The sequence below is a fragment of the Aedes albopictus genome, chromosome 1 (genome assembly GCF_035046485.1).
Source record: "Aedes albopictus strain Foshan chromosome 1, AalbF5, whole genome shotgun sequence".
Taxonomy (NCBI): Eukaryota; Metazoa; Arthropoda; class Insecta; order Diptera; family Culicidae; genus Aedes; species Aedes albopictus.
The window spans coordinates 56,865,475-56,937,563 of record NC_085136.1 but is presented as its reverse complement, the minus strand read 5'-3'; the positions used below and the strand labels follow the sequence as shown (position 1 = coordinate 56,937,563).

The 72,089-nt window shown below is 45.7% G+C and overlaps 1 protein-coding gene across 1 annotated transcript; it reads left to right on the top strand.

Annotated features, from left to right (window-relative positions):
• The first annotated feature begins 19,647 nt into the window (after nt 1-19,647).
• On the top strand, nt 19,648-65,938 carry LOC109427511 (frizzled-3). The gene is made up of 3 exons (XM_019703065.3): nt 19,648-20,692; nt 54,062-54,301; nt 63,803-65,938. Exons 1-3 carry the CDS (start codon nt 20,411-20,413, stop codon nt 65,255-65,257), a joined length of 1,977 nt encoding a protein of 658 aa, XP_019558610.3. The 5' UTR covers nt 19,648-20,410; the 3' UTR covers nt 65,258-65,938.
• Nucleotides 65,939-72,089: the final 6,151 nt, after the last annotated feature.

The following is a 72,089-nucleotide window of genomic DNA, read 5'->3' as shown; positions in this document are numbered from 1 at the left end:
ATTCTTCGGGGATTTAGACTAACATTTGAAAAGGGCATAACAACCATTGCGAATTCCTGCTTCTTCCTGGGGTCTTCCTGGGCGTATTTCCCAATATTCATGTAAACTATGGCCAGTAACAGGTAGAGCAGACTCCCCTCTATCCAGATAACGGGAAAAGTTTTTATAAATAAATTGAAATACGTCTAGGAGAGACGGAAGAAGCGTAGGCTTGCAATGGTTGTTCCGCTTTTTTATATGTTGATCTAGAAACTCTTCAGGATCAAGAACTCCTCCAGGATTCATCATAAAATTCTACGAGTTTTTTTTTTCTAGAACTCCTTCAAGAAATCTCCCAGTAATTCTGGATTTTGTACAGGAGTTTCATCAGAACTCGTATTTTCTCGTATTTCCTCTGGGATTACTGCATGAAGTTTCTTAAGCTTTTCTACAAAGTTTCTTCGGTAATTTCATCAGGAGTTTTCCTCTAAAAGTAGAAGTCCTAGGTTGATTCCCGAAAAACTCCTGGAGGAACTCCCGGAAGAACTCCTGTATTTTTCGGGAGTTCCCCCAGGAGTTTTTTTTGGTTATCAGCCTAGGATTTCTTTAGAGAATTGGAAAAGGATCTCTTCCAGCAGTTGATTAAAATCAGTCCAAAAATTCCTTCGACAAATCTTCCAGAATTTTTATTGCGATTTCAGCCAGGAATTTTTTTCGGGAATTCTCACAGAAAATTTTTGGGAATTACTCCAGAAGTTTCTTCACAAATTTCTCCAGGGGTATTTTCTACTTTTATTTTCCAAAAAAATCCTTTAGGAATTCCTCCAGCAAATCTTTCAAGAATCCTCCAAAAATCCCGCATGAGTTCCTTCAGGCATTTCTCCAAGAATTTCCTTCGGAAATTGCTCCACGAGTTCCCTCTGGAATCCCTCAAGGAGTTCGGAAATCGTCCGGGCAATGCTCCAGGGTTTTCTTCGGGTATTCCTCCAGAAGTTTCATCGAGCATTCCCCCAGCCATTCTTGCGAGAATGGCTCCAAGATTTCAAAAGAGTTCCTGTGGGAGATTCTTGGAAGATTTTTAAAGAAATTACCGAAGCAATTCCAGGAGGAATTCTTGAAGGAAAACCTGGTATAATTGTGGAATAAACTTGAAAAGTCCTGACGGAAGTCTCGTTAGAACTCTGAAGAATTTCCCAAGAAACTGCTGCAGGAGTTCTCGATCTAATTTTTTTCAATAATGCACGGTGAAACTCCTGCATGAATCTTCTCCGGTGGATTTCTTAGAGGTATTCCTGATGGAACACCTGGAAAAGTTCCGGAAGGAATTCCTGATTAAGCTTCTAGAGAATATTCCTGACACAAGTTTTGGTGGAATGGCCAATTAAATCCTTACAGGAATTGCCTTGGCGAATTCCCGATATAACTTCGGGAAGAAATTCCAAAGGAACTCATGAATTGATGGTTAAACTCTAAGAAGAATACCCCATAAAATTTATGGAAGAATTCCAGAATGAACTTCTGGAGCCCTTACAAAAGCAACTTCAGAAAGTATTTCCGAAGGAACACCGCGAAGAACTCTGGAAGGAACTTCCACAGGAATTGAAAAAGCTTTTGACTTAATTCTCTTATGAACTCCCGGGTTTCCTAATGATGGTACTCTTGGAGCAGTTTTCGGAACGATTTCTGGAAGAACCCCAATCCCAAATGGTATTTGTGGAAGAAATGCACGGAATTTAAAAAAAAAGTATCCCAGAAGCGGTTTCTGTGTTATGATAACACTAGCAGACATTTTTTGCTGATAGAAACGCTGAACGAATTCTTTCTCAAAACCATTGCGGAAGGACCATCCAGAAGGCGTAGCACCGGCCAAACCGTTAGCGGAATCACGAAAAAGAAAAAAAAAAAGCGAACGTGACAGAAATGTGACAAGCAGCTCAAAACACGGATGCATGCGGCAATGCCTACTAATTTAAATATCTGCAACTCTTCGTTTCTACATAAAAAATATCCAAACTGAGCCGATTTGCAAATTTTCATGAAATTTGAAGCCCGGGAACCTATTTAAAAATCAATTTGAAGTTTGTATGGGAGCTATTTGTCGAATCACCCCTCGGCGGATTTTGTCAAGCAGTTGCCCAGCTGTCAAAAGGTAATTTGAATAAATCTTTTTGAAATTGATTTTAGGTATCAAAACAAAGTTCTAAAAATTTAAAAAAAATCATAGAGGCTTAGAAAAATGTGCTCTTTTGTTTTAAAATATAAAATCATTATTTTTTTTTTTCTAAATTTAAAACCTAATTCATTGCTTATTAATGGTCTCAATTTGGGCAAGATTTGGATGTTCTTGCTAAATGCTCAATGATTACGTTTTCACGGAGGAAGAAACCAATTCGTTTGACCACAAACTTGCAGTCTCAACTATCGAACGCGATACTCTCTGCCGTGTGCATCATAGTTGTCCCATGTTAATAGGGATTCCCATAGAACATGGGACAACTATGCTGCACACGGCAGCTCTGGTGAAGGATTGGAAATTGCCCTGGATTCCCAGCTGCCGTAAAAACTGCATATCTCCTATGTCACGAATATGGTAATAACGAAAGATTTTACGGATATTTACTGCCTCGAGTCCCTGTACTGATCTCTGGTTCGTCCGATTCTGGATAATTGTGCCGTTGTACAATATCCGTATTACAACAATGCGGCTGAAAGAATCGAATCCATTCAACGGCGTTTGGGGATGTCCATAAACCACGTGGTCATTTTTTGGTACTTCTTTGGTTGGTTTTCTCATGCACTTTTGATGCAGAGCGATGTATTCCAAAGGGATTTTGCAGTAACTGCCGGTTCCTTGACATCTGTCAGTTGTTGCAGTTATTGAATTTCATTCGCTAAATGAAACGTTAATATGTTGCGAACGTTGTTAAAAGCTAGCGAACGTCTACTGTTTTGTTTTGTGCATTTTTACGTTACAGCCCAAGTTTTACTGTTTGTTTGTTTTGTGTTTAATACCATCACTAGGACAATACTAGTCTGTTGATGAGAACTGATAAAAAATAAATAACTAAACAAATTGGCCATCTTAGACCCCCACCCCCTCTCCCCTCGTAGACTTTAGTCTATACAAAGGCGTAGCTTTGGCCATTTAACAACAAGAGGGAATAATTTTAGAGAAACAAACCCACCGTAGTAGCCTGGAAACGGCAGCACGCAGTGAATCAAAATTCAACCATCGCGCAACAATAACGACAATATCGCAATCTGAATTTGTTGCGACATTGAACCCAATGTGACATAGGTATGTCCTTGGGTATGTCCCAACTTGAACAGAACAAAGATCGTGTATCAAAAATTCGGAGTTGTTTTAGCCTTGCATTGTGATTTTCTAGCGATAACTTCGAGTCGGTAAACACTGCAACGCTGCTGAAGATGTATCATTAAAAAGTTTCGGTTTTGGGTTAGTAATAATTGATTATTTACGTGTTGAAAAGTTCTCAACAAATTCAGCTTCCGTTTTGTCTGCAACAAAAAAAAATCGAGATTATGTCATTATCTGTTACCAGCTGGGATAAAGATTATTCGCCGCGTCTTCTTTGTTGCTTTGTGACAATTCTCTTCACTGGCAGCACGAAGAGAGTGGGATTACTGAAGCGCAGGAAAACATGGATCGGAACGATATGTAGAGGCTTAATGCAACTATCAATGGCGCATGACAGAATTTGCCTCTTGCAATAAATGAGAAGTACAGTTGCTGACGGCCAAAACAATAGTGGCAGTCAGGTGGAAGAAGACGTCGAATGTTTGTTGAATGGTAACAACCTAGAAACTTATTTAACTCTTCAGGACGCGCGCTGTTGTAAAAAGTACAATACTACCAAACAATCTCATAGCGTTTTCGGCGGGATTCAGAGGTGTTATGGAAGCATTACGCAGGTGTTTTCGGGGGTTTCGGAGCCTCTTGGGTGCGTTACATGGCGTCCGAGGGAGTTTCAGGGGGATTCTACAGGCATTTCAGGAAATTCCAGAGCATTTTCGACGGGACTTAGAAACGTTTCGGAGGAGTTTTCGCGGACTTCAGGTCAGTCTTAACTCAGGTTCGTTACATGGGGTCCGAGGGGATTTCAAAGGAATTTTGGAGGCATTTCAGGAAGTTTCAGAAGATTTTTAGAGACCCCACCACATATCTTCTAAAACGCTCCTGAAATATCCTTTGATTTTAAGGTGTTCTTGAAACCCTCAGTACGACCATGACCTAAAATGCCTCGAAACGCCCATGAAGCTTCCGTTATCCATTTGACACGCCCTTGAAATCATCATAATCAATATGAAATGCCTCTGACACTCTTTGGACGCTTTTAATTGGGTCCATAAACCCCCTTGAAACGCACATGAAACCCTCGAATGCTATCAAACGCCCCTAAAACCTCTTGGAACGTCTTTAAAATGCTCCTAAAACACCCTGAAGCTCTCTTTAATTACACTGAAATACCTTGAAACGTCCCTCAAACCCCTTGCAACGCCCTTTAAACGCTCCTGAGATCCCTTGAATTGCCCTTAAAACCCCTTAAAACGTCCCTGAAACCAACCCCCTTAGTACTACTGAAATGCCCCTGAATTTCCCATAGTTCCATTAAAAACGCCAACAAATCTTGAAAGATAGCCCTTAAGAGGCTCTTCAAATCCCCTGAAACAACCCCTTAAAACGCCTCTGAAGCCCCTTGTTGGAACCCCCTTTTTGGGGCTCTCTGGGAACTTTCTGGAAACCCATTTAGCCCCACCTCAAATGCGCAGGAGCAAGACCTGATCTCGTGAACTAGATTGCCTCATTAAAGCCCAAACTTTATTTAATTCATGCACATTTTTAATTTATGCAGTCCCAGCCATGCGCATAAAAAGAGGTTCCAGTGTACAGAGAATGGCAAAAGCATATAAGAAAAACGACTCCACCGCAGCCAGAAACGGGAGCACAAAGAGAGCGTGATTACTGAAGCGCAGGATAACAAGGATCGGAACGACATGCGGAGTTTTTATGCAACTATCAATGGCGTACAACACAAGCCAGGTGGAAGGAGCACCTTTAAGATTTGTTGTACGATAACGATGAAGGTGTACCAAAACTGATTTAACACAGGGTTATTGTGGCCCAGTTGAACTTCTTATGCATGGAACTGCAGCATCAGTCAATGCACTGACACGCTGGCTGCACACGGTTGAATATTTGGAAACCCTGTATTGCTGGAGAAATTGGAGAAACATCGTTCAATACTGATGGTAGGTGTTATGCATGCTAAGATCAATTCGAGCAGCATGCATGCACAGATGCATGCTCCAATATTTTAGGAACATTTTCGTATGACACTGTCTATGAACTACATAGACTTGATTCGGGTCATCTCAGTTTACCGCCTCGTAGTATATATGAGTCCATTCAAAATTTTGAGAATTTGTATGGCCCGTAAATTTTGGCCAGACCTCCTTACCCTATCAGAATCTACGTAGGTTATGCACGGGCTCTACAGTATCAAAATTGTTTCATAGGATCCACTGGCCCATCAAAAATGCGATTTTCAAATCTTTTTGCAAGTTCTGTTGAATCCAGATAAATGAATCACTTCGCTTGTGTACCTCAACCGAACGCATTCCGTCAAAAACAACAGCGCAAAATGAATAACTACACTCATTCTCACCCTTTCTCACCGAACGGGTACGACTACGATACGAGTCAAAGCACACATGGTGGGCAATAAAGTCAAATATTTACTTCAAACAAAGTGAGCCATGCCGACAAAGAGACCCGGTCATCCATCCATCGCGCATCATCGCATCGAGGTAGGCCAGGCCATCGAAGTGTGGGAATTCGCCACTAATGGGAACTTGCTGCGGGCGGCGGCGTAGTCTTCGGTCATTTCGAAAATATGTTTGACACCGAAATGAGAGGTGTGATTTTTACCAAAAATGAAGTGTCAATGGAGACGCTTTGTTTTTTACCGATTTCGGAGAAACATTGAAGACAATCCAAAATTGTAGGACGTTCTGGTGAAGATTCGGATTCTCAACACACTGTTTTCCGAGATTGTCTTAAAAGTCATGATTCAGACGAAGCAAATGATTGCGCATAGTATGCTTATCAATGCGATAGCCCACAAAAATAGCGAACGGAATCAGAAATCACAGTAGGCCGGAATAACACAGCCCTAGATCAATGGCAAAGAAACCAAGCTGTGTATCGGTATGTATAGAAACAGCTGGGAATGCAAGAATCGAAGAATAGCTTTTATATCGATCTCGCCTTTCAGAGATGGTACCGTGTAGCCCCGTTGGTTTGACCGCTTTATATACGAACACTTCATTCAAACTAGGATGGGTTCGAACGTAACTCTGCTCCGAGAAAATGGTGAAATGAAACGAAGGATCAGAACGAAACAGCAAATAAGCGAAGACCACATTATCAAGAAGACTTGCAGCACTGATAAAAAACGGGAGTCAGTGCTAGCAGCGCCACCCCGGATAAAAGTGGTACTATTCATGATAGTGTGTGTACATTTTCATACTCGCACCAATACACTCTTACACTTTTACACAAAGGTACCACCTTAGCTCACCAGGCGGCGGTGCCGTCGGTGGCGCTTGCTGTTAGTATGGGAAAATAACAAAGTTGGATGTCTTCTTGATAAAGTAGTCTTTGAAATAAGGCTACCAGATATTGATAGTCGCAGGGGTTACTAAAAGTTAATGACTCCGTTAATTTGCATGAAGTGTCGTTCATATTATAGGGGTTCCATGGTAGTAGGTAGCGGTTAGTAGGTTGTAGATCATCATCTCTCCACGCGGCCACACGGTCTGAATGGATGGATGCTTCAAAGCAAATGGAACCAGAAATCAAAGGAAAAAACACGAACAACAGACCGAAGACGGTGTATTTCTTTTGAAAACCGTCTCGTTTGTTCCTGCCTTTGAATGCTTGCTGCTGGAACCAGAGAATCCATACGACGAGAGGCAGAGGAGGGAAGACCAAGAACAAGAACACAAAAAGAGATCACGCACAAAGTGCCTCTTTCGAGGGATATGAGAAGAAAAACTGCTCCGGCTCACCACCGCATTACATCGTTCACTGCTCTGTGATGTTTAAAAGCATTAAAGAGAAAAGATCAACCGCAAAGCCGGGCGCGGTCGGGCTGGACCCAGGTCGGGTCGATCCGCGGCGAGCCGCCCGTGAAAGATCGACCGAAGAACGGGGAAGCGAACGTGGCCATGAACATGAACCGTGTAAGCCACGCGCGAGCTTGAACATTTCGATTCCTGATTGTGGAAGAACAGTGAGAGAGGGTTCAGCGGAGGCTGGATGGAAATAGATAAAGAAAAAAAGTAGTGCCTAACCCTCGACTGAGATGATCTCTGCGATCTGCCTCGTCGAAGTGGAACGAAAGGTTTGTTTCAGAGAAATTCCTTAGTTTGATAGAATTTCGACCGATCAAAATCGTACACAAACTGAATGTGCGTGAAAAGTTTGAATTTGGAACTCTTTAATACCGTTTTAAACATCACTTCGAAAACTTCCTCAGCTAACAGGGGTTTCATGCATAAAAATCAATTATTTCTCCTGCAAAAAATAAAAGATACATTCATTAGGGTGCAATAATTAGCCTGCGCCGGGCATATCGCTTCAAGCGATTCCCGCCGCGCACAGCTCACCTCAGTAAGCCATGAGCGAGCTATACAACAGTGGAGTAATATCATCCATTCCACACAGTGACCGAAAGGCAATATAAGCCGAGTGCACGGTCGGTAAATCGATTTCACACCTTCGGCCATTAGCAATGCAGCGTTTCACAGAGGTATAGATACCTGGCGCGCAGCGGCCGCGATGGATAGAGCAGTAAGTAGCGAGAGAGGCGAACGGATCAAGGGGGAATGAAGAGAGAACGACAATAACAAAAAAAGACCGGGAGAGAATGTTGTACGCGAACTTGAAGGGAATGAACGTATCAATCATCGGAGAGGGTCGATTTTGCGCGGTTCTCTTTTGTGCTTGAGATTCGTTGCTAACGCTCACTCGGTGAGCTCTCGTTTTTTTTTTGAAATTCTTGGTCGGCTCTCTCTGAGTATTTAGATTTCATTCGACTGAGACAGTGCGTCCATTCTATTTAATTAACTTCAAATTTATTATTCTAACGAATCTTTTAACACATGAGATGTATGCACAACAATTTTTGAGTTCAAACCCTAGTTCGTTGCCTTCATTCTATTTTGAGTTGGAATCTATCTATCTCACTACTAGTTTCACCTATAGGAGGACCTTCAATATAAAAAGAGATGGGCCCATTGACAAGCAGGCCCTGAGAAGATCTCGTAAGTCAATGATGGCGGCCAAGCAGGACCATGAGAAACTCATGGCAACTGTGGCAGCGGCAGAACTCTTGAAGTTGACAGTTCAGAAGTCTACCCAGACGGACAAGCAATCGCAGAAGCGTGTGAGGCAGCCGTTAGGTGAGGAGCTACCAGGCAGCGTGGCTGTTAACCCTGAAGGTAAGTCGGACCCCAGCCAGGTGTCCTGGAACGCTGGGAAGGATGGACCTGAAAAGGCTGGCGCCCGTCTCGAATCGAAGGGAACTGAGGGTTGCTATCATTGATAGGTCTCCAGCCACCATAGGTTAGGGTGGATTACGAGAAGGATACCCCCTGGAGAACCTAGTGGACAGTAGAAGGAAGCGAAAGAATGAATCGGAAGTACAGAAGCGTAGGGACACCAGACCAAAGAAGCGTAGGAAAGTAGGTTCCAAGCACGAGAAGGGGGACGCGCTCGTGTACAAGACGGAAGAGTTCAAGTACTTGAAGGCGACGAGGAGCGACGCCAATCTCGTGAATATGGGAGCCGACATGCTTAGTATTAGACGTACTCGTACGGGTGAAATGATCCTCGAGCTCAAGCGCGACAAGAAGCTCAAGGGCACCGTCTATAAAAGTTTGGCGGAAGAGGTCTTTGGCGAAGGGGTCGAGGTGAGGGTTCTTACTGCGGAAACGACTCTGAAGGTGAGGAACCTAGATAAGCTCACCGAAGCGGAAAAGCTCGTCACGGCACTGCGGAAACAGTACGAGGTTCAGGTGGCCACCGCAGCCATTCGGCTACGGAAGGGCCCGGCAGGGACATACGTGGCCTTGGTACAGCTACCTGTGGCGGACGCAAATAAGTCCGTTAAAGTAGAGAAGCTCAAGGTGGGCTGGCAGTGTGCCAACTGACGTTGCACGAGCCACCGGTGGTTTGCTTCAGTAGTCTGGATCCTGAACACAAGTTATGGGACTGTAAAGGCCCTCACAGGAAAGAGCGGTGAAGGCGATTCAGCGCCGAAGGCCATAAGGCAAGCGGCACGAGTCCTTCCACGTGTTTGGTTTGTGCCGGAATATCCGCGAACAACAAGCACCCAAGGGGTAGTCCAAGGTGCCCGGCCTTCACAAGAGCCACAGCAGACAAGTCACAATGCAGATAACGCAGCCGAAGCTGAACCACTGTAACGCAGCCCAGCAACTGCTGTTTTAGAGAGTCGCTGAGTGGGAGACGGATATTGCCATTGTGAATGGGTCCGGAAAAATAGTGGCGAAATGAACGACCGGTGAACGGGTGAACGGGTGAAGAGTTGGTGTCTAGTTCTTACGAGAGCTTCACGGTCGCCAAGGTAAACGGGGTCTTCTTCTTTAGCACCTATGCGCCTCTGTAGTGGTCATTTGAGCAGTTTACGCAGATGCTGGACTGTATGACAACTGAGTAACTTCAATGCATGGGCAATGGAATTGGGAAGCTGTTTCATGAACCAGCGGAGTCAGATCCCCCTAGGCTCCCATTCTTTCCTAAGCAAACCATAACACTGTGAACTTACCCATTTTTGCACCAGGATGTGACCGAGAACCGGGTACACGGGTAGCTCAAGCTTTGTAAGCCTAGGCGTGATGGGGGCTCACCAGTAGGCTCTTCTGGGCCTCTTCAGAAATACCACACATCCGAAACCTGTTGAGATACCGACAACTCAATCGAAGCAATCGGTTGATATTTAAATATAAGGTATATTATCGTAGCAACCTGTAAATATAGAATAATACAAATTTTCCATTCCGCTGTTACTACTCGAGGAAGCAAGTTCTTTTATTTGAAGCTCCGCTTGGTTATGAGCCTTTAGCGCCGTGCCATTTTTCTCAAGAAGTTTCTGGAAGTTCGACTTTTCCACCAGGTGATGGTAGTGTGAACTGGGCGATGGATTTCCATGAAAATCGTTCAAGGTGTTACGTCTGTTTGTCTGTGTCTGAGCTCTGAAGCGCTCCTGATCCGGGAAAGTCTGTGGACCTATGTCAAGAACGACCACCTGGTGGCAGACGGAAGTCAAGTGGAAGTGGCTGTGTCAGCGAAATGAGAAGAACGTGAAGAAAAGCACGTGTCACGATTTTACTGCTGCTGCAAGAGAACCAGTTCGGGGTGATTCGAGCGACCGCAACGATCAAGATTGCTTGGTCGGCGTTGGCCAATCATCACCAGAAGACAACGCTGTCCACCAGGGTTTTGTTGCTGTAGCAGATGTGCGAGACTCGGTACACGGTAGATGAGGATATGGACGTCTATCTCACGAAAATGGAGGACTTGTACACCAAGTTGTGCAGCGCAGGAAAGGACCTGGAAGAAAACACCATGATGGCCTTTATCCTGCGAGGGATACCCAAGTCGTTACCAGCGAAGGTTGCCCGGGACGGCGGTATGTACGCTCTGACCATCGGGAGTGGGGTCACGGTGAACGACTGGACCATTGATTCCGGTGCAAATTCGCACACGACGTCCAACAGGTTTTTTTTTTTCGACGAGCTAGAACCAGCGACAGGTGAGATAGAGCTGGCCGACGGGCGCATAGTGGCTGTAGCTGCTACTGGGACCGGCGTGATCCAATGTGGACGGTTCTGGAAGAACGAACAAAATTCGTTTGCACCACGTGATATTTGTGCCGACGCTGACAGCAATCCTTATTGAAGTGTTATCGCGACGGAAGATGTCGAATCAACGGATCGAAAAACTATAGGGTCTGGGACCATTTGGGCAGGAGCACCTATTTTGGGCACATGCTAATATAACTCAGTCAATTTTGAACCGATTGACCTGATTTGTGAGCCACGATCAGATACGCACAGTATCTAGCAATGTACAAATATTCAAGTCAATCGGTTTGAAATTGACTAATTTATAGCAGCAAGTGCCCAAAATAGGTGCTCCTGCCCAAATGGTCCCAGACCCTATTTACTTCGCATTTACTATAGAAACATTTATTCTAATTAAACGGTAACATCGAGTAAAAAAACGCGTCTTGAATGATTTCAGGCCAAGGTTATATAATAGTAAACATAATACATATGAATGACAGAACAATATCAGGTTCGTATTCAGGGAGAGAAATATAGATAGCAGATGCCAACTCAATACGCCCGCTCAAACACTGCAATCTGCCACTCCAATAGAGAGACGAAGCTTCCGGAACGCTGGTGCGGAAAGACCCTTCGTTAGCATTTCGGCTTGTTGTTCTGAAGACTGAACGTAGTCAACTGCAATACACCCTTTATCAACCAGTTCACGAACAAAGAAATGTTTAACATCCACATGCTTCAATCTGGCTGAGTACTTGGGGGTAGAAGCAATCCGAAGGGTTGATTGGTTATCTTCGTGCAACAATACAGCTTCCGATGAAGTGAATCCCAAATCACGTAGAATACGCACCAACCATTGGCAGTGGCACGCAGCAGCAGTCTGCCTCTGTAGATGATAAGGCCACCGTGGTTTGTTTCTAATCGTTGTACCAAATACCACCGCTCCTGTAACCGACCGACGATCTGACGCATCGTCCCCCCAGTCGGCGTTTGAGTAGGCTTCAAGCATAGATAATTCATACATAGATTTCCCACTTGTCCATCAGTGCTTGTATTCAGTCGGAAACAACGATTACTGCGCCATCTTTTAGTCAACGGGTGAACTAAATGTCATGCAGTTTAATAAGGGGCGCGCATTTTTCATCTTAGTTACCCTGCGCATAACCATTTTTTTGCGGGCGCTTTCACGATTGCCATGGGCTGCCATGGGTAACTAGGGCAATCATTGTTATTTACATTACGAATTGATTGTTTACGTTCTTCTGGACCTTTTCAAATTTCAAATTCGGTGCGAGGATATTTTGGGAAAATCTAATAAAACTCGACCAAATGATAATAATGAGTGACGGATTGCAATCTCAGATCAATGAGATTGCTGGTGGCGGTGAGAATCGGTTCAGCTCATTGGGCATTGGGCCTGTGACAGCGGCAAGGATACAAATGAAGTGCTAAGGCTCTTGCTTTCGATCTTGTCACCCACAAGGACAAGATGGAACGAGGAGTCGCGGCCGCAAGATAGGTGCTCAATCGTTAGACAGGCATGATAATAGATGCTATAGTGTCATCGTTCGGTGTACCGCCGGGCCACGTTAGTTCCGGTGTTCGATTATTGAACCGACACTCTCCCTGATGACATAACTCCGGCAAGCTGTGCCCGGGTCTAGTGACGACGGAACAACAACCACCCCCACCTCCCCCACTTTAAGAACTGCAATGGGCACATCCGGGACCTGGGACCTACCACAATAAATCAATCCGGCATAGCACAGAACCCGCAACAATGTTTAGGCTTCACGACAGGCCGTAACTCACACCGTTGATACTTCCTGGGATCCTAGGGTGAGCTTTATTCTTCTGCAGCGTTAAAGAGAGTTAAATCATCATAATTTACCTAGATGTGATCTTGGGTGTGATTCTGCTGCAACAACAAGAAAGAAAAATGCATATGCGATTGACAGCTGTTGGCTTGGCATGCTATGTCCTGTTAACGTGTTTACATTTTGCTTCAGTCGGGAAATGCGCAGGGATACTGTGTGATCAAGTAGTTCACCCATTTGCCGTTGCTATTAGTTAGGCGCTGCTGTTTTGTTGCCAGCTTCTTCCCAAAGTTGCATATCTATGTTTTAACTAGCTGTACCCGGCAAACTTTGTCTTGCCTACTGCGTTTTTTGACGTTTCAAGTCCCTAGCCAAGTCCAAGTTCCCGTTCAAAATGTATGAAAACCAGATTTTCAAAAACTCTCAATTTTTCCATGTTTTTTGCCTCATAAACCTTCCTTGGGTAAAAACTAACAGAATAGGGGGATTCACTTAACAGCGTAAACTGATTAAACTGATTAAACGTCGCGATCACCAAGGCAATCTTTGATTATTTCATTCGCAAAATCATGAAACATTTCAAATAAGCAGAAAATCATGGCTTACGCAGCAATTTAATCTGTTTAGTGAGTACCCCTAATGAAACTAAAACGACCTAAATCGGACCTGCCATTCGTAAGTTATGCGCGGTCCCACGTATGCCACTGCATTTTTATATATATAGATTATCTAAGCTTCAAGCAACGGTCCATTGCTGTCTCCTTTGTACACCAGTCCGAAGTCGATCGTCCCTTTCACATAGCGCAGGGCTCTACGAAGATAGACCCAGTTTTCCTCACTTGGACAAGACTGGAAATGACTGAAAAAGTTTGCTGCTACTGCTAAGTCCGGTCGAGTAGTCATTGATGCATACATAATACAGTGGTTTTTCGGTTTTATCACGATCAAAAAAAAAAAATTACCGTGATATAAACGAAACCGTGAATATGGTGAAACGAGAAAAAATGTATTTTTTTTATTCAAAATCGTTCAGCTGTAAAATATATGAGTCGTAGTTCAGATTTTTTAACAGTTTTGGTGAACTGGACAATGCTGTATTGGTTTTATTTTGATTTCGGAATCTTTTAGAACAAGTGTGATAAAAACGAAACGGAAATCGTGATAAAATCGAATAGAAAACCGTGAATTTGGGAGAGTAGTGATTAGAACGACTAGTGATAAAACCGAAACGCCACTGTACAGCCTACCAGCTCTCGATACGGCTTGTCAGTCCTTTTATCTGGTTCAACCTTGCTCAATTAGCTTGTTCTCTAGAGGCGTTGAAATCGGTCGACATTCTTCCGTTTGGAAACGTCTGAGGAGTCCTTCCTAATAGGCTAATAGCTTCGCTGGCTGATCCGCATAGTTTTCTTGGAATCGTCCCGCTCAATCTTCATACCCAGTTCATACGTCGGTCATTTCAAACTCTCGAGACAAAGCCGCTTTAATCTTTTCAACGAATTTCAAAGATGGCCCAACTACCAGTACATCATCAGCGTAGAGAACGAGAACGACACACTGGTTGCCTGATGCCAGGGTGTACAAACAGAGATTGTTATCACTCCTCTTGGAACCAAGCCGCAGCACAAATTGATGAAACCGCTCATTCCACGGACGAGATGCTTGTTTCAGCCCATAAAGCGATCTGTTTAGCCGGCAGACTAGTCCTTCGTGTTGCTTAAATCCGTCTGGTTGCACCATGTAAATTTCCTCAGATAGTCTTCCGTTCAGGAAGGCTGTCTTTACGTCCATTTGATGAACAGCCATTCCTTCACGATCAGCCAAAGCCAATACAGTGCGCAGAGTATCCAAACGGGCCACGGGTGAGTAAGTCTCGGTATAATCAAATTCATGCTTCTGGATGAATCCTCTCGCTACGAGCCTTGCTTTGTAGCGAATCGGCCGATCGTCTTCAGGTTTCTTTATCTTGAACACCCATTTGCAAGTGATTGCTTTTCTTCCTGTGGGCAGCTGTACAAGAGTCCAAATGTCGTTACTCCCAGTGAATCCATTTCTTCTTGCATTTCCTTCTTCCATAGCGGCCAATCTCTTCGCATCTTCAACTCTGACAACTTCTCAGGAAAATTTTCCACATAACTCAGCGCATTGAGTGCATAACTGACGTATTCCACCTCGTAGTCTTTATGCCACCCTGGCGCTTTGCGATCGCGTACTGATCTTTTCTCAGAACGTTCAGCAATCTCGTTTCCACCATCACTTTGCACTGGTTCTTCGTGGAAACTTGCGTATTCTTCTTCTTCATCGGACTCAGAACTGATATCAGCAACAGCTTCATCGTCTTCATCTTCCACTGCGGACAATCGGATCACTGCAACTTCATTCGCTGGATTCTTCGAGTTCTTCATTTCTTCTTCGGCATGTTCTTCGGATTCCGCAGTTTCTACAAAATCAACGTTACGCGCAATCACAATTTCTTTCTTCTCTGGATGCCACACGCGATAACCATTTGGCGAATAACCGACAAGAATTTCCCGACACCTTTCCACACCTTCGGATCCAACTTCTTACGTCGTTCTTTTGGAACATGGACAAACGCTACAGAACCGAACACGCGAAGCTTCGAAACGTTCGATTCCCGTCCTTCCCACAGTTCGAAATGGGTTTTGTTCAACTCGATAGCACTCGACGGACATCTGTTCAAGATGTACGCGGCTACTTGCACTGCTTGTACAACAAGCGATCCAGAAGATGACGTTAAGTCAGACCGGATTATCGGTTTTAATGGTTTTGGGAAAATATCCGGGAAGCACTTGGGATATCAAATCGAAATTTTTCCTGAAAAAATTATGATTCCTTTATAAAATGAAACATCTGCATCAAAATAACGTCGAAAAGTTCAGAGTTATCGGATTTCTTCGCTTACCTTTTTCCGCCCAAAAAAAAACGTAAGTCCGCTCTGACTTAACGCCGACCAATTGTCGGCTGCAACAGATACTGAGTTCGATTCCTGCGATGAATTCGTTCACAGAAGACCTGAACGAAACTATTGTACGAAGATCCGAGCGGCCAAATAAGGGTGTCGCCACACAGCGGTATTGCAAAATGAGCTTTGCGCTCGTTGCAGAACCAACAACATACTATGAGGCAGCGAATGCTCTCGAGAGCAATTCATGGAAGGCAGTCATGGAGGAGGAGATGAAATCGCACCATCAGAACTCGACCAGGAACGTTGGAGCCCTCCCGGAAGGACGAAAGGCCGTCGGATCAAAGTAGCTGTTCAAATGTAAGCTGGAAGAGCACGGACGTGTCACTCGTTACAAAGCAAGACTGGTCGCTCAAGGCTTCAGTCAGAAGTTTGGCACTGACTACGACTAGGTGTTCGCACCGGTGGCGAAACGGGTAACTTCAACGGAACCGGTATACATGCATCAGCCGAAGGGATACGAAATCAGTTCACCCGAAGAAGTCTGCCACCTGAAGAAAAGCATCTACGGGTTGAAGCAATCCAGACGAATCAGGAACAACGATCGATAGCTGGCTGAAAGAACTCGGATTTGTCCAGTCAACCGCCAAAGTGTGTCTATACGTGCGTACTAGGGGAAACAAGCAAGTGTTCATCCTCTAGTACGTGGAAGACATGCTCATCGTCTGTGAGACCGAAAGCGAGTATGAAGCAATATTGCAAGCGCTGTCGGAGTACTTCAACGTAGTGCCTCTGGGTGACGTACGACAGTATCTTGGCATACAGGTGGAGTGGTCATTCGATGCTACATTTTCGTTAAACCAGCAACTAGCGTCGCGATCTGGCCTTGACATGGCGAAGCCATAACTCATCCCGATGGATCCCGGCTATCTTCAAGCAAAGGAGGAGGAAACCAGCAAGCTACCACACAATATATCATTCTCTAGTAGGATCGGGTGACACTGATCTGAAATGGTGGATGGGCTAATGTCCACGTTGCTTAGGCAACCTGCTAGATGGAAGTAGGTTCAGATGAACACTACTGATGAACACAGATCCGGCTCGAAGCTCAATGGGGGCATTTGCCAATCCTCGGATGGCCACCCTGCCTGCATAGATAACCAATGGGGTCATAGTCGACGGGATAGTGGCTCTAAGGGGGACTCAACCGGCATGAATTCTGAATTTCTGAATCAAGGAGAGCTTGCGGTAAGGATGTTGGAGCGACGATTAACCCGTTCGCGAGAGATGGGTTGGTTAAACCGTCACTACGAGGAGTGAGGGTAGAAGCTTGAGTACCCCCCAGCGAGCAAGTAGTAGGAGCAACATGAGGCGGTACAGTGGTCGGATGCGCACATGGCTAGCGTAGAACTCATGCAGGCGCTAAACCGCAACAGGAGTGGGCTACCAACGCAGTTCGACGAGCTGATCGGTCACATGAGTGGTCGGAGTCATTAAAGACTTCAAACAAGGTCTGCCGAAGCTCCGCAAGTCGGTGGTTGGCCAAGAAGGAGTACGAGCTTCTGGCCGAGGTATTAAGTGTGGCTGACGCGCACAAAGAAGAGCGGTCCAGCCAAACGGACAGCTTCTCTTTTGTTGGGAACGCCACGGATGGTGCATGAAACCATGTAGCTCGCTGGAGCCCTTGGTGAGAGGGCAAACCGCCCCACGGCTCGAGTTGCATGACCGAAACCTGCCGGGAAGGCGCGGAAGGAAGTAAGAAGCACCAGTCACAAGGAAATGAACAGTTGAAGAAGAAAGAGACGGCTAGTGCGAGCAACCACCCAAGTAACAATCGCCAGCCGCAAACAAGGATGCATGCTGAATTGTTGCTTTATAATGGTAATTATAGCTGAACTAAAATTATGCTGTACATATTACTGTGCAAATGCTTTTTCAATTGAAAAAGTAGCCAATGCTCAACTTTTCGTATTGGTATCAATAATGATAATTTAAAACATTTTTCAAGCGTTTTTTAAGATTTTTATTCGACTCGCAGTAATTCCTTTACAACATAGTTTAACAAGACTTTTTTCTGCTTCTTGTTAAGTTCATGTAAAAAATAGGACATGTATCTGAATAATGTGTTTTTCACAAGTCAAATAAGCGCTTTCGTTTCATCATACTTCAACTCAGAGTACATGATGAAAAACACGTGTTTTTTACCGAACAACAGCTGAATTAATCTGTTGTTCAGTCGTTAACCATAATGTTGTGCTAATTCACCACTGCTGTATAGGAGTCAGAGTCTGATCATTATTAAACCACGGGAAGTTTATGTTTTGATTTGAGCGCTGCAATTCATCATCTCTAGGATGGCGCAGATAGGAAGGCATGTGGCTGGCAATCGACGGGTCTCGAGTTCAAATCTGGATTTAGGTAAATTTATGTGTAGTTATTATTTCACAATATTTGTTCACATCATTAAGTTCCAATCATAAACTCTCGTGGAAATTGAAAAATTTTGCATTTTTTTTATTTTTAATCATTTTTGCTACAGCTGAATATCAGTTTTACTATATATTTGTAAAACGATTTAACAACAAACATTTCAGTTGGTACACAACACTATGCTTTACAATTTCTCCAAATTTGTGTGAACAAAACCCGAACAAAGATTGTGCCTGAAAATTATCCAAATGTTATTCAGCATTATGCTGAATCAGTTCGTCGTAAAGGTGCTTGTAAAATGAGTGATTGTTAGTTGGGCAGGCACCTAAGCCGGTTGCAAAACGGGGAAGGAGCATAGAAATGAAGCCCCAAGAGGCCGTTCCCAAGAAAACTAAGGGCTAACCGGACCAAAGGTAGCAGAACCCTTGAATCACTGTAGGGAAACGGAAAGTCATTGAGAAAAATGCTAATCCAGCCCACAAGCACGATAGGAGCGACGCGCTGATCTTCAAGGTCAAGGCGAACCAGCATAGGAGACTAAAATTTACTCTCGTCGCTGGACACGAATACACGCAAAAACGGCTACGCTCAAAAATGTGTTCGGCCTGCACATTTTTTAGTAAACATTCATGCCGCACAATGACTGTGTTGGAAACACACATTTTTAAAAATTGCTCGTACGCTCACATGAGCATGTATTTTGCAAAAATTTCGATATGGCAACCTCACTGGGTTTATAAACCACCTTCAAATACCGAAAAATATTGATATTTTGCAAAAATGTGAGCGTACGAGCAATTTAAAAAAATGTGTGTTTCCAACACAGTCCCTGTGCGGCATGGGTGTTACCCAAAAATGAGATTTGTTATTTTAGAGAGTATGAAAAGCATCCGACGCGTCAGGACAGGAGAGATGATGCCGGTGCTGAAGAAGAAGGCGACCAAAAAAGGCATCTTCTACAAGGTACTGCCCGAAGAGGTCTTTAGTGAGAAGGTACAGGTGAGAGTGACTCTACAGTGCAAAAGCCTGGACAAGATCACCGAAACTCATCGACACACAGTGTCACAATTACCGTGCCGCCACGCAGCAACGACTGCACAACAAGCTAGGCTGCGAGACGGATCACGAGCGAACAAAGGCGGAGCTAGGAGGACTGGTTAAGGGCAAATCGCCAGGAGGAAGACAACTCCGGACGCGAAGGTCAACAAGCGGCGACCAAGGCGGAGGACGATCTGCGGAGCCTTCACAGAGTGCGGAACTAGAGACACACAGCCATGGACCGAGCAGAATGGAGACGGCTCCTATGTACAACAGACGTCACTCAGGCCTTAGTCTGACCGGTATGGTACGTCGAGACCGGTAAACTTCCCCTTACGCCTGGCACGGACCATCATTTTTCAAGTTGTCACTAGAATTTAAGTAAGAGTACTTCTATTTCAGTAAGACGATCACTTTGCAAGTGTCTCGGCATCAGGCATGAAATCGATACCAGCGTACTGGCAACAAGGTTCCTTCATCGTGAGCACACTTTGAACAAATCGGAGAGAGCCAAAATCCGCTGGAGAGAGAGCCCAGAGCGAATCGAACAACCATCCAGTCCAGAGTTTGGACGAAGAAGTCGCATCTGACGGCCGGGCCGGCGATCGAATCGAAGAGGCAGGTATCGAGCGAGAAGGACCCCAAAAGAGAAGCGCAAAAGAGCAAAACGTATTTACGGCGGCCGTCGTCGTCATCGTCGTCAGCTTCAGCGGCGCAACCCCAGCCGAAACCAGCCCAGCACGGCAGTGCCGGAGGCGGTCAACTTCAAACAAACTGCTCTTCTCCTTCACTTTGGATATATCCGTCTGCGTTCGTTCAATCGTTCCGTCCGTCTACTGAAGTTCTTCTGTGTCGGTCGGTCGGCCGGTCGGTTCGATTCAAACTTCAGTCAATCGCGCCCGCTGCTCAGTCAGTCAGTCATTGAGGAACGGTTCACGAGTGCGGACGAGTATTTTCGCCGGTGCTCGGGATTTTTATCTTCCTTCTGGAAAATAAATCGGTTTCGGTTTCGGTTATGTGTTCTGAAGAACTTTGTTTATCGATTGTGTGAAGGGTTTTGTTTTGTGCAAAGGGATTGCATCGCGAATCCGAGAGCTGTTATGCGGACGATTGCCGAACTGGGCGGTGTTTATGAGAAGGGAGAAGTTTGCCTGAGTGGGAATCGGAAGAAAGTTTTGAGTTTGTTTCACTGAAGTAAAGTGATCTGAATATTGAATTGTACAATGATCGCTGCTTAGGAGCGACAAATATCCCTAATCGAAGTGAGCTGAGATTTTGAAATACCTACAAGAAAATAAGGAAGCGGTGAATTGTGATAGGTCAAGTAACCATGGCAACGAGCAAGGGCGGCGAGTGCAGACGCCTGCTGGGATTGATGCTGTCAGTTTTGGTGCTCGCGCTGGGTTCAGCCGGAGCGGTTGATGAGCTCAAGTGTGAGCTGATCACGGTATCAGCCTGTCAGAATTTGGTTTATAACATGACGGTAGCTTCGGCACCGATCACAACGGCGATTTCTACGGCCAGTGGTTCCGGCAATTCAACCGGATCTGGCGAAGGAACCAGCGGCGGTGAAACCGGCGGAATCAGATCGCAACTGGATGCGGAACTTTTGGTAAGTGAACTTTAGACCCGGGGATGTTCGAGGGTCATATCTTATCTGGTCGGAGCGCGCTGATGAGCGTTGTTTATTGGGTTATGATGTTGGGCGAAGAAGATAGACATCCATGTCATAAAAGCACTGCACACACTATCAGTGGGTTGTGAAACGAAGTTACACATTCTGAGGTTATTTTTCCAGCGATCCAGAGCGAACGCGGTGTGTTGCGAAGAGTAGTGAAAAATGTACGGGGCAAAAACACCGCATGAAGTTTTGATGCGGCCGAAACCGGTTCGGGCGCTCTGTGCTCGCTAATGGTGCCACTATGGGCAAGATTTGAGGTCCGATTTTGAAAATCATCAAATGTCGGTTTTTTAGATCTCCCAGCTGATAAGATGTGGGGCGAGATCACTCAATTTGAGCGAATTTTCGCCACTTTGCAGGTGTCATTCGCCCACAATCCACTATCTCTTTTCCTACCCGATTCTTCTGTCTGTATCTCTCTCTGTTTTGTTGTTGTTGCCTTCTTCTTGTTCGCCTGCTTGGATTGACTGTCTGTGCGCGCCATGATATTGCGGTTCGCTTCCATCCAGAAGATATTTTGTTTTTTACGTTCCACTAAGTCGATTCGGGCGAGCAGCGGCAGTGGCTGCGACGGCGGCGGTGGCGGCCGCGGCGGCTATCTACCAAAGCGAAAGAATAGCAGCGAATTGCTTTTAAAGTATTATTTTGTTCCTCTGTGCGGCCGGCACATGGGCTGCGCGCTCTAGCGGTAAAGTGGCGGGATGGCGGGCAGGCGTGAGGAAAAAAGATTCCGCCAGTCGCGGCCAGATTCCGGGCGGTTTTTGCGCTTGTTTTGTAATCGACTTCTTGAGCCAAGCAAGCGGGTTTGAATCATTCTTTTTTGCTCTCCTCAGGAAATAATAAAGTGAGATTTAATTCTGTCTACGTCGCGTGGATTTAGTCCCAGGGCTTGCTTTGACAGTTTCCAAGGAGGCGAAATGCTGTCAGTGACGATCAGGGTCGCCATGTAATCTGCTGGGGCTTTGGAAGTGGGCGGCCAGATGCCTGCGCTAAATTGGAGGCGGCCGCCTCGGGTGCTCCGAAAGAATAGAACCCTTATCAGGGACGCAAAATGTGTTTGCGGTCATAAATTTATACTCGGCTATCTTATCAATATAGCCTTTTATACATATGTGGATACTTCCTTCGCGCAAGCAAAGCGACAGTACGGGAAAAAATGCCGACAAAGGGGTCACCGCCGCCGCCGCCGCCCCCTCGCTCCACATTTCCTTATGACTGACTGCACACAACCTCTGAGCGGCGGTAATTGCGATATCAGGTTTCGACGCTTCTTCCCGTAGGCGCACGATTCACCTTCGCCTCGAACCGACAATAATTGGTATTTAATTGAACAATTACAGCTCCATCTACGATCGGGCAGCTTTTAGCCGCCCTTGCCTACCGCGCCGAAGAGGTGGATTCCAGCCGCCGTCAATTTTGGCCATAAACGGTTCTAATTGATCCACTTTCTTCTGTCAAGCCGGGCGTCTCTGTTTACATTCGAGCAAGCCCGTGATTCTTCGATTCCCCGATTGCGGGGATTTTTTGTTTGTGTTGTGCCTGGCTTGCCTGCGCTTGCTTGGATGGGCGCACGGAATGGCGTTGATAAGATTGTGACTAGACGGCGGCTCGCCGCCTTTGAACTGGCCTCCTCGCGGGCTGGGAAAACAGAGCGTTGAAAAGCTTTTAGCACCACTTTACGATATGAGCCTAACTGCTTTCAATTTCCCCAGACTTCCAGGGACTTTATCAAACACGCATCGCGTGCGCTTATTGCCCGACCCTAGATTTGTCCGCGCGATGGACGGACATGGTTCTTCGATCCGTTGCTCCCGGAATCGATGTCAATTAAAAGTGCACGTCGCCTGTCGCGCGGTCACGCTCCGTCGACGGCTCTGCATTCGGAGACGATGGCGAAAAGAGACAAGCATCCTGCATTAATTGAAACAGCATCAAGCATCAGCTTCAGTACTAGGCTGTGAAATGGTCCGCGAGATGTCACCCGGGAGATAGTCGCGGCGCGCAGTAGAAGACTACGTGTGCGATGATGCCCATATTGGTGGAGAGCAAGTCCCATCAACGTAGCATGCCATGCCGTATCGCCGCCAGCCAATGGCGGCGACGGCGGCGGCGGCTCTTATGACTAAAACCGCCGCCACCGACTGCGCTGTGCCTCGCCGTTCATATGGCTTGTCATTTTAATTGCATTCTAATTCACCGGAGAGATGTGGCCTACTATGGTGGCGAAGCTGATGAAGAGTCAGGCGCAAGTCAGGCGAGTCGAGTGCGCCTTCCGCGCAATTATATCGTCGTGATCCATCTCCGCTGAGTCTCGATCGAAGACTGGAAGGGAGTTCTCCATATCGGCAAAGTCGGTGGGACACGGCAAGTCTCTGAAAATGGAGCGAAAATGAAGTAATTAATCGCGTATATATTGGCGGCGTGGCGCGGTGGTTTTTCATTTCTGTCCTGCTGTGAACGACCGTTACCGATTTTGTCGTTGCTGCCCGATCGGAATGTTGATGCTGCTGGGCTAGAGACCCTTTTTGCAAGACGGTTCGACACAGCTGATATTGAAGTTCTTTGGCAGTTTTTCTATGGAAGTAACCTGAAGTAACTATTGCGCTTGTGCTTAGTGGTTTGGAATGTGCTTTCTTGGCACAAAGAACCTTTGACCGGGTCTTCGTCAGCTGTTCTAGGGACTCTACTGAAATCTCATTCTATCGTCATAACTCCATCCAATCAACCAGCGCCGTTTCTTCGTTGCCATTGATCACTGGCAGTTTATGCTGTCAAACCTTCTCTTCAAAACACTGAAACTGGGCCCATAACCCTTTGAACACTTTACTAAGTAGTGCCCGTACAATGTAATAAGCTACTTTGTCGGAAGCTGCTGCAATTTCACAGCAGTTAACAATGCTGTTGACAGAAATTCGATCCTGGTGATGCAAGGCTACTTCTAAGGCTTTTACTTGTATTCCTTCTGTTGGTAATCAGATGGTTCGATTGATCTCATCTGTTGTATGATTATGGCTTCTTGAGAGGATAATCATCTGAAGTTTGGAGCAGTACCAATAGACTGGATCATCTGATTGGAAGTCCTCCAGCTCCGGTTCAATTTCAGGCTACTGGCATGTTACGCATAATACGCCTAACCTAGCTGTTAAGAATTTAAAAGATCTTCCTCGCCAGAAGGGTCTCGTTGCCAACGGATAGGAAATGTTCGTTACCTTGAGAATTTGCTCAGCAAAAAATGCAGTGGACCTTCACAATTTGAAGAACTCCTCGTTTTGTAATGACATACTTCCTTCCTGTATCAGACCGTTGTCTAGGTTCTCTTTACCAAAAAAAAAGACCTGTCGACTTACGCTAGTAGAATTAGCCTGTGTATGCGCAAAACTTGTTGTCTTTTACTGCGAGGCTAGCCTTCTTTTGGTGCTATTCTGCAAACACATTCTGCAACACATTGAAACTAGGCTCGCAGTAAAAGTCAAAATCTCACAGCATACATGGGCTAGTGCTGGGTTGGTCTTAGTTCTAACTGAATATGCAAGATGATGTAGCCGTTAAAGCCACTTGGGCTGTATTTGACTCCTGTTTCAGCGGAGTTTCCTCCAAACATGGCTTTTTCTTGGAGATCGCGAGTTTCGAATGAATCTTCGTGATTTGTAACTAAATTTTGAAGGGAAGTCTACACTGACAGCACTGCGACCTACAATCGATCAGTTGCTGTCGAACGACACAAGGTAAACTTCAATTCTTGTTGATTCCGCCCAGAGCTTTAAGAAACTAATACTTATGACACACATGTGATACAGGAATCACTGTACAATAATTCTCTCCGCTTGTACCATTGTACGTGTATCCCACTCGTGTCACATGTCTGTCCGGAGTATAAGCCTGATTGTCGCGTCGCGATCACTATTTCGTTCTACGAAAAGAAAGAAATACGAATCGTGTTCTGCATGCTGTGAGTTTTTGACTTCTACTGTGAGCTTTGTTTTTGAATTTCCAGCTAAATTGAGCATGGTAATACCGAAACAGGACCAGCCGTATAAAAAAATGTCAGCACACATAGGCTAATTGAACTGACAGCATAGACCAAACCGTAGTGATTGCACAAACAACAATAATAAAACTCACAGCATCTCTCGTAAGATGATGGCATTCATAAGTAGCCTCGTTTTGTGTTACGGATCGACCTTGTTTCCTCTAGTATTCAACTCACGGATGTTTTTCCATCATCGATAAACACTGTCAGAGGCGCCAAACCAAACGGCAGATCTATTGATCGTCGCCAAAAACCATGCTTGGTGAGCCCCTTCGTTGCAAACAGTTGGATTTCCAGCTGTTTGACAGTCCTTCAAAGCAAATGGTAGATCCATGTATGTAGACAAATGCATGGAAAGGCTTCACAGGAACCTCCATTTAGGGTAATGAGTCGAGGGTGTAGAAATAGAATTTCTACTTCGAAGAACTGCAGGCTGTAAAAGAGTATCGTTGATTGCATGGTGATTACGGTAGTTTCAGTTGACTTTGAATGTTCTGAACTCCAGGATATTTTGCATACCTTACAATGTCGTATTACCTCAGAACGATTTTCTCGTAACATTTCTGAGTACTATGGATAACATTGACCGATAACCGCTAACGTAGATTGCATTGTGATCGCGGTAGATTCTGTAGACCTTGAAAGTCCTGCACTCCAGGACATTTTGCATATCTTACAATGTCGTACAACCTTAAGAAAGATTTTTTTTTTTTTTTTGTTTTTTTCTTTGTATTTGTGAATTTTAACTTATTGCTAATTCTTCACACCTTAAGAAAGATTTTCTCGAAACATTTTGGAGTAGCGTGGATAACAATGACCGATAATCGCTAACGTAGATTCAATGGCGGTTGTGGTAAATTTGGTAGAACTTGAATGTCCTGAACTTCAAAGCATTTTGCAAATCTTGAAATGTCCCCAAAACCGTAAAAATACTTCTCGTTTAATTACAAAGCAACTAGAAACATAATGGGTTAAAACCGCGAAGTTTTATTGAATTAAAGCTGCGGTAGATTTGGTTGACCATGTAAGTCTTAACTCCAGGATAGTTTGGATATCCTAGAACATTCAAACAAACCGAGAACAGCTGCTTGACTGTCCCATGAATTTTTTGCATTGATTTCATTCAGGGCTTACAGACCATATGACTTAAATTCCAAAACGTATTGGAGGCCTTGGGGTTCTTCGTCTTCTTTTTGGCTCTACGCTCCCACTGGAGCTCGACCTGCCTCTCATCAACTTTGTGTTGTTCATTGAGCATTTCCACAGTTATTAATTGAAGGGCTTCCTTTGCCTGCCATTGCATCAATTTGTATATTGTGAGGCAAGTACAATGATACAATATGCCCAGGGAGTCGAGAGAATTTTTCCGACCGGAACGGGAATCGAACCCACCGTCTCCGGATTGGCGATCCATAGCCTTAACCACTAGGCTAACGGGAGACCCCACCCTTGGGGTGATCGAGGTTTATTGGACGTAATCACCAGAATACATCGAACACCAAGGATCTCCGTAACCTTTTGGGGTTTTGGAGGTGTTGCAAGGAGATTTCAAGGCGTTTCAAAGCGTGTTAGTGAGAGTCTCAGGGATGTTTCAGGTGGCTTTAGGGGGTTTCAGAAGCCGTTTTAGGCAGGTGAGTTTCGTGGAAGTTTTCAGGGGGTTTGGTCGTTTTCCAGACATTTCAAGTCGATTCAGGGGTTTCAGATAGGTTTGAGGAAGCTTCACAGGCGCTTCAGGAAGTTTCAGAGCGATTTTAGGGGGCTTCACAAGCTCTTATGTGTGCTTCAGGGTAGATTCAGGGGGTTCCACAGGCATTTCAAGCCGCCTCAGGGCATTGCAAGTGGTTTCTGGGGGTTCCGGGGAGCTTCACTGGCTTGTGAAGCCCTCAAGGGAGCTTCAGGGAGATTTCAGGGGGTTTCAAAGGCGTTCCAAGGCATTTTGGGGCGTTTAAAGGCGTTTCTGAATGGTTTTAGGAGACTCCCAAGCTTTCAGGTGCGTCTCAGGGCGTTTCAAGTGGTTTTCAGGGTTCCGGGTAGCTTCACAGGCTTTCAAGTGAGCTTCAGGGAGATTTCAGGGGGTTTCGAAGGTGTTTCAAGGTGATTTGGAACATTTCAGGGGGTTTCAGATGAGTTGTAGGAGCATCCCAGGCGTTCAGGTGAGCTTTAGTGAGAAATCAGAGAGATTCCAAAGGCATTCCTAAGCTTTACAGGGTGTTTCAAGGAATTCAGAGGGGCTATAGGAGGTGTTTGGTAAGTTCACAGGCTTTCAGTTGGGCTTCTTGGGGATTTCAAAGAAATTTCACAATCTCTTTGGTGAGCACCAAGTAGTAAATAGTGGCATTACACGACATTTCAGTTAGGTTTTATGGGGATTTCAAAAGTCTTCACAGACTTTCAGGGTGATTTCAGAGACGTTTTAGGTGGCTTCAGAGGGTTTCACGGGAGCTTTAGGGGGCTTCAAGAGTGTTTCAGTGGGTTTCAGGAGGTTCTTAAAGCATTTCAAACCTGGTTAGAGCATTTCACAGGCTTTCAGGTAAGCTTCAGAAAGATTTAAGAGGGCATTTCAGAGCAATTTCAGGAGACTCCCAGGTGCTTATGTGAGCTTCAGTGGGTAATTAGGGAGGCCCAGAGGCATTCCGAAGAGGTTATAGGGGATTTCAGGAAGCTTCACAAGAAACAGAGCTAGCTGAATAACAGTTTATTAGGCTAACGTTAGCTCAATAGTGGTTTGCTTCACTCATCTTCAACAAAAATGTTTGTTAAGGTCACAGGTTTTCAGGCGAGCTTCAGAGGCGTTTAAGGGCCTTCCCAGCATTTGGGTGAGCAGCAAAAGGAAATTCGGCGGGTTTCTGAGGCGTTCCAAGGCGTTTCAGAGGGGTTTGCAAAAGCCTGGCTCAGAAGCGTTTCAAGGTATCTTCAAGGTGTTCCAGGGGGTTTCACAAAAGTTCAAGGAAACTATACAGTCTCTCAAGTGTGCTCCAGGGAAGTTTCAGAGGGTTTCGGGGAGCTTCACAGGCTTTCAAGTGTGCTTCAAGGAGATTTTAGGGAGGTTTCAGAGGCGTTTCAGGGTTTTATCAGACGGATTTCAGAAGACTTCAAGGCGTTTATGTGTCCAGCAGCAGGGGGGAATCAGTAGGGTTCTTGAAGCCTTACAGGGAATTTCAAAAGGTTTTTTGAGGCAGCATCAGAAGGAAATTAGACGAGTTCATGACGTGTTTCAGAGGGGTCTGGTTTAGTGGCGTTCCAAGGTATTTGAGTGTTCAAGTACGTTTAAAAAAGGTTCTTGCAGGTTTCACAATCTCTCGTGTGAGTTTCAGAGAAGAGGTTTTAAGGGGTTTCGGGGAGCTTTACAGGTGAGTTTTAGGGAATTAGGGAGGGGTGTTTCAGAGACGTTTCAAGGCGAGACGTTTCAGCTAGTTTTAGAAGAACCCCAGGCGTTTAGGTGAGCTTCCGAAGTGAAATTAGCATCAGGAGGTAATCAGAAAGACTCCTGAGGCGTTTCAGAGGGTTTCAGAGCGGTTTGCGGAAGTCTGGTTCACAGGCGTTTCAGAGTGTGCTCTAAAAGGTTTTAAAATAGTTCCGGAAGAATTTACAGGCTTTCCGTTGAGCTTTAGTGGGTTCCAAAGGCATTTCATGGCGTTTCAAAGGGTTTCAGATGGAGTGAAGAGGAAATCGGGGATATTCACAGGCTTTCAGCGTGATTTAAGAGACGTTTCAGAGCGTTTCTGAAGACTTTTCCGGGTTTCCGGGAGTTTTAGGTGATTTCATGAGAGTTCCAGGGGGCTGCAAAAGGGCTCCAATACGTTTCTGATATCAGACTAATTACTCTTGTAGATCCGATGACCTACTCAAGGCGGTTCTTGGAGATCCTCAGACATTGAACTCACCACTTGACAGCACATTGCTGCATGAGGCTGTGTAAGCATGAATTTTATTCAAAATGCTCCAATTGATTACTGATTACACTGGAAGATCCGATGGCTTGTACTACAGGGAGTTTTCGGATACTTTTCGATAGCTAATTCGTGGTTCTTGGGATGGAAGGGTGATAAACGTCAAATTATGTAAGAGTCCACACTGTCAATTAATGCGACAGTTAAGCCAACTTGTTTACACATTGTGTTGTTTACATGAACTGACAGCATTGCTCGTGTGAGTAACAACAATGAGCCATAGTAGTTTCGCAGCGCGGCGTCACGAACACTAATGCAAATATACTGGTTGAAAATTTGCCCATTTGATTTTGCCGGAAACAGCTGATTTTTGTTTACTATTTTCAACCAGTAACTCAGGTAGTGTTCGTGTAATGTAACGTGTACGTACACGCAACACCACTAAAAGCAGAAACCACTATTTTACGAAACGATAACAATGTTGATGATGACATTGATTTTCACGGGTTAGGACGCGAGCTCCTGTCAATTTTGCATTCATAAATTCGGCTCGTAAAATGGCCTACGACAAAAGCACAATCTGCCAGAAATTGACTGAGATTGCTGTGGCCTTTGTCGTCGATGGACTTATCCACGATCTTCTTTTTCCTCTGGATTGCTTTTTCTTTTCTTCTGTAACTGCGGACACTGTTTACAAAAAATGATATATTCATGAACAGCGACCGAAAGTTCATTGGATGTTTACCGGATCTCGCCGGATGCAAGATGTGAGCAGTGATTTTAGTAAACACGGCCCACAGTTACCGTTTCACAGCATGCTGTCAGTTGGCGTGTGACGTCATCGTGGATAAGTTCATGATGATACAAATTAACTGACAGCATCTCTCATAAGATGATAGTTCATCAAATGATTACAATTTTTATGAATGAAAATTTGACAGGAGGTAGCGTACTAATATGTGAATATCATTTTCAACACTGTTGTCGTTTCGTAAAGTGGGTCATGGTGTACAAATTCAAATAAACAGTCCAGAATCTGCCAGAATACTTTACAGCCCGGATTCGTTGGTTGGGTCACGACTGCGCCCCGATTAGCGAACCGTGTCCGTTCGTTGGGGCAACTGACAACTGATCAAAATGCTCTAGACACATGCAAGTGACGAGAAATACCTCCTTTTGTCACTCTTATCGCGATAAGTCGCTATGGATAGCCTTATAAGCGCTCCTCAAACGTTGAATTATCGCTGAATAAGGATATTATAACACACTGTGAGAACCTTTGATGCAATTTTGACTGACAGAATGAGTGATCTTCGCATTACAGTGCTCCCAGCTCTGCGCGCATTGCGCCCCAGTCGTTAATCACAAAAGCCCATAACCTCCATCATATCTTCCTCGATCTAAAACCGTTTTCTCAAGGCTCCTGTGGTTTTTACTCGCTAAGCCGCTGACTACCTTTTACCACAGAGAACAGACATTTAAGCTCGAACAAAAATACGTCAAAATCGTGTGTAAAGGATTTAAGTGTACCTCAACGCCACCAACGGAGACTGCCCCACATAAAAAGTCGATTTGACCCCACGATGGCAGTGTTCATCGTTAAAATACACTAGCCCACAAAGCGACACGAGCGCCAAACGGCCAAAAACGGCGAGCACTGGAAACAAATTTGACAACACAACATTGTAAGTGTGGGACGCTAGCGCCGCGCAACGGGGGCATAACCACATACTCTGAAATGACCGTTACAAAGTTTTACACAAGGCAGAAAGCGAAGATAGACGTCTGTTCTCTGTGCTTTTACGCACCTTTAACGACTTCTGAATGTGCGCACTCTCGCACTATCTCCTCGTCAAAATCTCACGCACTGCGTCGCGCCGTCGAATTGCCTTCCCAGGGGTGGTCGTCGTCATTCCCCAGCTCCAAGCCTACTAGATCAATTCCCACGGAGCCGCAAATTTGTCCCGAATTGGACCACATCGTAAAAAAAATCGCTGCCACCTCCACCGCCATCACCACCCTTACCATTATTCCCGATTGATTTGGACGACCGCTGAACTTTCACATCTCACTGTGCTCGCTCGCCACTGATCCATGGATGCGGACGAACGCAGTGGACCAGCTTGATGAGTGAAATCGGAGTCAGTCGCGCAATGGCGGCGGCAGCAGCAGCAGCAAAAAATTAAAATTAATTACAAGAGGCTTGATGCCCGGAGATTGCGCGAGCAAGAAGCAGTCAGTGAGCGAGCATTCAGCCAGCCAGCCAGCCAGCAGTGAAAGAAGGAGCTAAGCCCCCCGAAAAAAACACGCACCAGCTCGATCTGACCGCCACGCCGCGCCGGTCGGTGCGATTTCGATAAAGCTATACAAAGAAAGAGGAATGGGATCGAGTGGAGGCGGCGGAGGAGGATACAGAGGATGAGGAGGAGGACGAAAGCGACGGCCAGCTTGGAGTGAGTGGTTGCCGGATTGATGAAATGAAGAAAAGCCAGTAGGTCGGGGTCCGAGAGGATGATCGCTACAACTTGATTTATATGGGTACAGTGGAGGTGCGCTAATGCGGACGGTTCGCGTCGGGTGTGGGAAGATTCGGAATGTGACGAAGGGACTGTATCCAGTATTATACTCGCCCGAGACGATGGCTGGATAGTGGTTGCGCTGCAGCCGTGTCAGTCAGCTCGGTCGAGTAGGACGAGATCCGATTGAAGACTGATGATGGCAGATCTAGCAGGAGCGGAGGGGACGATCGGCAGCCGGCCAGAAGCGGCAGCTACAAAAAAATACTGAAGTAGATGAACATGATCAGAGCACACTTGGAGATTGTTTTCGAAGCCAAGTGAAGGAGCGGAGACGGACAATGCGGCGAAGAAGAGTGAGGATGATGACGGTTAATCCCTAAATTGTTAATCGAAGCGCTCCGTTGGCAGGCAGGTATAAGCCGGATCGATATATTCTAATCCCCTGCCGGAGTTGGAAGGCGGTGATTGAGCAATGAAGGCGCAGAGAAGAGAAAGGAAGGTAATCGATACGCTTTTCATCTCGTTTTGCTCATTACACATGAATGAAGCGATTATTGACATTTAATCCCGGTCGGTAGGTCCGATCGGATCGGATCGGATGGCAAGGGGTTTTTCGGCTTTGGACAGTGTGCATACGTACGCCGCGTCCCCTGTCGTCGGTCGAGCAAGTCGGCTTTTCAGCGCTCAAGTAGAAGAAGATTAAACGACGGAAGCCGACAATGAATCCACTCAAGAGGATCGAGTGGCGAACTCATCGGGTCACCGTGTTTTGATGATTACCATGGCAACACTGGGACAGCGCCGCGTTAGATGAAAACTGACAGCATTTCTACACTCTGATGGCAAACATGGCAGAATTTCCTGGGAAAATTCTATTTACCAGCACTTAGCACCTTTCAGCCGTCGCCTTTCAAGTGTGAAGGCTCCCAAATTTCTCCGAAGAAGCACTTGAGAACACAGTCCCAAACAAATAGTCGGGAGAAAAAGGCTGACAAAGAGACACACAAAAGGATATGCGCACTTCTGAAGAGGTCTCGCCTGCTGCGATGGCGTTACGAATCGAAGATTCACTCTCACCATAATGCACGTCGTCCGTCGTAAGTGGAGGGTGATGATCACCTGCCGAGTAGCGGAACAGACGCCCGCTGAGCTTCGACCGGGACGGGAGATCGCTCAGCTCAGCTGCTGTAAATTGTAATGGCTGGCGGAATTTTGGTCGCGCCTGGCCGCAATCAGTCCGAGCACCGTCCGGCACAGATCCGTTAGAGATGATTTCCCTCCTCCATCCGTCCGATGTGTGTAGAGTCCTCGCCCGAATCCATCCGCCATAAGATCCGATGCGAATCGCTGCCATTATGGCTGCTGCCGATGATGATGATAGTGATGTTCTCGAGAGCCGCTCCAGCCAGCCAACCGAATCCGATCGGGAGGAAGAGGAGGGATCGGAGAAAACAGAATCGTGAGGCGGCTATATGTGTGATACCTATACCCATCATGGCTTGCTTAGTTGCTTGGAGCGTTGCGGCTGAAGAACGGACGGGACGGGACGGAACGGAACGGATCGCAGAAGGCGAGGAGAGTACCACTCAAAGAGCCGACTTTGATCTTTTTCGTTTCTCTTTTGCGCAGCTCGCCTCCCTTGCTTGGTTTTATTACCGCTTTGCGCCCGCCTGGAATCGGTTGCTTGCCATGTCTTCACCCTTATTGGTTGGTGCGCCGCCGTCTCGCCCACATCGAACAGATTTCGCCACATATTCCTTCCAAGGACCAGCCGCCGCTGCCTTCTTCCTCGAACCGCACTCTATAATTAATCAAAGAGTGGCATGTAAATCTTAATTTGATTTAAATATGACAGGATGGTTTAATTTTTACAAATGTTTCATTTCGATCCTCACCTCCTGACGCGCTCTGTGCCTCAGTACGACTCACCTCAGTCGACGCTGGCGGCGGCAAAGCAGGGTTCTTCTGGCGGCGGCGTTGGCAGCGGCAGAGATGCGGAGCCGAAATCGGAGTAATTTTTGGCAATTACACGAGCCACGCTCCTCCCGCCGCCGCCGCCGTATGCGGATCGGATCGGATCGCTTTGAACATTCAATTTCATTTTCATAACTTAACGCCAAACTATTAAAGCTAATTTCGATTATTTATCTTTTCGATCCGTCCGCCGTGAAAGATCGTTGCAGCCGCTGCCGCTGCCGTCGCCGCCGGTGGATCGATTTTCCCCCTTTCAAGCCGTCAGGGCGATCCGCCCCCCATGTTCGATGGGCGGCAAAGATCAAAGCAACCCGGTTCGCTAGCACGCCACACACACACACACGCTGCTTCTTCTTCTGCTTCCTCGTCGGGCCCTGCAGCACTCTCTCACCGCACACACATCATGTGCCATCATCAATTGCGCTCGCATTCTTCTCGCCACACAAAGCCGCTCACCGCCGCCGATACCGCCACCGCCTTCTTCGATCCAAACGGTGAGAATCGGTCGGTCGGGCGGCTGGTCGCCTCTTCAGGTTGGGTGTGCAGTTTATGTTATTCAATTAAGCTGCTGGATCGGTTCGCTTTGCCCCCTCGCGTCCGGTACCGGCGGCGGCAGCGGCAGCCGCGTCCGCAACCGTGTGTGTAAAGCTTGATTATTTGTTTTAATGCTCCAGTGAACGGCGGCACAGATAGCCGCTCGCCTCGCGGTTTAATGGCGGATATAATTCTGCGCAGTCGATTGCCCGCCGCCGCCGCCGGATCTGGTCTTCCATGGATCGCCCTGGCTAGCTGGCTGGCCACAGCACTGCTGCATTTCCATGTGAGAGGAGGGAAATTTGATTTAGATATAGAGGATTGCGCAAAACAGATTGCAGTTTGGGCAGTTTGAGCCGAGGAAGATCAAGCGCGGGAGCAAGTGATATTGTATTTTAATTGCAAGCCAAATGGTCTAATGAAGATCTGTGGGATTGGTAGTTATGGGTCTTAGTCGGCGCGTTTTTAATTATCGGCATTTGGCGGCGGCTGTTCTTTTGATATTTTCCGCTTTCATGCCGGAACAGCGAGATTACAGAGTGCGGCGGAGAGGGTGCTAATGAGTCGGAGGTGTTTCATTCAGTGCAATTGATTCACTTCAAAAGATTGGGTAAAAGTTATCTATTTTCGAGTTGAACCAGCATTCAAACGATCTGACAGCATCCTTGCGGTGTTCAAATATCAACCTTTTCGCTTGGAATTGCAATGGTCCAGAGTTAACCTATACTGAACAATGTCTTCGGCAACGCAAAATTGACAGCATCGGTTGAGGTATTCCACGAATTTGCTGTGAAAATGGTTAGCCATATCATCAGTGGGTTTCCAATTAGCGTTTCTGTCTTCTTTTTGTAAGAGTTTTCCAGCTCGAGGCAGACACATCTCTTCGTAGGCGTAAGGACGTGGCCAGCGACATTCAGAACCTTACAAATGTCAGGTTACTGCAGTTGACCATTAAAGTGAGCAAGTCAACCCTAAAATAAGGGGCTACTTTGACGTAAGCTTGTCTCGTTTTTAAAACCACTGTCCTCGCAACTGACAGCATCTAAGAGAACATTTGTAAACAACTCTGTATCAGCTTGCCCTCATTGGGAACCCTCCCCGAAGACACCAGAGGGATTCAGGTTTACTTACCCTCTTATAGAAAAGTTAACCTTGCTGGGGAACTCACTTTTTGCTTACAATTTGAGGAAACTCGGATGGCTCTTCTGCGGCATATTTTCTCAGGAAATTCACCTGCTTGCAGGGATATCCCTTCTTGCTTCTCTAGGAACTTTCTTGGTTTTGTTTACAATCTTCAGCTTAACCTCGAAAAGAACTCGCATTCTCAAAAGGGTACGCGTGAGTGAGTGGACGGACAAAGTCCGACGATGTCATCTCACAGGAAGTCTGCGCTGGCTTCGTCTGCGGTATCAACTTCTTGTCCGGTGCTTTGCACAGATTGCACAGTTCCGGACGTAGTCATGCACCTCCTGCTGCGTCTGTTGCTATTAGTAGTGCACTTGTAGCTTGTGCCAGGTCTTGTAGAAGCCAAGACGCGCTACTGTCGGCTCGTTCTGGAATCTTCGAATCAGCTGAAATCTCTGTTTTTTTTTCGAGACGACTTGTGTTTTTTCTTGTGGGGAACTGTTCCAATTCCGTCGTGGCAGTAGCAATTCTTGAACAGGATGTCGTTTGCAATGCGAAAGACCGGAAACGTTAGTGTTCTTCGCTCTTCACGATACCCACAAGCCCTCTGCACCACGGATCCTGAGCATGGTCTATCGTGACCACTGCTTCAGCCACCGCGTTATTGAAAGCACGTCCGGAATTACTTATCAAAGCCGTATCCTCTGAATTTCTTGATCGCTGCGCGGATCACTGTGCGCTCCATTACAGCGAGTACATCCTCTCTGACGCTGATTCCAACTTCTGCGAAAAGTACCTGAGAGGATGTTCTTCACCGTTGACCCCCTGATGCTCCGATAGCCGTATCGCTCGCATCGCACGCTATGACAAACGGTTGACTGTATTCCGGTACTACCAGAACCGGTGCTTTCAGCTCGAAAAAGGCTTCCTCAGGCGATCCGGTTCTGTTGTTTGTGAGGCAGTACCACGATAAACCGAGAAATCACTACACCTCTTTGCTCATCGTTGAAGACTGCTTGGATCTCCTCCTCGTCAACTCGCCAATCTTGCTCGTCGATAACAGACCCGAGATACCTAGTCCTTCTAACTATGTACTGTTTCCGGAAACTTCTGCATCGCCTGCTATGCAGTGCATCTCTTATTCGGGTTTGAGTTGCTTCATCTCCTAGTCTTCGCTGACTCCTTATGCCTATTTCGTTTCGATTGCATGACACGCCGTTTTAGCTACAAACTTAGCACAAAAGGGACTGGGTAGATTCCGTTTTCAATGCGGAAGTCCGGGAACACATGTTCTTCGCTCTTCACTCCATCCACAAGCCCTTGCGTAAGCATAAGCACTAAAACTCCGATAGCCGTATTGCTAGCATCGCACGCTATGACAAACGGTTTACAGTATTCCGGCATCGCTGAAACCGGTGCTTTCAGCTTGAAAAAGGCTTCCTCGGGCGCTCGGGTTCCAACGGAATATGGTATTGCATCTTGTTACGTTGATTAGTGGAGCTGTTGGCTGCGAGAAAGGAATCGCTACTCCTCCTCGCGCAACGTTGCGAAGTTGGATACGGTACGATCGCTTGAATCTTGTACTCGTCGTCCACTCGCTAGCCTTGCTCGTCGATTACTGAGCCGAGATACCGAGTTCTTCCTAACTACTCAACCACTTCTGGATCGCCTGCTATTGGTGCCTCTGTGGTTCGGATTTGAGCTGCTTGATCTCCGCGTCTTCGCTGACTTTTTCTGCCTGCTTCGTTTCGATTACGCGACACACCGTTTTAACTCTAATTTCAGCACAAAAAAATAACTTTAAGAAGCCTGTCACACTATTTTCCTGTACCTAACGCGATCGATTGCCACTTCCGGGGTTGACGATGGTTGAGTTGAGGTTCTGAAATTCCGAAACGTCAGAAGCGTCTCCAAGATTTTGCGGAGAGCTGTTCCACTCTATTGCTGGTACTCCGCTGGGTAGTTTTCCATGTCTACGTTGCACGTCGAGCATCTTCGTAACGAGTAGCCCAGTTCATGAATCTATGACCCATCTGGTCGCAGTTCCAGCTGATAACTTCTGGCTGTTAGTTGTTCGAAGCTCCTTGCCTTGCTGTTCGTCGCGGTGATTTGCTTGTTGTCTGACTGAGCTCTCTCTTTCCTGGTTTAACCTCTCGGATGGCTTCTTTTCTTCCTAGTTCTGTATTGATCCATTACCACTGTTCTCAAAGTGCTACTTCGAGTCGAGTTTTGCAGGCTCAGAAATCTGTTCAACTCGTTTTCTCTTGTGCCGACTTTAAGAACTCTCTAGGCAGAATTCGCATTCAGCACTGGTTACACTCGTTTTCTCTTTTATCAAAGAACTATTTCAAATTGAATTTTCTTTTGTTTATGACATGGAAACAAGGACAAGACATCAATACCTTCAATTCAAAAGTGTGTACGGAACTAACGCTTTGCATGATCTAACTCACACCTCTCTCAAAGGGAACTCACACGATTTAACTTATTCTCTCAAGGGAATTGCTTTGGTTCAGCTATCCTCGCAAAGGATGTACTAGTATTAGGTTACCCTCCCAGGGAACTCACTTATTTTTGCATACCCTCTCAGAGGACTCGCTTTGGTTGAGCTATCCTCTCAGGGAACTCACTGTTATTAGCACATTATCTCAGAGAACTCGATTCAGTTTAACTGCCCTCCCAGGGTTCATTTTGTGTCAGCTACGCTTCCAATGAACTCACTTGTTTTAGCTTACCTTCTCAGGGGATTTGGTTTTGTTCAGCTATCCTCTTAGCAGACTTGTTTTGGTTCAGCTCTCTCAGGAGACTCGCTAGTTTTAGATTACCCTCCAAGTTACCCACTCAGGGGATTCACTTCATTTAGCTTACCCTCTCAGGGAACTCATTTTGTTTTAGCTATCCTCAGGGAACGCACTTGTTTTAGCTTACCCTCATAGAAGACTCTCTCTGGTTTAGCTACTCTCTCGAAGATCTTACTTGACACAGCTTACCCTCTCAGGGAACTCGTTTTTGTTCAGCAATCCTCTCAGGGGACTCACTGGTGGTATTAGATCAGCTTCTTAGGGAGCACACTGGTATATGCATTCACCCTCAGAGCCCACCCTCTCAGAGCCGATCCTCTTAGAGGACTCACTTTGATTAAGCTACCCTCTCAGGGAACTCACTTGTTTTTGCTTACCCTCTCAGGGGACTCGCTTTGTTTCAGCTATCCTCAGGGAACGCACTTGTTTTAGCTTACCCTCTTACAAGACTCTCTCTGGTTTTGCTACTTTCTCGAAGATCTTACTTGACACAGCTTACCCTCTCATGCAACTCGTTCTGGTTCAGCTATCCCCTCAGGGGTATTAGATGTAACCAGTGGTGTGTTGAAGTGTCCAAGATTTGTGAGATTATCGTGATTTTGTTTATCGTTGTGTTGTAATCTTGTACCAAGGAAGTCCTTAAATGTCTGAACTTGCACACTACCCAACACCCACTGTGATGTAACGCAGCTAGGAGTTCCGCTACTCACCACCAGGCATCCCAGAAGGACATGTTGGGCGGCCATTGTGGGTGGTGTAAAGGGGCCATGATGGGGCGAAATTAGATTGGAGGAGAAATTTCAACGGTCGAAGGAGCGCGCAAAAACCGCCATCGCTTAACTGGCAATTAGCTTGCAACTTTTGAAAGCGAAGGACGTGTTAGCTATCCACGAAATACCAAGTCACCTTGGATATTCTAAAATTCACTGTGAAAGTGAGGTTCATTAAAAAGCCAGTAAAACGGAAGTGCACAATACGGAAAGCATCCAGGTAACTTCGTGATTATTCTGTGCTCAGACCACCTACCATTCTAACCGCCTGCATCATCCCTATAACCCAGGACCCCTGTGCTATAGTTTTAAATAGCCTGTGCAGCTAGTACTTACCTGTGCCTAGTACTTACCTGGCCGGAGAACTGCCGAAAGTACGCCTTAACGCTGTGCGAACCAACCAAGGTCCGGAGTTTGGCCCAACCGTCAAGAACGCCACTCCGTCGACCGGATAGACCGCCGTTGGCCAGTTAGACGCCAGATAATAGGGGCGCGACCATTTTGGAAGCGTGTCCTGGAGTTAACGCGACGCGACTAGACCCGCGACTCGGACATCGAACGGCCGCCCAACCCAACGGAAGGCGACAACGTAGAAGAAAGACACCGAAAGGAAGGACGAAGGAGAAGGTGAAGTAGCGGAGCGAGAAGAAGGGGCCCCGCCGACTGCATAGAAGAAGAAGAAGTGAGGTAGGAGTTAGGCAATTAAGAAAGTGGGAGAATCAATAAAGGTACCTGTAGTGCAAAACTAGAATTGGGTTTGAGTTCAAGCAAAGTGTTTGAGTGTTTCCTTGGCCGCGATAGTCAAGCGCGTACGCCGACCCTGAGGCAGTTGAAGGAGGGGGGTCTCACCAGTGCTGGGCAGGGATCGCCCACTAGTTACATAGATCAGGCTCTTAGGGATCTCACTGGTATATGCATTACCTATGCGATGTAAACTTTTGGCCGGTAAGTTGCTTCTAATCAAGTTTGACGCATGATTCTTTATATAGTCCAGATTCTCCAGGTGTTTACGCACAACATTTTGTTCTTCCATTTGACGTTTCATTTGAACACAATCGACTACTTTGATCAGACCTGCACCAGTTGCGCTCTGTAGAAGTGTAAACAACCCGCTGTCAAAGATGTTCGATTCGCAGCACTAGGGATGTGCTAGTGGTGAACGAGGGGTGTCCAAATTAACTTTTAGTAAGACTCACATGGTCGCGATCACAACTTTTTGTTCGATACCGCGCCGTCTTAGCAATTCCTAGAATGACCTCAGCCCCATTCGAACCTTCGTAAACCCCTTTTTCTTTCCCTACGGCCGCCAGTCGAGCGCAACATGTGAAATTTAGCATGTTCCCGCTAACGGCAGGCGAGATTACTCACGGCACAGAAAAAAAAGCCGAGCTGCGAGCCTCGCTACGAGCCGTACTCCTCCACCGTACTCGACTCGGACTGATGAGACTCAAACTCAAAGGCTGAGAAAAGCGGGCGGGCCCGTACCCAGCATAATGGTTGTCATAAAATTAGTTTTATAATTTCACGTTGTCATAAAAACAAACCCTTCCGACCGACTGGCCGACCGGACCGACCTAGAGGCCCTTGGCTTCGAATTCCCTTTTGTTCCGCGACGAAGCGACCTCCTCCGAGGGTTCGAACGGGCGGCCGGTAGCACGATGATCTCCGCTGCAAGCGCGCACCACCAGCGAGCAAAAGCAATCAAAGCTGTATAATCTTTTTTCCTTCTTTTCGCCGTTTTTTTTGCTTCGCCACTCGCCTGTCGCTCCTTCACCTTCCTCCTCGACCGCACTCGCACAGGTTCATCCATCCACGCTAGGTACTGTCCTGCCGCCGGTACGTCGGTTAATTAGCGCTCAAGTTACTCGCTTGCGCGTCTTTGCTTGCGATCGTCGCGGTTTGACAGGGTCGAACCGATTCGCCGACGCTTCTTCTCGATTCGGATTCGCCGGGATCGCACTTGATCCGTACCTGTCGGGACGCAATCGTCATCGGCGGCGGAGGGACAAAAACCGTGTGCGCACTTTTTACGTTTGCGAACGAGCGACGAATCTGCGCGACGCGATGCATTTTTCATCAAACGTCTCTCTCTCTCTCTCTCGCTTTTTCTCGGTACGCGAGGTCGGATCGGAGTAGGCTTTGTGGGAATGCCCGTTGTCGGTCGCTCGCCGTGGCTGATGAAAGCCGTTCGTTGCCTACTTTGATGAAGTATGACGATGTGATCATCATATTTCTTCTTTTATTGTCGCTGTCATCCGCTTCGCTCATTCCGTTTATTTACATTTTTTGCGCCGCTACCTTTTCTTTTGTCCCTTGTGTCATCGGGCGGATGGATGTATGGATGGACGCGGAGGGACCTTGTGACGAGTGCCGTGCACTCTTTGCGCTAGCGGAGACCCGGGGTTGATACGAATCCGGCTTATTAGAGGGAGCGCTTCGCAGTTCAATGGCCTGTTCTCGGCGGCTTACTCGGAGGGCTTTATCTGCTTTCTTTGGGTTTGGGAAAGTGGCTTTTTGGAGGCGCCCGCGGACTCCAAAGGAGCCGCCGCCGAGCAATCGCTGACTAATTTTGTAATTAGTCCCGTATCTGTACGTGGGGCCAAGGAAATTCCTCCGACCGAAAACCTTTTAAAGCAATTAAATCCGCTTATCCTAAACATAACGAGCCACTTAAGGTCCGTACGCTGGAATACCTGTACGCTGGGTCCCTCGCCAGGCCAGAATTGATTATTCCAATCCCATCAGTTTCGGTTGGTCTTATCTCTGGTGCTGCCTTTGCCTTGGAGAGCTCTTCCATCCGTACGACGACGAGACAAAAAGACAGACCCCACTCGAAAAACCGGGACCCAAGCCGGGTTCGGTTCGAATTAATTCGGCTTATCTCTACGCGCGTTTTCTCCTGAGTGCTTCGCTTCGCTTGACGTTCACGGTTCTTTGCCGATACGCGGGCACTGATTCGTCGCCGCCACCTCCTTCGCCTTCGCTTTCGCCCTTTCCCGCATCTCCACGGCATTTGAATTAAAACACTTGACTATGGGGGTTCGAAATTTATTGCCATTAAATCGTTATCGGGTGAAGATTTAAATTCCAATTCATTTTCATTAGTGACTAATTTTTAATTGATTTCCGCCGAACGTCTTCGCTTGCGCTGCTGGCAGTCGCCATTAGATGCCGCCTGCGATTAGAAAGCTCTGCGCGTAGTGTGACGATCGCCGCGTCGCGTCAGCCGGTAGCTTCCTCCTGGTCTTGCCCGTCCATGACAAACCACGACGGCATCGATGCTTTGCATTAGATCTGCATCAAAAGCAGAACCCCGGATCGGTCCTCAAGTCTTCTGCGCGCATCTCGGTCGGAACCGGAGGAGTAAATCGACTGCGAGCATGTCGAATTGGGTCTTCTATTCATCTCCGTCGCCTGCTTCGTTCGCCGCCCAGACCTCCCGTCTCGCTCCGCTCGGTCGGCTTTCAGCCGTCATCGCACAAGGCTGCCAACACACAAAGCAGGCGGCGAAATAAGCCTGAACCGTTGATAATTTTTGAAAAATAAAATTCATCTTTTGTTCGGCTGGAATTCCAACGATAATGAGGACGGCGGCGGCGGCAATGTGGACCGGGGCAGTATTGTGATCGAATGTCCCTTCGAGGGCCGTTTCTCGGACTCTGGGTGCTCCGTTCTGCCCGGCTGCCGTTTGTTGTAATTTTCTCAAATTAGTAAATTGAACAAATTTTTCACCTTTCATCGTCATCGCACAGTCAGTCGGTGTCGGTGCCGTTTCGTTGCAGCATCCATCTCCATCTGCCAGGCCCAAAGGAACCCGGTCCTCCGCCCTTTCGACTGCGCTGGCAATGGTCTCTTCTGTCGCTTTTCATTATTACGATACGCTCTCGGCTCCGTCCGTAGTTTCATTATCTTTCTTCTGCTCTTCCCGCGCGCGCGTCCTCCTCTTCCTTATCCTCGTGCGCTTCTCTTTCTCCCGGAGAGAATCATAATACACTAATATATGCTCTTTCGGTTAAATAACACACCGAGTGCGCGCACCTTTGGTGGAGCGCAGAAACAACAGCAACGGCAACAACAATAACAGCTGGGAGGAGAAGCAGAAGCGAAAAGAGAGACGACGACAACAGAGCGCGATCGAAGGCTGCGCTGCGCCACCAAGAAGAGCAACAACAACAACAGCAGCCGCAGCCACAGCCGAAGGAGAAGGAGGAGGAAGAGGAGAACACGACAACGAAGAACGCTTTTTAATGTGTCTTAATATCCATCCAGCTCACCGCGGCCGGTGAACGAAAACGTAAAATTAAGTCGATGCCGATGGCAGGAAGCACAAGCGAACCGCCGCCGCCACTGCCGCAGCCGCAGCAGCCGTTGTTTAGCGCGCAAGCAAGCAAAAGAGGTCCGACCCGAACGCGAATGCGAAGGGAACGAAAGGGTTCAGTCCGTACCACTGCACTGTGCCAGACGAAGTAGGCGCGACGAAGGAGACCCTTCCCGCCCTCCCGCTTGGAATGGTTTCCTGGCAACGCACCGCGCCATCGAACCAGGCTCCAAAGCAAATAGCAGCGACTGCTAGCTGCGCTTTGACGGGAGTTAGCTGAAGGTATTTGCGCAAAATTAGTAGATGTAAACAGAAAATTGCTGTCCCAGGAGGAGCGTTACGACGGTACGTTGCGGCATTACGTCAGCGAGCGGTTCTTCTATGAGGGAACAGCATTAGGGAATGCTGTGTCGCTTCGGTTTGAACGTGCATACGGGAGTTATGGGCCCTGATCGATTAATTCTTCTGGGTAGATCATTTGAGCCGAGAGCCTGAAAAATTAGAATGTTTGTGACTCTTTCAGGAAAACGGAACAAACCGATGTCATTTTTTGTTTGTAAGCGTTCTTTAGTTTTGTTTACAGCGACCTTCACTTGTTGCAACATGTTTACTTTGCAACAAGCGAATGGGCCTTTTCATTTGACGTCTTAAATCAGCTGATTTTTCGGGTCTTTGGCAGTTCATCTGTGAAAATGACAGTTCAGCGTTTGCGCCTTTGTTCGGCAGTTGTAAACAGTGGCATACACGGACCTGTCAACTGAAAAAGCCTATGGCATTCGCTGACAACGTCAATTTGACATAGGCCTTTTCATGTGACAGATCCGTGCATGAATTTGTTTGCAAAGGTTGAACAACAGTTGCTAACACGGACTTGTCATCTCCATGAAAGAACTGTCAATCAAAAATCAGCTGATTCAAGATGTCAAATGAAAAGTCCCATTAAAGTTCATCAAATTGCACTGACAGCACAAATATGACACATGATTGCTTTTTAATTGCAAAAACTTGTCAAATGCAATGAGCGGACTTGCAACTAAAAAGCGTTGGAAAAAGCGGGTTTGAAACGCTCGAACGGTCGCTGTACTGTTGTGATGATCGCCCGACATCGTTCTTATTCTTAATGCGGTTCTTAACACTTAGTAAGGTACACCGGGGCAAGTTGAAACGGGTGGGGCAAGATGAAACACGAAGTTTTGAAACAAATTTCAATACAATTTGGAAATTTATCCTTCGTTAAGAGATTGTTTGAATCAAAAACTATGCGTTATGGCGATCTAACTGTTTATTATCATACGAAAACATCATGTTAACCCGCTGTTTCATCTTGCCCCACCCGTTTCAACTTGCCCCGGTATACCTTACCAGGGGGAATGACACTTCCTTTGCTAACAGGAAAAATCCGTATTTAGGATATGTCATTCCCCTTGCTTGCTACCACAATGCTAATAATTGATGTTATGGATCAGCTGTCAAAGGACTTTTAAGCGACCCATTTGATCGTCTGATCTCGACCAGAAAGCAGCCATAACATGGCATCTTACATGTGTACTCGCGATATGTCCAGAAGATGCCGGATTGTTCTGGGAAAACTATCCAATTTCATTATTCTACAATGCTGTCAATTCAAAAATCAATTTGCATCTGTTCAAGTCCATTTTTAACACTTATTTATCGTTACACCGTAGACCAATACCGTTCTCTCACCTTGGAAGGCAACACACAATGCCTACTTAAGTTTGATTGATCAACAGCATGTGACAAATCGATCAAGACCCCAGAAGGCAAAAAACTGACAGCATAACCCCACAACTACCCCAACGTTGACCCGGACCGGAATGTAGGGCACTCAAAAAACTGCCAATCATTGCGCGCTGCGCTTACCACCACGGTTGCAACATGTGCTCGAGACGCGTTGTTGACCTGCCAGCCACCACCGCTCCGTGCCATTGTTGTTGTCGATCGTTCGGTTCGGAATCGATCGCGCCAGTTTGAATCGCTTTCAAGGAAAAAATCCGCACCGAAAAAAAACCTTCCTCATCCCAATCCAGCACAGCAGCCAGCGTAGCACTCAGCCAGCGCAGCGCAGCGCCGCCTCTCGTATCAATGTCCGTAGATCGCCTGCTATGATTATTGCTATTTTCCATCGATCGCTTCTCGATCGTCGATCGACGGGTCGGTGGTGATCGAGGAACGGTGGGGTGGAGCTACGGCACGGATCAACGCGGCTTTGCGATCGGCGCGGCTACTAAAGCGACTAAGACGACGAGGACGATCGCGATGATGATGATGATGATGATGGCCGATGATAATGAATAATGGCGATGATATCCATTAATTTGCTATTATATTTTTATGGTTTCTTCCTATATCTCGCTCTGGTCGCGTCTTTGCGCCGCTGCTTCGATACTTCGTCTTCTCTTCGCCGCCTACTTCGTCGTCCACCACCGGTCGATCGAGCGACGACCGGTCGCCTAATAGCACTTCGATCGTGCTCGACGATCACATTAGCGATCGTTCCGTAGGCAGCGTGTTCTTTCGACGCGCCGCGCGGAAAGGCATTGGGCTCGATCGGTGATCTGGACGCCGTGTGGTGCAAACCAACCTGCTAGGTGGATTCTCCGCGATCCACATTCCCAATCACAACAGAAAGGGGCGAGATGAGAGAGACTCCCGAAAAAAGCGTAGCGAAAGTCCAACGGAGAAGCAAGGAGCGGTCCGGTCCGAACCGGGGCCAAGATCGAGAGCTCGCCTCTACACGGCACGGCGTTGCGTTGGTCCGTTCGGCCGTTCGGTCCATCCATCCGTGGAGAGTATAATAATAATCAAAAGGAATTAGTCGTAATTATGCACGAACGGGCTTGATTACATACATCATCCGAGGCGGGGAGCGCACTCCGAGGACGCTCGGAGAAGCTTTTTCGGGGCGCTTCGGAGGTGTCTGCAGCCCGATCACGACATCATGCGTTACGGCGATCTGCCAGGAACAGAGGTTCGTCAGTTGGATCAATCCACGAAACTTCCCTGCTGCTTGATATTTACCAATTTGAGACTGAAACAACAATGCAGTAAACATTCGATGAAAGCAACATGCTTACCGAATGCCTTCCTTCATCGGATTTCAACTGGAAATTGTGCTGTCAGTTGCTGTCAGTCGATGTAAATTCGTCTGACAGATCACTTTCGCCACTATAGAGATCTGCACGAGTTCATCGTTTGAGTGGTGCCGTGTTTACAGAAACTGAAAACGTTTCCATGGCGACCTAGACAACACGGCACCTGAACTAGCGTGTGCAGCATAGTTGTCCCATGCTAATAGGGATTTCCATAGAATATGAGACAACTATGCTAAACACGGCAATTAAAAAACGCATTGACAAACATGACTGACAGCAATGTGAGGACAAGTTGCCATCGCTGAATGCCCTACCATTTCTTTGTTTCCCGAAGAAGGCGAAGAACTCACAGCTTCGATTGAGAACCACTGCTATGCACTCCTCCAAGCACCGACTCAACGGTCTTCCCGTCCCGCTCCTGTTCCTCGATCGCGATCTGCCTCGGGGCGCTCATCATCACACGGGAGAAGGGCGCAGGTATTGTATGGGAACCGGTCGGCCATCAAGCAACCGCGCGTCAGAAGAAGGATCCCTTGGAGGCGTTGCTGCAGTGCAGCGGCGCAGCGCATGACGTGTGAGATAAAGGTGTTTTTGTACACCGTCGTAAGATCGCACGGCCATCATCAGATCTCAGGCCCCCAAAAGCAATGCAAGTCCCCTTCCTCGGTCGGAGGAATAATTGGTCGTTTACATTACCGATTCGACACGGAAGAGGGAGCGCACCGGAGCCCGGCCCATGGGGCCTGGAGGGACTTTTTCTCTTCGTTGGATCGCGTGGAGTTCTTGCTTCAGTCGGGGTCCCAAACGAACGGAAAAGTGCCCCATCACGTGCTCGCGTAGGGAGAATCGGTGCGAACTGGGCAGCTCCTGAACTGTCATTAGAACCCTTCAAATGCATATTGATTCAACTCCCTCGAGTGGAGCGCTTCAAGCTGTCAGAAATAGTGTCGCTTTCCGATAGGGATGCCACGATTTGACGTCTAGCTTATGTCATTTGACAATTAATCGCTAAAACGAACTGTCAACCGACAAATCAGACGTCAGATTGTGGGATCCCTACCAGAAAGCGAGCATGATTCCAATGGAAGCTGTTTTCCCCAATCTCCCCTATTCATAAGCCCGAAAAGATTTTGCATTCTGTTTCGATTCGAGACCCTGAGTGCGATTTGGTTATCTCTCGCTTCGCTGGCTTTCTTGACTTTCTGGTTTCTTTCGGGAATTAATTAGAAGTGTGTGCTGTGCACTGCAGCGCACTGGAAGGCAGAGAACCGGAGAAACTCGGGCCCAAAGCGTACGGGTCGAAAACAAAAGCTTCCGCCGACGAAGCCGAGGTGTAGCAATAATTGACCTTAATGGAGTTTCCGAAAGACATCGATCATCCCGGGCCGGACCGGCGTGGCCTGCCTTGGCCCGGGAGGATAGGAGGGAGTGAGTATCGTGCAAGCAACAGCGATCGATCGATCGGTATCATCATTATGCATCATCATCATCAGCCGTAGCAGCAGCAGCAGCCAGCTAGCACCTTCGGAGGTGGTACCGAGCTCAAGTTCAAGATCTTTGTTTTGGTTTTTTTCGTGGGATGCATTCCGATGTTTTGGGGTCAGAAGTGCCGGAGTCTACGATTTGGGATGGGTTATGAATGCTGTCAGTTCTGCTGTAACGTTGAACCCTTGAAAATGGGCAATTCAAACAAACTGTAAACAAAACTCGAGGATTTGAACAATAATTCGTGGTTCTGGGCCCGTAATCTGTGAGTAAAGCACAGCCTAAATGAACCTTCAATCCTGTGAATCAATAAAATCAAAGATCGTTCTTATCGATCAACTGTCAAACGATGCAAAACAAAGATTAGACCCCTGCCAGAGAGTAAACTTGATTTCTGGACCCATAACCTGTCAATGCTATCGTGATAACTGCTGACTCTGGCTGATATCTCCACTAGTAACAGCTTGATCTTACCTTAAACTCCACGGTTTGGACAGAAACAGGGCTTTCAATATTGCGGTCAGCGCTTTCGCGCCACTATCAAAGTCGGCCATGCCTTCAATCCCTTTCATTTCATCCCGCACCTCGCCTCGTATCTCTCTCAGATAGAGTTGCTGATCATGGCGATCTGACCGTCGACGTTTACCTTCACCTGGTTTCTTGGTTCTCTTGTTCGTCCGGCGCACTAAACGACGACGAAATTCACCCGAAGAACCAAGGGTGAGCTGGGCGTGCCGCAAATTGCCGAGCTAATGACGGCTAAGAATTTGACTTTGTTCCTCGCATTTCATCCCGCGTCGTCGTTGCCGTCATCTTTTGTGTTGAACCGTTGTTGCCTATCCCGACTCGACTCGACTCGTCATGGATGAGTTTTTTTTTTCTCTCCAGGAAGGTGGCATTCCTGGAATTTCACCCTCGTCGTCGTCGATCGTCGGTCGGACAAAGCTCATGAGAAAATTTACCGAAAAATAATTGCCGATACGCGGCGATTCGGACTCCGCGAGACAGCCGAAAGAAAGGCATTTCCGATTCTAGCGAAATTCAAGTTGCCTGAAATAATTGCCGCACCGCCAACTGCGATCGAGCGATCGAAGGAAATGTGTCATTACGGCAATCGAGGCCTACTGCGCGAAAACGAAGACACCTGTCATCCGTCGTTCGTCGTATGGTAGCGAGTGCACTTTGTCCAATCAAAGATGGCGCGAGCGATCGCTCAAACGCGAACAATTATAACGCTCTCTCTCTGTCTCCGATCGGCCTATAATCAATTTAATTGCTCCGGTTTGAGCGATCGGTCGACGTCCGTCGTTCGGATCCAGTTCCTTGGCCGAGGCCAGAGGTGGCATTATTTCACGCTCGATCGCCTCGGGCGGCCGGTCAACCACCAATCGAGCGTCCGTGTGACATTCAACAAACGAACGTCTCTTTCTAAGCACTTTCCTTCCACAAATTACTTTTCTGTCAGTGGGACCCGGCGACCGGACAAACCTTAGTCAGACATGGATATTATGCCCAGTCAGTGGACGTGAATGTATTGCCAATCGAAGGCAATATTCCCGGACGGGTGGGACCGCCTCGAAACATGCCGAATGATGTGCATTATAATAATGTTATTATTATTATATGATACGGCGAGCGGACGCAGAGCAGTCGAACACAGGAGGCCGGTACACATCAACCTAATCTCTCTTTTTCCTCTCACTTGCATGGCCATGTGCAGGAACTCCACTTCGTTGGATCAGAGTAGCCAGTCGGTCAGTCTCAGAGTCACATGGATTGGTCTCACCCTGATCCCGACTAGGAAGATGTTCCAAAAGGGCATCACAGTAGGCTTTCTCATGTCACAGGTTTGTTTATGTATTTGTTTACATCACACCCGATCTACGCCACTGTCCTTCCGTCAGAGAGCTCACCAGGGAGTCTTTTCTTCTCATATCATCTCATATCCAGCGTTGGCCACTGTCCTTCCATCAGACAGCCTACCAGAGAATCTTTTCTTCTTTTGTCATCGCTTGGCCTACGCCACTGGTCATCCGTCAGACAGGCAACCAGAGAATCTTCTACTCGTTATCTCCCGCCCAACGCCACTGTCCTTCCGTCAGAGAGACTACCAGGGAATGTTTTCTTCTCATCATCTCCCGACCAACGCCGCTGCCTTTCCGCTAGAGAGCTCACCAGGAAGTATTTTCTTCTCATCATCTCCCAACTAACGCTGCTGCCTTTTCATCAGAGAGGCTTACCAGGGAGTCTTTTTCTGCTCTCCATCTCCCAACTAACGCTGCTGTCCTTCTGTTAGAGAGCCTGCCAAAGAATCTTTCCTTCTCGCCTGCTCCCGACCAACGCCACTGCCTTTCCATTAGAGAGACTACCAGAGAATCTATTCTTCTCGTTATCTTTGGACTGACGTCACTGCCCTTTCGTTAGAGAGCCTACCAAGGAATCTTCTTCTCGTTAGCTCCCGGCCTACGCCACTGTCAGAGAGACTACCATAGAACCTTTTCTTGTCATCTCACAGCCTATGCCACTGACCATCCGTCAGAGAGGCTACGAGAGAATGTTTTCTTCTCATCATTCCCCGACCAACTCTGCTGCCTTTACATCAAAGAGCATACCAGGGAATCTTTTCTGTTCACCATCTCCCGACTAACGCTACTGCCCTTCCGTCAGGAAGACTTTCAAAGAATCTTTTCTTCCCATTATCTCCCAGCCTACGCCACTAGTCATCTGTCGGAGAGGCTACCAGGGAATCTTTTCTTCTCATCATCTCCCGACCAACGCCGCTGCTTTTCCGTCAGAGAGATTACCAGAGAATCTTTTCTTCTGATCATCTCCCGACTAACGCCACTCCCCTTCCATCAGAGAGACTACCAGAAAATGTTTTCTTCTCGTCATCTTCCGACTAATGCAACTGCCGTTCCGTCAGAGAGCCTACGAAGGAATTCCTTCTCGTCACTTTCCGACCAACGGCACTGCCTTTCCATCAGAGAGATCATGAGAGACTACCAGAAATCTTTGTTATTACTTATTACCACCTTCTGTATTTTCATTCGATGCAGTATCTTTCATACAAACCTTTGTTAAAGGTGCATCACGAGTGAAAATGCAGCCAAATGTTCCAATCCATGTTGTTTTCTCAAGCAACGATAGGGCACTGCGTGAAATTCTCTCCTTCTCTTTCACTTCTACAGGAATTTTGTAAACAACAAGGCCAAGAAACGTCAAAATCCCATGCAAATTCAAAACAGTGCAGTGCCCTATTGCTTTGTATCGGCTGATCCGTCATCGGACGAAACACTTTCCACCGAGTCTTAAAACAACACTCACCAAACTTAGAGTGACTGGAAGAGAGAGTGGCGTCAATGTCAAAATTGGAACAGCGATCATCTGTCAACTCCATACAAATTCCCGTTCCAAACGAGCAGGAGACCTGTCAAAATTGGAACACGACGCCACTCTCCCTTCCAGTCACTGTAACCAAACTGATAATGTTTCCTGGTGGGTTTGCTCGCAGAATCAGGGTACGAAAAACGGATCACGCCGAAAAACAAACGCTTTGTCCTAAGCGGTGCATGTCGGTAACAAAGGCGCTCCGCAACAAACGCATGTCAAGCGATTAGAGCAATAAAACAAATATCGCTTGCCGTGCGTGTGCCGATATTTCGGCTTTTCTGCTGAAATTTTCGACCCACATCATCGAATTCATGAGCATTTGGACGAAATAAGACTCTTGCCATCCTCAGAGTCGAGTTTCAGTTGTAAAACAATGAGAAAATCACGATGTGAATAGAACGAGACAAATATTCCTACCGTTTTTGTTGTGAACAAACTCGGGAGCGATTTTGTCATTATCTGCTAACGAAAAAACAAAGCGTTGTTGCCGTGCCTTCTTTGTTGCCTATTTTTTGCTTGCGGTGCCATATTTTGCGTACACTGCGCAGAATGCATTGCATGCTCAAATATACCGCATTTAGTTCACCACTGGACTGCGAACTGCGACTTCATAAGTGCGAAAACGTAAATAAAAGTGCGCGATTGAATCAAATCAGGTTGATGGCTTCGGCGCACTATTTCTTCAATCTATGGTGAACAAGTGCTCTGAAGACACCGAGTTGATTTGATGCAATCGCGCACTTTTATTAGCGTTTTCGCACTCGGGAAAACTAGTGCGATAGTCCAGTGGTGAACTAAATGCGCTATAATTTGAGTACAGTCATGACCCGCTGGTTGGGGGCTTAATCAACAGCTTAATAGTTGGGTGGCTTTTTAGTTGGGGCTCCGTTAGTTGAGCTGTCAGCCAACTAAAAAGCACCTGGATGTCATAATTCAATGTCAAACTAAAAATGACAACCAATCTGCAATCCCGAGGGGCGAGCTAATGAGTTTTTGGTTTATTAAACTTTACTGATAATCGAGAAGAATTTCTGTTCCATATTTCTTAAAAAAAACAATATGTGCAATTACCGCGAAACAAATGCAAAACATCGGCATTCTTTATTTTGTCGATCATTGAAAGCGTTTTGTGCTTGCATTTTGGTCCGGGTGGTTTCATAAACATCTATATTTTCACTTCACCGACTAAAAATGGGTGAAAATAATTATTTCTCGCATTAGCCATATACGTATCTTGCAAAACGTGTCAGTTTTGCTCTAAATGTAGAACAAATTGAAAATTTTTACTTTTTACTTCCAACCTATACATGATTAAAAAAAAACAATGCGCACGCCCCTTGTGCTGCTGTCACTTTACCCAACTAGCGAATCGAATTCGTTGGTTGGCTGGAGGTTGTGGTTCAACGAGCGGGTTTCGACTGTATTCTAATCGGAATTGTACTTTACTCGAACTTGAAAAACAAAGAAATAATGAGAAAATTCGAAATAAGTAAAATGGTAAATAGTTCTACTTTGACACTTGAGGTCAACCTTGTGTGACGGAGCTCGACATTTTTCGCACTGGGAATTCAAAAATGTTCCTATCTGACATACACGGTGAAAACAAATCACTCAAACTATGTGTTAGGGACTCAAACTATAAGCTAGGGACGAGACAAAAGACTAAAAAAATAAAAATTATATATTTTCAACTACGGTTAAAACAAACGTCAAAAAATAAGTAAATATGTACTCTTGTATCATATATTGTGGTTTAAGACAAGAATCCAGATAGGACTTTAGGAGCCTATTCATGGTCGCCAGAAGCGTTGCCAGTAATTCTGCACGGAGAAACAAAAGTACCCAAAAGTGAGTTCGATCCACCCAACTTCGAGGTTGCGTGCGGGAAGCCAATTTTGAGTTGATGGAGTTGATGTTGAGGTAGGTAGTTTGCATTTAGGCGTATTCGGCCAAAGTACCTAAAGTCGAAGTTTTTTTACTCAACCGTTAGTTAAATTTACTCAACTTTCGGTTCTGTGTCACTTACTCAATTTTGGCTTCCCGCATCGAACTCTCAAAGTTGGGTTGTTTTGCTATTCACTCTTTGACAACAACAAAGAGAGCGATTGATAGAGGATGCAAAAAAGAACTCAAAAGTGAGTTTAAAAATACTCAAATTAGGGTTTTCTTGTTTTTCAGTGTGCATCTTTTTATCTCTATGAAAGCCCTCTGCACACACCAAACGCTTTCAGCAATATTTTGCTGAATTTTGCCGAGCTGAAGGGTTCAGCAAAATTTTTTGCTGAACTTTCGGCAAAGTTTGCTGAACTTCAGCAAAACGTTACTGGTGATCAGTAGAGTTTACTGATCAAATCAGCAAATTTTGCTGAATTTCAGTAAAATTTTTGCTGAAACCTTAAGCTCGGCAAAATTCAGCAAAATTTTGCTGAAACCCTCAATCGATTTTTGGTATGCAAGAAGCGATCATGCTTCAGTTTTGTCACATCCTCCTAGTCGGGAACTGACAGTATCGTTGCCGTCGAGGCAACCGTTAAAACTGCTGTAGCAGCCCCCAAATGTCCAGAGCATGCATCGCATCGCATCGGATAGGGTGAGAGAGAGCCACCTCCCTCCATCATCGCGCCATCGTCTTCGTTGTGGCCGGCCAGCCAGCACTGCAGCACAAAAGTGCGCGCGGTCCCTTTCATCTTTGCTCAGATCTTTTCCGCTTCGGCTACTTCTGCTTTGCGTTCTTTATCTTAGCCCCCCTCGTGGTTTGGACCCCTCTCTCTTGGCTAAAAGGCTTGGACGAGGTGCCTTCCGGGAGCACTCACCGAACCATTTCATTTATGGTTTCCCTGACACTTTAGTGTGCGGCGAGTCTCTGCAGTATGCATGATCACGAACCTCTCCGGTGTGGTTCGTCAGGCTGGAACCTAGTAGGGAGAATCGGTGCGAAATGATCGACGTCGGTGCTTTAACTCGAAGATCAGTGCAACACAAGGTGCAACACTGCAAAACGTGCAAATCAGAACCTTACAAATGTTTAGTTCATCATACTCGAAACATCAACAATATCGCTTGAATGACAGCAACTCTCAACACTTTGTTGGTTTAAGTACTCAGGGCATCTGACCCCTTCCTTCCCCCAACGAAATAAAGGGGGAGGAATGATTTATACCCGCTCGGTGATCATCGCACAGCGGGCATGCCGTGCGCTCGATCGATCGATCGATATGCATTCAATTCGGAATCGAATCTCGACCGATAGAAATTAACCCGCGCCACAGCATAGCCCAGCACATCTGTCCTATTATTGGAAAATGCCATCTCACTAAATTTCTTTTCCCTCCCCTCTCTTCTTCCGCGCAGATTACATCGCTCCGGCCGGTGATCGACTCGGGCTGCTCCAAGCAGGCCCTGTTCCTGTTCTGTTCGTCGCTGTTCCCGCTGTGTTCGGCCAATGCGCCTCGGCCGGTGCAACCGTGCCGGTCGCTGTGCGAACAGGTCCGCAAGGATTGCTTTAGCGATGCCATCTTCGGCAAACTGTGGCCGGCGTACCTGGACTGCCGGACGTTGCCCCAGCCGGAGAATCACGGGCTGTGCATGCAGGTGAGGATCAAAGAACTTTACAAATGTACTAAGCAGAGAGAAACAAACAGAGAAGATGTCGTTGATCTTGTTAAAAGCCCCAATTGGAGAATTGAAACTAATTTTCACTTACACTGGACAGTTTGATAATTATTTCTTTAGTTTAGAAGAACTGTCAAGTTTAAGTGTCGATCTGTCAAATTTATGTAAAAAATACTTTTAATTCGCCAATTGGCATACCCTTATTAGTTATGCATTTCCACATTGTTCGTCATCGAACACGACTACGCTTTACCGTCTATCCCCGTTGGTTTGAACGACCTTTCATGCAAACCAACGGGGTAAATTTTTAATAGTCTATTTTCCGAAACTTAAAAATGGCTCTCCCAGTCTTGACAAAATTCAAATACAGCTTTTTATTCTAGCTTAAATAGCTGTATTTGAATTTTGTCAAGACAGGAAGAGCCATTTTTAAGCTAAAATATATCACAGTCGAATCCAAAAATAGGTTACGAAACGACAACAGTGCTGATATCGATATTTACAATCACGGGCTACGAAGCGACCTCCTGTCAATTTTTCATTCATGAAATGATTGACCAGCTGATTCGAAACGTCTCGTAAAATGGCTCATTTGAACTTCTGGTAGCCCTGTGAGCATCAAAAAACACACTGCTGGGTAACCTTTTTGCTATTTTGTTTTGATTTTGCATTCCTTTTCACTCCGTTCCATCAGCAGAATGACGTTTGAACTATTTTTAGCTTGAACAATGTGCAGATTAGCGGGGGTCAAATTAAAAAGTGTTCAGATTAGATGCGGTCAATCCAACGGGGGTAGACGGTATAAGGTTTGGTACATTCGTGCCACGAACAGCCCCGAAAATCGTCCGGTGTTGCTTGCACATCTGGCTTCACACTCGGTCCATCCAAATGGTGTCACTTGTGCTGCTGATCCGCATCCTAAGCACCTGTCTGGCCTCGCCCAACTCCTTCATCGGATATATAGCCGATAGTTGATGATGCACTCCCTGGATCATTCGTGGACAGTAACAGGGCGTCAAGGTAGACAGCAATGACGGTATTTGGCTTTCCGTCTGACATCAAGTGTATACGCAAAGATCGTAACTCCGTGTCAAGCTTCCCGTTCCGGACAATGCCATTCAACGCTTTCAACGTCATTCATCGCTCCTTTCGTGGATGCTTCTGATGGTTGTTCAATGGATATCTCTTGGGTCCTCTGGTAAACAAGGTAACGACGGTATCCATATGATGGATCCGTTAATCCAATTGAGCTGCCTTGCGAGCTGTCATAGCTACCAGATACCTAATACTGGCATACCTGACCACAGGAGAGTACGTCTTAATATAGTCGTTGCCGTTTACTTATGAAATCCTCTTAATCGCGAGACTTGCGTCCTGTTGACAGGGTTCAATTTTTGGACGTGGAGGTTATGGAACAGAACAGTGCGCTACCACAACTGCATCTCCTCGAATTCCATAGCCTCTTAAACGTCCTGAGGCTCAGTGGTTGGAGATGGGTCTGTCAAAAACGTTGATGTCGCTGTAACCTACGCCAAGTAGCGCTCGTCTAGGCCCGTGGGCAGTGAGCCCTGGGGATGGCCTTGTTCATATGCTTCGCTAGCCCATACTGCCATACTGCTCGGGATCAAAGGTACAGTCGTTCCATGACGGATATGCAGAAACCGTTCCATCTCCTTGCTCAGAAAGTCGGTGATTTTCACTACGAAGTGTTTTTACCCTCTTCCCGATCTAGTTGTCTATCTAGGCATGGTACTCCATCAAGCAACCAAGTACTAAAGTATCTCAGTGTCCAATTCTATGAAGTACTCATGAACAACATGCTACCGGCATCTTCGATTATTAGTGACAGATGCCATGTATTTCTGGCGATCAACTCCGGCTCCAGCCCGAAAAAAAAAAAACTTGTGAGAAGTGGAAGGTTACTCTTCCATGGTGTCTGTTGCTCTAGCTATCTACCCTGGGAGTCATCCCTCAGCAATTCCTCATAGTTCACATTTTCTTCGACGTTCCGCTGGAAGAGGAATCTTATGACTTGATGGCTGGGAGATCTGGTGCCGATTGTTTGAGGAGCCAACTACAGCCACCACCGGATAGTGATCCAAGCTAAGCTCCTGGTGAACAATCGCCTGGGTGAGGTTCCTGTCCATGTTGATGAGGAATACGTCGATAGTTCTCGGATCTGCCCAATTCCTTGCGAGCATCCGTACTCAGGCCCTTTTACCAGGTCTTGCTGTCGGATGGTGCCGTTGCGGTTTCGTCTAGGATTTCTCCCAAGCTTCGTGCTTGGCGATGAGCTCACCAAGTACAATGAACTGCCCCTGCGACAGAGTCAACTTGATGATATCTTTACGTAGGACCTTTGTTTAGGACAGTTGGTCGCGATGATACTGATTGCTTCCACTTCGACACCTAGACCACAGACAAACAGACGTAACACCTTGAACGATTTTCATGGAAATCCATCGCCCAGTTCACACTATCATCACCTGGGGGAAAAGTTGCACGAATCACTGTGTTGTGCAATATCGTCAATAGAAGGCGTTAGTGTGAAACGTCAAACGCAAAGATAAACGATGCGCGTGCCTCTGGTTGTGAAAGCCACAAATATGAAAATTTAAAATGATCGTTAAAAGCGTGGTCGATGGAAATTTCGCAAATGTTACGTCTGTTTGTCTGTGCCTAGACCTTAGATGACGTCCAGCCCAAAACTCGGCACCAGGCGTCAGTCAGTTGATGTTGTGGCATAAGGCGATAGTGATTTCACTTCCGCTGGAGCCGGTCTGATCAAACATCGCAACTTAGAATCCGGTGATGAAGACGCTTTTGCCACAGAGAACAGACATTTAAGCTCGAACAAAAATACGTCGAAATCGTGTGTAAAGGATTTAAGTATACCTCAACGCCACCAACGGAGACTGCCCCACATATAAAGTCGATTTGACCCCACGATGGCAGTTTTTATCGTTAAAATACACTAGCCCACAAAACGACACGAGCGCCAAACGGATAAAAACGGCGAGCACAGGAAACAAAATTGACAACACAACAATGTAAGTGGTGGAACGCTAGCGCAACGCAACGGGGGCATAACCACATACTTTGATATGACCGTTACATAGTTTTACACAAGGCAGAAGGCAAAGATAGACGTCTGTTCTCTGTGCTTTTGCCTTTATAAGATGCGTCTCAACAACGATGATACCGAACAGCGTCTCGATTTTGTTGAGGTTTGCCATGGTAGTGGAGGCCTTCTCTCGATGCAACAGGTACAGTTGATCTCGGTGCGTTTCTTCCTTATTTTGGCGGTTTAAGTTTCAGGGATTTTGGTTCCTCCATGATTACAGGTGTTTGTCCCCCTGACAAGTCATGAGTGTGGTCCTCCTGGTTCTTGGCTTCCAGGTTAAGGGAAACTGCGTCGTAGTCCACCTAGGTTGAAAAGACGACAGTAGTGCCCTGATTACAGAGCTTAAACAGCGTGTAGATTTGCTGTACGGCCGGCTCAGTCTTGAACACAGTGACTTCCTTTGTGGCCGTGAACAGTGGCGGTTGCTCCACTCTTTCCGCGACGTACTGAAAAAGGAGCGTGGCCAGATCATTGTTGGCCAGCAGTCTGGTGTTGAAGAGGGTGAAGCGTCCTCGACATGGGTTCGTTTCCCTGCCGTGGTAGCGCAGCCCTTCTCCAGATGCACCACGTACCGTTGATCCTGGCGAATTCATGTAAACAATTTGCACCGGCTTAGTGCCGTGGTCTTTAGTTTCTCCATTCCTCCATGAAGGCCGCCAATGACCACTGGTGTCCTGTCCGGAAGTCCTTGGATTAGTACCTTCATCGGTCTGCGCCACACCTCAGGCAGCCGATTTTAGAGCCCTGGCTACAGAGCTTAAACAGTGGGCGAATTTTATGTTTGGTCTGCTCAGCCCTGAAAACAGCGACTTCCTACGTGGCCGCCAATAACGGCGATAGCTTCACCTTTGTGTGCTGTGTCTGTGGCTTCACCCTTTTAGCACAGAGAACAGACGTCTATCTTCGCTTTCTGCCTTGTGTAAAACTTTGTAACGGTCATATTAGAGTATGTGGTTATGCTCCCGTTGCGCGGCGCTAGCGTCCCATCACTTACATTGTTGTGTTGTCAAATTTGTTTCCAGTGCTCGCCGTTTTTGGCCGTTTGGCGCTCATGTCGCTTTGTGGGCTAGTGTATTTTAACGATGAACACTGCCATCGTGAGGTCAAATCGACTTTATAAGTGGGGCAGTCTCCGTTGGTGGCGTTGAGGTACACTTAAATCCTTTACACACGATTTCGACGTATTTTTGTTCGAGCTTAAATGTCTGTTCTCTGTGCTTTTAGGGACTTGCTGACACAGCTACGAAGGTTTGGCCTAGTTGTCTCTTCCTCCGCCAACTACCTTCTTTTGTTGTGGTCGATACTGTTGCGAACCGCCAGGTAGTGGCTATGACCACAGAGAACAGACATTTAAGCTCGAACAAAAATACGTCGAAATCGTGTGTCAAGGATTTAAGTATACCTCAACGCCACCAACGGAGACTGCCCCACATATAAAGTCGATTTGACCCCACGATGGCAGTGTTCATCGTTAAAATACACTAGCCCACAAAACGACACGAGCGCCAAACGGATAAAAACGGCGAGCACAGGAAACAAAATTGACAACACAACAATGTAAGTGGTGGAACGCTAGCGCAACGCAACGGGGGCATAACCACATACTTTGATATGACCGTTACATAGTTTTACACAAGGCAGAAGGCAAAGATAGACGTCTGTTCTCTGTGCTATGACTGTAGGCAACATCAACCCTCGTCCAACTACTTGCCAGGCCAGGATTATAAAAAGTGGTGTCCAGTCCATCGACTCCGGTCCGTTCCACCACGCGCGTGAACTGCTCTGTCTACCTTCGAGGAGATGCATAGCAGCTGCAGAAGAAGACTCCGTTAACCCGTCCTCTACCGTTTTCGGTGTGTACATGTTATGGGTATGCTGAAATGGCAATATCCGTCTCTTATTCTGCGACTTCCTGACACAGCGCAGTTACTAGGCTGCGTTACAGTGGTTCAGGTTTTGCTACGTTACCTGCTCTGCGATTTATCAACCGGAGCCTTTTTTGAAGGTCTTCCGTCACACTTCGAGCCTTCCATTGGGTGTTTGCGGTTCTCGGATTTCTCGGTACAGATCAAAAACTTGGGAGGTTCCATGTAGTCTTGCCCGTTGTGGACTTTGCCTCTTCATCACCTGCAAAACTTGATCCTGTCTGGGGCGTTGCAAGACTTGTGTCTCAGCTCGAAGCATCTACAGCAAGCGTCTGGCGGCTGGTAGATGCTCAACGAGCACACCGTTCAACCCACTTTGACACTCTCTACCTTCACAGATGCGTTGGTGTCCATTACTGGTAGCCGAATTAAGGCCACCTGTGGCCTTAAAAGGTCTTTCCGCAACCTAAAGATCGCGACGGTCTTCTGCACCTCCCACTGACTGTTGTTGCAGAGCGGTATCGAACTCTTTTCTCTATTGCGCCTGATACTGCGTACGCAGGCTTCCAGATTCGTAAGCTTAGTGTCGCTCCTTATCGCTTGCAGGTACTCAAAGAATTTGGACTCGTTGGTCTTGATGATGAGAGCGTAGCTCTTCTCCCTCTAGCTGACAACTGCTCTACCTCCTTCATCTTACACCGGTCATCTAGAGTCCAAGGGGCGTCTTCCCTCATGCTAGGGATGTATTTACTGAGGACTCACAAAGTCGCAACCCCAGGTCAACCCACATTTTGTTCCGAGATTACTACACTCGTGACCTTGCAAGTGCCGTCGACTAGCCCGTCTGCTTCATGAGATCTGCTTAGACTCAGCTGCTGCCACCGTTGTTGCTATGAGCTTTATCATGGTCTGGTATCGACGCTAGTACCAACTACCTCTGCGTCAGCCAGCTCGGCTCAAGGTTTTTGCTGATGTTACTCTAAAAGGACGCAAAGTCGATGATCACTTCCAGCTGTTGTACAGCCGCTTCCATTGCAGGAAGTTCTTCTCGGTTATTGTTGACAGCCCTCACTAACTACGGTCTATCTATTACCACAGAGAACAGACGTCTATCTTTGCCTTCTGCCTTGTGTAAAACTATGTAACGGTCATATCAAAGTATGTGGTTGTTATGCCCCCGTTGCGTTGCGCTAGCGTTCCACCACTTACATTGTTGTGTTGTCAATTTTGTTTCCTGTGCTCGCCGTTTTTATCCGTTTGGCGCTCGTGTCGTTTTGTGGGCTAGTGTATTTTAACGATGAACACTGCCATCGTGGGGTCAAATCGACTTTATATGTGGGGCAGTCTCCGTTGGTGGCGTTGAGGTATACTTAAATCCTTTACACACGATTTCGACGTATTTTTGTTCGAGCTTAAATGTCTGTTCTCTGTGGTATTTATCTCGTAAAAATAGTTATGCTTCTCAAGAAGTAATTAATTTGGGATTTTCCTCTCAAGCATTACCTGCCCCTGTGCCATTCATCTCGCGAAGAAGAGGGTGGCAATAAGCTCCTCTTCTTCACTTTTATCTTGCTTCTCCGCTGAAGAGTCTTCTTCAGAGAATAAGAGAAGAATGACAAACGTCCGCGCAAATAATCGAGAAGTGGTCGTGCCGATGCCGGTGACCTGGCGGCAGCCAGCAGTGCTGGTAATTATCATTTGTTTGATGGCAGCGGCCGGCGACAGCGACGGCGGTGCGCTTCAAAATCATGTAGGCAAAGACACGGGACGGCGGCGGACAGCAGCAGCAGGTTCGTGTGTCATGTGATCGTCTCGTCGGTTTCTTCTTCGCTTGATCTGGTACCTCCAAAAGCCACGAGAAAAGAGCCACGTTTAATCGGGCACCGGATCGAAGGAAGATAAACTGCCGGTATAAAATTGCTTTATCAAAAAAGAGGCTTTTAAGCGGGTTTCCTTCTTTTGACTGCGCTCATCATCATTGTTCGTTCGTTCGTACGATCGCCGCGCATTGCACTCCGCGTTTCCTTCCTCAATTCACGCGAGGGCATCAATTTGGGCGCTGCTGCTGGCCGTGTGCATTAAGTCCCGAACCCCAGTCCCTCTCGAGGGAACAGACGTGGAGGGGAAATACTTTCTGATAACTATTTTTTAAAATGATACGCGCCTAATAATTAGAAGCGCGATACGGTCTGGGCCCATAACTTCCTCCTACGAGATTGCGCCGTGCGAGACGGGGAAACCCTCGCCCACCGTCCGAAACAGAAATTAAGTAAAAACTCTCGGATGCGAATGTGCCGAATTACAGTTTTTAGCGCGGGGCTTAATTATAACTCACGAACCTCCCCGGTCAAGCTCGGGTTTTGGTGCGATTCAGCTGATGCGTGCCTAGGCGAAGTATCCGCTCTCGGCGAAGAAGGCAATGGCAAGTGAGAGCCGAGGACGGCCGCGGCGTGGTTCTAAAATTTCTACTGCGCAAATTCTGGACCCCAGCGCTAGCGCAGTTGAGTCGGCCAGAATCGGCACCTTTTCCAGGAAGTCGACCCTTAAGCAGTCTTGATCGCATTAATATCTACTATCGTTGGTTGTTTGGGATGGGGAGCCGGCGAGAGGTCGGTAATTAGTAGTTGCGAGTTGCTGCCGATCGACGAACGAGCGAGGGGTGATCGAGGCTAGGATCGAGATATGGTATTCTTACCCATGTGTTTTCTCTTTCGTTTTGAGTTGCATTATTTGTTGTCTGTTTCTCGAGACCCTATTGAAATCTAGATCCAGTATGTAAATTAAATCTCCTTTTATGACATTGCTAATATTTGGCTCTACTAACTGAGACTGTGTAGTGATGACGATGAGTTTGCCAGAGAGTTAACCATTTCGTCGGGAAATCCTTGACGATGAGCTTCTGAGGACCTGAACCTTCTTCGTTCTCTCGCAGAACACAAGTTCCTGCACCACAGCCCGGTACTTTTCACGAATGAACTCAATTTCTTCACTCCCGATCGAGTTTCCGATGATGCAGTAAACAACCTTTCTGTAAACACTCTCCTTCCATGGCAGTTTTCACAATTTGTAGCTTTTCATGTCGAAATAATTCACAAGACTGATTTATTAGTTCTGTTTACCTGCCCTTTACCCTGCGTCTCCATGACAACCCCGTTACTCTTTCTTTCAACTTCTACACGGTTGTTTGCGGAAACCCATTAATGGGTGAAAAAACACCCATTTTCCGTAGAAGTGCCTCTCCCCATTTAATGGGTAAAGGCCGTTTACCCAATAATTGGTAAATACGGTTTATGTCAAAAGATGGGTATTTATTTACCCATTCTAAAAACGCGGTATGATAGAAAAAATGGGTAAAAATTCACCCATTTTTGTGAATGTTGCAATAAAAAATTGCTTTGAATTTTAACAACGATAATAATGATGAACAATATTAAAAAAATACACCAGTTTCAATTTGTTTTTATTGATATCACCATCTGAATTATATAAAATGTTACAAGTTTCGCTAAAATCATATTCATTATTCCGGTTCACTAGCAGAAGGTTCAACATGCTCCTGCTCAGCCAGCAGCAGCCTCCCTCCTGCCCTCGCTCCTGCCTTCAATTCGGCTTTTTCGCCGGATCTCGTACCCAGGCTCGTACCATTCAATCATTCTGGATGGGTTTCGGTCCATGGTGTTATCGGATGCATAGATATTTCATAATCGTAGAAATACGGCGTAATGCCGTTCCAGTAGCCGTGAAGTTAGCTTCGAGGTTAGCTTCTCCGGTAGTGGCGCTACATTTCAAAGGAAAGAAAGATATTTATAACACTTTAGGCCCTAAGCAAATAATTATTTTGATTTCCAGATACTCACCATTGATATTTCTGTAATTTATGTCCTAATGTCTGACATTCACAGAGTCTTCTGGGGAATTCTTTGAAAAATATAATATTTTGCTCCACCAACAGACTAGATTCTCTGAGAACTATTTTTTCACCCATTAAAGAGTAAAAAAACACCCATTCGTGAGCTGAATGAAGAAGATAAAAATGGGTATTTTTTCACCCTTTTTATTTTAATGAATTTATGCATTTTTTGACAGATACGGAAGGTCCTCAATAATGGGTGTTTTTTTACCCATCAATGGGTTTTCACAAACAACCGTGTACCTGTTCTCACACTTTTCAGTACCTCTTCTATTCTCTACAACGTGACAAAACGAACGATTTCTTCATTCTATCTACTTATTACACCTGATCTTCATGAGTTCAATAAAATTACGTGAAAAAGCAAACAAATTAAAAGATTATCAAAACAAACACAGTGGTGGTTTATGTTGCAAACTCAAATACCATAATAACATGGGTGACATAAAACACACCACTTGAAAAATAGTCAGATGTGGCAAAAATGCACACAACAAATAATGTACACAAAGTTGTAACCACAGTATACACTGTAATGAAAGTTGTTCTAAAATCTACTTTCCTTTGTCTTTCAATTCCAGGTTCCGCCGGAAGCCTCCGGGAGTGTTGAAAAGAACCACAGCCACCCAACGCCACCTGCCTCGGCCGTTCCCGTCAAACCCTGGTCCATCTTCAACCTCCCGCAGCAGCTGCAGCACCTGCCCGTTCGTCAGCACCCGAACTCGCTGCTCGAACCCGGTGCAACCCGGCCGTCTTCCGGTCATCATTCCACCCCACCAGTCACCTGCCCGGCCAACTACACCCTCGAGTACGACCAATGCGTTCCCAAGTGCGGATCGTCGATCGATGCCATGTACAACGCCCGCCAGAAGGAAACCATCGAGTTCTGGACCCTGATCCTATCGGCGGCCTGCTTCATCTTCACCCTTATGTCCCTCGTCACGTTCTGGACCAAGGCCACCAAGTTCGAGTACCCCGATCGACCGCTCCTCTTCATGACCCTCTGCTACAACCTGATGGGCCTGTGCTACCTCGAACGGACCATCCTGCATAACCCACGCAAGGAGCTGATCGACCTGCTGGAGTTTCGCCAGGACTGCAACATAACCTCCCAATGCCTGGCCTACTACATCATCAAGAACTACCTGCTCATCAGCGCCACCACCTGGTGGCTGATCTTCGGCGTCTGTTGGTACCTCAGCACTGCCAAGCAATGGTCCTGCGAAGCTCTGGAGAAAAAATCCGGTCTCTTCCACGTGATGGCTTGGGTCGTACCCTTCGCCTCACCCATCAGCGCCCTCCTCCGAGGCAACATCCAGAAGTTCGAGCTCACTAACTTCTGCACAGCCAAGGGCTTCACCGAAATCCCAGCCCTCATCCTCCTCCTTGCGGGCGCCACCCTGATCCTCCTCGCTCTGATCGCCCTCAAACGCCTCAAATCCACCTGGAATCAGAGCGAAACGCTCTCCAAAGTGTTCATTCGGGTCCTCCTGTTCGCCATCATCTACCTGATCCCCGCCTTATCCGCCATCATCTGTACCTTCTTCGAGCGCATCGAAAACCCCATCGAACCGTGCCCCTCCGGATCAACCTGCCCCGCACCCCAGAAATTCTCCCTCCTCCCAACCCTGCTCAAGCTGATCCTCACCCTGATCGGTGGTTCCACCACAGGCATCTGGCTGTGGACCAAGCACACCTCGGACCTGTCCAAGAAAGTCAGCGGCAACAACTCGACGAACGGATCGCTCAAGTCCGTCCCACTGCTCAAGGTGAACCACCCACCAGCGTCCGTGGTGGGCCTCGGAAGCCCTTACCGGAGCACGACCAGTGCCATCGGGGGCGGCGGTTCCACCGGATCCGGCCACCCGAGCTCCAACTCCAAGAAGTACCTGTACAACTCGGCGTACAGTACCGGTGCCGGAAGTCACCGGAGCGGGTCCAACGGAGGGTACATGCCGGTGCGGATACACCGCAGCCTGAGGGGGACTTCTTCGAGCGGAAGGGGAACCACTGCGTCCATCATCACGAGGATTTGAGACCGAGATGGCGGGGAATTGCCGGGTCTAGAGGTGAAAGCTTTAATTGGAAGGGTCTAAAATGGTAAACGCAAACGAGCATACATTTTATTTACTGTGATATAGGTTTAGTAAGATAGTTTTAGAAGAAGGAAATCATTGTTGGTTCGGTGATTTGTATTACAAAAGCAGAGATGCGACAATAGTGAGATAAAACATTGTTGAAATGTATTTATTTACTGTGTAAATGCGAAATTCGATAGATATTAGTGCAAAATTTTGGAACAGAAGCTTGGAAAGTACTTTTCAAGGTATTGTACAGATGAATACGGCTTATAATGCTAATATAGAGCTGTTGTAGCTGTTATTTCAGGTCTTTTCACTACCACCATCTGGTGGGCAGCTAAGTCGACTACAACATTTACAATAGATGGCGGTAGTGTGCAGCATCAAAGGCATTTTCTGTTTATGTATAAACAGTGAATGCACTACGACCACCACTGCATAACTCAGTGGTGATAAGTGTTGACCAGAACCTTCATAGCATTGTAAATTTGCGCTTAAATTGTATAACAAATCAAATCGGTATTATTTTATAGAAGGAAAGAGTTAGAAAACATAGCTGGCGAAAATTATTGTTTGTATATTTATAAATAGCTTAACCCCATTTAAAAGTGAAAATAATAATTCGTTTAAAAATAATGGATTGCAAAACTGTTTTGAATATCACAACTCCTTGGTACATTAGTGGTTTAACACGGTTTAACATCAGAGTTGTGGTAACTGTATGACTAAAATATTCTTTAGGTGTGATTGGACGTTGATTCGATTTGGATTGGATTTGGATTGGATTTGGATTGAATTTGGATTGAATTTGGATGAGATTTGAATTGAATTTGGATTGGATTTGGATTGGATTTGGATTGGATTTGGATTGGATTTGGATTGGATTTGGATTGGATTTGGATTGGATTTGGATTGGATTTGGATTGGATTTGGATTGGATTTGGATTGGATTTGGATTGGATTTGGATTGGATTTGGATTGTATTTGGATTGGATTTGGATTGGATTTGGATTGGATTTGGATTGGATATGGATTGGATTTGGATTGGATTTGGATTGGATTTGGATTGGATTTGGATTGGATTTGGATTGGATTTGGATTGGATTTGGATTGGATTTGAATTGAATTTCGATTGGATTTGGATTGGATTTGGATTTGGATTTGGATTGGATTTGGATTGGATTTGGATTGGATTTGGATTGGATTTGGATTGGATTTGGATTGGATTTGGATTGGATTTGGATTGGATTTGGATTGGATTTGGATTGGATTTGGATTGGATTTGGATTGGATTTGGATTGGATTTGGATTGGATTTGGATTGGATTTGGATTGGATTTGGATTGGAATTGGATTGGATTTGGATTGGATTTGGATTGGATTTGGATTGGATTTGGATTGGATTTGGATTGGATTTGGATTGGATTTGGGTTGGATTTGGATTGGATTTGGATTTGATTTGGATTGGATTTGGATTGAATTTTGATTGAATCACAGAGAACAGACATGTAAGCAAGCTCGAATTGGATTTGGATTGGATTTGGATTGGATTTGGATCGGATTTGGATTGGATTTGGACTGGATTTGGATTGGATTTGGATTGGATTTGGATTGGATTTGGATTGGATTTGGATTGGATTTGGATTGGATTTGGATTGGATTTGGATTGGATTGGATTTGGATTGGATTTGGATTGGATTTGGATTTGGATTGGATTTGGATTGGATTTGGATTGGATTTGGATTGGATTTGGATTGGATTTGGATTGGATTTGAATTGGATTTGGATTGGATTTGGATTGGATTTGGATTGGATTTGGATTGGATTTGGATTGGATTTGGATTGGATTTGGATTGGATTTGCTTTGAATTTGGATTGGATTTAAATTGGATTTGAATTGGATTTGGATTGGATTTGGATTGGATTTGGATTGGATTTGGATTGGATTTGGATTGGATTTGGATTGGATTTGATTTGATTTGGATTGAATTTGGATTGGATTGGATTTGAATTGGATATGAATTTGATTTGGATTGGATTTGGATTGGATTTGTATTGGATTTGGATTGGATTTGGCTTGGATTTGGATTGGATTTGGATTGGATTTGAATTGGATTTGCATTGGATTTGGATTGGATTTGGATTGGATTTTTATTAGATTTGGATTGGATTTGGCTAAGACTTGGTTTGGATTTGAATTGGATTTGGATTGGATTTTGATTGGATTTGTATTGGATTTGGATTGGAGTTGGATTGGATTTGGATTGGATTTGAATTGGACTTGAATTGCATTTGGATTGGATTGGATTTGGATTAGATTTGGATTGGATTTGGATTGGATTTGGATTGGATTTGGATTGGATTTGGATTGGATTTGAATTGGATTTGAATTTGATTTGGATTGGATTTGGATTGGATTTGTATTGGATTTGGATTGGAGTTGGCTTGGATTTGGATTGGATTTGGATTGGACTTGAATTGCATTTGGATTGGATTGGATTTGGATTAGATTTGGATTGGATTTGGATTGGATTTGGATTGGATTTGGATTGGATTTGGATTGGATTTGGATTGGATTTGGATTGGATTTGGATTGGATTTGGATTGGATTTGGATTGGATTTGGATTGGATTTGGATTGGATTTGGATTGGATTGGATTTGGATTGGATTTGGATTGGATTTGGATTGGATTTGGATTGGATTTGGATTGGATTTGGATTGGATTTGGATTGGATTTGGATTGGATTTGGATTGGATTTGGATTGGATTTGGATTGGATTTGGATTGGATTTGGATTGGATTTGGATTGGATTTGGATTGGATTTGGATTGGATTTGGATTGGATTTGGATTGGATTTGGATTGGATTTGGATTGGATTTGGATTGGATTTGGATTGGATTTGGATTGGATTTGGATTGGATTTGGATTGGAGTTGGCTTGGATTTGGATTGGATTTGGATTGGACTTGAATTGCATTTGGATTGGATTGGATTTGGATTAGATTTGGATTGGATTTGGATTGGATTTGAATTGGATTTGAATTTGATTTGGATTGGATTTGAATTTGATTTGGATTGGATTTGGATTGGATTTGGATTGGATTTGGATTGGATTTGGATTGGATTTGGATTGGATTTGGATTGGATTTGGATTGGATTTGGAGTGGATTTGGATTGGATTTGAATTGGATTTGGATTGGATTTGGATTGGATTTGGATTGGATTTGGATTGGATTTGGATTGGATTTGATTTGATTTGGATTGAATTTGGATTGGATTGGATTTGAATTGGATATGAATTTGATTTGGTTGGATTTGGATTGGATTTGTATTGGATTTGGATTGGATTTGGCTTGGATTTGGATTGGATTTGGATTGGATTTGAATTGGATTTGCATTGGATTTGGATTGGATTTGGATTGGATTTTTATTAGATTTGGATTGGATTTGGCTAAGACTTGGTTTGGATTTGAATTGGATTTGGATTGGATTTTGATTGGATTTGTATTGGATTTGGATTGGAGTTGGATTGGATTTGGATTGGATTTGAATTGGACTTGAATTGCATTTGGATTGGATTGGATTTGGATTAGATTTGGATTGGATTTGGATTGGATTTGGATTGGATTTGGATTGGATTTGGATTGGATTTGAATTGGATTTGAATTTGATTTGGATTGGATTTGGATTGGATTTGTATTGGATTTGGATTGGAGTTAGCTTGGATTTGGATTGGATTTGGATTGGACTTGAATTGCATTTGGATTGGATTGGATTTGGATTAGATTTGGATTGGATTTGGATTGGATTTGGATTGGATTTGGATTGGATTTGGATTGGATTTGGATTGGATTTGGATTGGATTTGGATTGGATTTGGATTGGATTTGGATTGGATTTGGATTGGATTTGGATTGGATTTGGATTGGATTTGGATTGGATTTGGATTGGATTTGGATTGGATTTGGATTGGATTTGGATTGGATTGGATTTGGATTGGATTTGGATTGGATTTGGATTGGATTTGGATTGGATTTGGATTGGATTTGGATTGGATTTGGATTGGATTTGGATTGGATTTGGATTGGATTTGGATTGGATTTGGATTGGATTTGGATTGGATTTGGATTGGATTTGGATTGGATTTGGATTGGATTTGGATTGGATTTGGATTGGATTTGGATTGGATTTGGATTGGATTTGGATTGGATTTGGATTGGATTTGGATTGGATTTGGATTGGATTTGGATTGGATTTGGATTGGATTTGAATTGGATTTGAATTTGATTTGGATTGGATTTGGATTGGATTTGGATTGGATTTGGATTGGATTTGGATTGGATTTGGATTGGATTTGGATTGGATTTGGATTGGATTTGGATTGGATTTGGATTGGATTTGGATTGGATTTGGATTGGAGTTGGCTTGGATTTGGATTGGATTTGGATTGGACTTGAATTGCATTTGGATTGGATTGGATTTGGATTAGATTTGGATTGGATTTGGATTGGATTTGAATTGGATTTGAATTTGATTTGGATTGGATTTGGATTGGATTTGTATTGGATTTGGATTGGAGTTGGCTTGGATTTGGATTGGATTTGGATTGGACTTGAATTGCATTTGGATTGGATTGGATTTGGATTGGATTTGGATTGGATTTGGATTGGATTTGGATTGGATTTGTATTGGATTTGGATTGGAGTTGGCTTGGATTTGGATTGGATTTGGATTGGACTTGAATTGCATTTGGATTGGATTGGATTTGGATTGGATTTGGATTGGATTTGGATTGGATTTGGATTGGATTTGGATTGGATTTGGATTGGAGTTGGCTTGGATTTGGATTGGATTTGGATTGGACTTGAATTGCATTTGGATTGGATTGGATTTGGATTAGATTTGGATTGGATTTGGATTGGATTTGAATTGGATTTGAATTTGATTTGGATTGGATTTGGATTGGATTTGGATTGGATTTGGATTGGATTTGGATTGGATTTGGATTGGATTTGGATTGGATTTGGATTGGATTTGGATTGGATTTGGATTGGATTTGGATTGGAGTTGGCTTGGATTTGGATTGGATTTGGATTGGACTTGAATTGCATTTGGATTGGATTGGATTTGGATTAGATTTGGATTGGATTTGGATTGGATTTGAATTGGATTTGAATTTGATTTGGATTGGATTTGGATTGGATTTGTATTGGATTTGGATTGGAGTTGGCTTGGATTTGGATTGGATTTGGATTGGACTTGAATTGCATTTGGATTGGATTGGATTTGGATTAGATTTGGATTGGATTTGGATTGGATTTGGATTGGATTTGGATTGGATTTGGATTGGATTTGGATTGGATTTGGATTGGATTTGGATTGGATTTGGATTGGATTTGGATTGGATTTGGATTGGATTTGGATTGGATTTGGATTGGATTTGGATTGGATTGGATTTGGATTGGATTTGGATTGGATTTGGATTGGATTTGGATTGGATTTGGATTGGATTTGGATTGGATTTGGATTGGATTTGGATTGGATTTGGATTGGATTTGGATTGGATTTGGATTGGATTTGGATTGGATTTGGGTTGGATTTGGATTGGATTTGGATTGGATTTGGATTGGATTTGGATTGGATTTGGATTGGATATGAATTGAATTTCGATTGGATTTGGATTGGATTTGGATTTGGATTGGATTTGGATTGGATTTGGATTGGATTTGGATTGGATTTGGATTGGATTTGGATTGGATTTGGATTGGATTTGGATTGGATTTGGATTGGATTTGGATTGGATTTGGATTGGATTTGGATTGGATTTGGATTGGATTTGGATTGGATTTGGATTGGATTTGGATTGGATTTGGATTGGATTTGGATTGGATTTGGATTGGATTTGGATTGGATTTGGATTGGATTTGGATTGGATTTGGATTGGATTTGGATTGGATTTGGATTGGAATTGGATTGGATTTGGATTGGATTTGGATTGGATTTGGATTGGATTTGGATTGGATTTGGATTGGATTTGGATTGGATTTGGATTGGATTTGGGTTGGATTTGGATTGGATTTGGATTGGATTTGGATTTGATTTGGATTGGATTTGGATTGGATTTGGATTGAATCACAGAGAACAGACATGTAAGCAAGCTCGAATTGGATTTGGATTGGATTTGGATTGGATTTGGATCGGATTTGGATTGGATTTGGACTGGATTTGGATTGGATTTGGATTGGATTTGGATTGGATTTGGATTGGATTTGGATTGGATTTGGATTGGATTTGGATTGGATTTGGATTGGATTGGATTTGGATTGGATTTGGATTGGATTTGGATTTGGATTGGATTTGGATTGGATTTGGATTGGATTTGGATTGGATTTGGATTGGATTTGGATTGGATTTGGATTGGATTTGGATTGGATTTGGATTGGATTTGGATTGGATTTGGATTGGATTTGGATTGGATTTGGATTGGATTTGGATTGGATTTGCTTTGAATTTGGATTGGATTTAAATTGGATTTGAATTGGATTTGAATTGGATTTGGATTGGATTTGGATTGGATTTGGATTGGATTTGGATTGGATTTGGATTGAATTTTGATTTGATTTGGATTGAATTTGGATTGGATTGGATTTGAATTGGATATGAATTTGATTTGGATTGGATTTGGATTGGATTTGTATTGGATTTGGATTGGATTTGGCTTGGATTTGGATTGGATTTGGATTGGATTTGAATTGGATTTGCATTGGATTTGGATTGGATTTGGATTG

What these genes read in the sequence shown, in the direction of transcription:
- LOC109427511 (XM_019703065.3), top strand. Translation starts at nt 20,411, where the DNA reads ATGGCAACGAGCAAGGGCGGCGAGTGCAGACGCCTGCTGGGATTGATG. An exon ending in AACTGGATGCGGAACTTTTG is followed by an intron (nt 20,693 to 54,061) that starts GTAAGTGAACTT and finishes TCTTCCGCGCAG; the next exon opens with ATTACATCGCTCCGGCCGGT. An exon ending in ATCACGGGCTGTGCATGCAG is followed by an intron (nt 54,302 to 63,802) that starts GTGAGGATCAAA and finishes TTTCAATTCCAG; the next exon opens with GTTCCGCCGGAAGCCTCCGG.